We start from the raw sequence: 56,058 nt of genomic DNA on the forward strand, positions 1-56,058 counted from the left end.
TGGCTCAAGAATTAAGTTTCTGCTGGAAGTTCTTGTGATTATCCCATCCAGTCTCCACATTGTAAGGTAGTCCACAATATGAGCTTGAATTTTTTTCTGACAATTCAAGAATGCCTGCCTAAGTGAATGTTTCTACTTTCAAATATAAATAAAGTACCTGAATATTACAATTATATTAAAGATGAGGGACCACAAAAGGGAATCCAACCTGGACAACAGAAATGCTTTAAAAAATTCCAACAAATCTTCAAAGATTACTTGTATTATCCCTTTAAACTTCATTTAATTTTTAGTTAAAAGCCTGACAATAAAATTCTTGCAATAATAAAACTGACTTTTTCCTTGCAACAATACCAGGAAGTTTTTGCCAAGATTGGCAGTGGCCTACCCTAGAAAGAGTTTTTTCACCATCAACCCTAGAACAAACATTTGATCCATGGCAGGGGGGTTGGAACTAGATTATCTTGAGGTCCTTTCCAACCCTAACTATTCTATGATTCCTGTGAAAAGTTGGAAAAATATAATCAGAATGGCTTTGCTAAGCATAGGTGAAGAATGCCACACATCAGGTGTTTATGGTTTTAATCTGCAGTGTGAAACTAGAAAGAGAAAGAAAAATAGGAGTTATGACACAGTATTGTCAGCTCTCGTCTCTGCAATTCCTTTCCTCAGAGCTGTAGGCTGTGTCTACATGCAGAAGTCACATCAGCTTTACTGAAACTGATATGCTTAAGCAAACAACTTGCATTTGTGTGAGCATGTTTCAAATTAATTGCAGGTACATAGTGAAGTGATATTAGCCTTAAAACCCTCAAAATGCTCTTCATGTTTTAATTGGCACCAGATTATAGCATTATTTAAACAACAAAAATATTGCAAGTCCTCGATCTTGTTTTCTCTGGGACACAGGACAGTTAAGCTATGCTCTGCTTAGACACTGTTCTAGTCAGGTAGTGCAAATCCAAAGGCAGAAAGCACATTTAGGAGGCCTCAGAGAAGTAGGATGAATTTAGCCAGCAGACCTGGTACAGCAAGTGTTTATTTATAGCTCAGTAGTATTGCACATGCATTCCCTGAAATACAAATCCAGCTTACATGAAGCAGGCATGTTTCCAAAGCTGTTTGGAAGGAAGGCAGGGCAAAAAATACAGACATGCTACAGTTGGAGTTTAGCAGCTGTTCAGCTATTTTTCCTTTTACATATTTCCTAGCTTCATATTTAGTTTTTCTCAATAAATAGCTTTCTTGAGTTTGGAGAAGGACAGGGCCTGGGGAGACAAGGGTTTTCCTGGTGACTAGAAATTGGTGCAGAAGAATACAACTATATTTCTTAGCTGGTGAAAATTACTGTATTGTGGGAACTGGCACAGAGTTATGAGGGTAGAAGCTGCTTACCTTGATTAAGCATACAGTGAGGTAGATAAAACTTAGACTGGGGTTCAAGCAGGCTGGCTCTGGGGATACTGGCAGCAGCTGCTGTCCCCGGACTGGGATCAGCCTGTGTATTATTGGTGGCAGGAGGCTGCAGACCCTGCTGCATCCCTAGGTGTTTTGATGTTTACCTCTGTGTTTTGCATACTTTTTGTCCATATGTTCAGACATTTCTATACTTAATGGCATTGACTGTGCTGGAGACTGGACCATGAGAAACAGTGTAAATACCCTGCAAAAGTTCAGGCAGACTGTTGGTGGGTGCCATCTGAGGAGAGAACGAGGAGGATGCAAGTTCCCAATGATTAGCTGTATCAGTTGGCCACATGGAGAGCTGGCTGCTGGTCCCACAGGCAGAAGTTTGTGTCCTAATTTGCCACCTGCCTTTTGTACTTTATCTGGACTACTCTCTCAGGGTGGCTGATGCTGTTATCCTGCATCCCCAGCTCTCCCACCCCATCCTACAAACAAAGCTTTTAAGCAGAAAACTGTAAGTCAACCCTGAGGATTTATACAGACCAACAGGTGCCTAAAGCCAGCACAGCACTGACTGCAATCAATGGTGACAAAGGTAGCATGCATTTCCCTGCCACTGGGTCCTACCACCCACAGGCAAGGGGTGACAAGTAACTCACCTAAAATCCATACATCTCTTCCCTCACGTTTTAAGAAGCAGACAGTGGTCTCACAAGACACTACCTAAGTAATTTGCCAGTTAATTCTTAGGCACCCTTCAGATGCAAAATAATGAATGCAAAAGATCAATGGGTGAATTATTGATCCTGTCAGGAATCTTTATTCCTAAGTATAGCACTGATTGCTAACTGAAGTTGCTGTCGAATACCTACCATACACAGTAAGGTTACTAGCACGTTTGAAAAAAAATACCCCAACAACTCTAAATCTTGCACTGTTATGGTATTTCACCTCATCTATTCCAAAGGAATGAACAACACTTGGGTTGTTTGGGGTGAGGCAGTGTTTTAAATACAAACTCAGTTGTCCCTGTCATCTAAAGTTGGGCACATTTCTAGCAACAAGAATAATCGCCAGCACTTGTGCACACCTCAAGCTAAGCAGGAGCTCACTGCAAGGCTTAGTTTGTGTTGGACAGAGTACACATCCCCACCTTGGAAAATAAAAAAGGTCTAAAATTATTTCAGAGTCTCTCCTTTACTTTTCCAGTGTCATTTCTACTGCATTCGTGAAGGCTTTCAGAGAAATAATTGAGCAACCTGGTTTTGCTGAGCAAACTATTCCACCTAGAGCTGAATCTGCCTGGAGCACATAATAATTTTCCATTGAAGCAACTGGATTTTAAAGGTGACTGGTTCATATAAGCCAAAGTTAATACTCCACTGCTCATCTCTCTTGTACTAACAAGCATGAGGTTCTTTTAACTTTGTCAGTACCTTTCCTGAGGCCTCCTCTCTTTCAAAGAGACATTTGCCTTTTCCACACTCACTGGAGTAGCTGGTAGTGGATACTTCATGTGTGGGAGAGAAAAGTTAAACCTCCAAATCTAACTAGAGTACTCCCAAGACATGAACTGAGGTTACTCCTAGAGGACAACTGAGGTTATTCCTAGAAGTCAATCGAGCCCATTCTGTGTCTCAAAGTATCACAAAGCAAAAGGCTGTACTGGGAAAATCTGTTTGGAACTAATATGCTCCTACCAGCCCTTTTTACTGCTGTGAACTGACATGTTCTAACAGCAACTATTCATCCCAAAATCTCAACCACCTGCACTCTCATCACAATTTATCAACGCCCAGCAAGCTGAGACTTCACAGCAAAGCTCACCTTGTGGTACATAGAACAGGATAGCTGTAGTCTAGGAGGCTGCTGTACTGCTGGGTACTGCCAAGGGGTAGTCTGTAGACTGTGCTGTCTGCAGCCTGCAGGTAGTAAGAGAGAAAAGTTTGAGAAAAGATTATGGTGCTTTAATGTAAATGATGGATTTGAGTGGGAAACTGAGAATCTGTCTCAGACAATGAAAAGAGAAAAGCTGAGAAGACAGGATTTGGGTGCCTTGTGGCCAATCCAGGCAACATTTTTAAATGATGCATACTTTCATGTGGGGTCTATTTCCCCAAACTTTAAAACGGACATCTAAAAATGTCTCAATAGTTCAGGGAAAGAAGCAGACATAAATCACCTTATATTACATTGACATTGAAAACACTTTAGAAGTAGCATCCTACATAGCTACTTTTTTGTTTCCATTGATTATTATAGGATGGGTTGACAGGTCGCTTAGATGGAGGCACCACAGATGTCTGCACTTTGACAAGAAGAATCTCATTCTGCTTGAGTCTGAATCACACACCATCTACCCATGAATGAGTCTTTGAAATACAGCACAAACCAGAAAGCTCTATTTCAGAGATACTTCATGGATGAGTATGATTTTTTGCTGCCTGCACTATCCACTGAATTGGTCAGCAGTCTGAAAGAGGACAAAAAAGTACTTCTTCTAAAGAATCAGACCCTTGATATGAAAAGAACATTCTGGCAGGACACAGAGTGCCTGATATTCATGAACCATTTTTTTTCCTTTTTATTTAAATAGAGATTTCCTTGTAACTTGCTCAGATGGCATGCTTAGTGCCTCAGGCAAGCCTGCGCAGCTGCCTCTACAGCTTGCAAAGGACTTGGCCACATTACAAGTGTCATATTTTCTCACAGATAAATTGTTCTTGAATAACATTGCCTAAGTAACAGGGTTTCCATTAGTATCAGCTTTGCATACCTCCTTCCCCTTTCTCACCCCCACTTTTATCATACAGGTACATTAACTGTGACCTCTGCACAGAAACTCTATTTACACTTTAGTTCCCCTGAGTCCCTCTTGCAACCTCCAAGAGAATGGACGGCATACAGGATCATGTTCCATGTTCCACCCTTGCGTCTTTTTTTAGCAGCAGCTTTAAAAATCCAGGGCCACAGTGCAATGGACAAAGTTTAGTGAGTGCCCACAGCAGTTGTTATACAGTAGGTTAGAGACTGAAAGGAACTATCCTGACCCAGCATTACCATTTCCAGGATTCATTCCTGCAAGTCCCAGGACTTGTGAGGACTCACTGGAAGCAATGGGCTCAGAGAAGAGGTCATGCATGTGTGAGTGAAAGAGGTGTGGGTTTGCAAATTCCCAGAAAGGAATTGACTTCAACATAACAACTGGACATCTATTTTTTGTTTATCTGAATAATCTCTTATTTCACATTACATGTTTAATCCACATCCTCTCCTTCTGCAGTGCTGAGAAGGGACAGTGTGACACTAATGTATAGACATTTTTATCCTGAAGGAATTCTAGCTTCCTAATTAAAATTTCTTCTTCTGCCTAAATGATTCCCCTGATGACACAAATTACACATGGCATGAATGGCATCACATCAGGTTGTGTAATCTCCTGAAGACCATGGGAACAGCACAAAGCTAACATGCAGGGTCATTATTACACTTACGCACAGTACACCCAATTCCCTGTTCCTAAACCTGGCTAAATAAAAGATTTCAAACTTGCGTTATGAAAGACTTAAAATCCACCACATCCTTGTCTGCAGGTAGGCAGCCCCTCCCTGTTGCTCTCTGTAAGTGTTCCTCACCCAACGTGACCTGAGCTACCCTGCTCAGAGCTGTGCCATCAAAGTTGCATCTACATTAACCTGGTGACATGGCAATCCTCCTCTTCACCTCTCAAAGCCACACTGAAGACCCTGAAGAACGCAGATGCTTCGTCTGATCTCTTTTTTAAGATTAAATTTTGAATACACGGAAGCTTCCTGCTGCTGGATGTAGTGGAAGGGTTTGTTGTCCCACCCACACTTTCAATAAAAATGGCCTTTACCAGGAGAACCAGTAGGGTTGGTTCAGAGCAACATGAGCACAGACTGATATTTACAATATTTGCAGCACTGTGTCACCCAGCTGAAGACAGCAAGATGACACAGTGGATAAAATGCCAACAGCTTCCACGGATTTTTCTATGGTACTGCTCCCAACATTGTCATCACTGATGGGGGCTAAAGTGAGGACAACAACCAGGGGAAATTTTAGCCAATGTTCAGTAATATGGCTGCAGCCCAAGTTGCCATCCAGAATGTAATTCCACTCCTCTGAAGACTCAGCAGGGCTCATTGCAGCAGATAAACAAGATGCTCTGTTACCCTGAGGCGTGACAAACACCTCTGGGGAGCTGCCTGAATGAAGAAGAAGGGATTGAGCACAAGATCCAACCCCACAATCCTAAAATAAATAAACCCCAAACCTCAGCTTTCTACTAGGTGCTGTCTTTTCACAAGTAGAACACGTCCCATTTCTGACCCCAGGTCACCAGTGCAGGACTTGAAACTGAATGTACTGTGACCGCTGGTGGCTTTCTCTCCTCTTGCCTAGGCAGAAAATGTTGAAGGTGCAAGCAGGGTGATTTGGGTTGGCTCCACTGCAGTGCCATGGATTTTAGACATATCACTTTGGGTATGTCTATATTAAGAGGGTAAAAACACACAAACCCTTTCCACTTTCTCTGGGGCCCCTCTAGGTCTGGAAGGAGAAGCAATAGGGAAGCACAGCAAATACTAGCTGCCCCCCCCCGGAGTCCAGAAGCAGATATCCTTTTGATATAACAGCTCTGCACAGTTCTGCATCAGCACTTTTGTATTTTTCCAACCCCAGGCTGTCATATCCCTGCAGATCCATTCAAACTCGCCTATTTAAAAGAAAACAAAAACAAACAAAAAACAACCATCTAACAAACAAATACTAAAAAAAAAAAAAAACTAATCAAACAAACAAACCCTTTGAGGTGCTTAGGTAGGAAGCAATATAAAAGCCCCAGAGAAATATCTTGTGTGGCGTGATAGCCAGTGAACTCTGCCTGAGAGCCTGTGACATATGCCTTCCATTAACGTTCTTAGAAAAATCAATGAAACCTGTGCTTCTAAGCAACTTAAGTATTCTTTTCCACAAAGTGGAGAGACAGAACACCCATAAGGTATCAGCAGCATCCCAGCACAGAAGAAATGTAATTTGTCAGGCAGTAACATTGTGAAATATTTCACAGCTGAAACTAGACTGACTTGACAGAAACTAAAGCCAGTTAACACCTCTTATTAGAATTTTACTCAAGAATAACACTTGGGCAAAGTGGCCTTAGCCCCAAAAAACATGTTGAACATGTTCTGACCTACCATAAATTTTACCATCTGCCTTCTCACCACAACATGCCCCTTGCCTCTTGGGAAGACAAAAAAACCACCAGTGAAGATTTGAGCCTCTCTCTGACTACCAAAGCTCGAGGCATCTACCAGCATGTACCAAAACACAACACACCTGGACTACTTGCAGTCATACACTCAGTAGTCAATGCTTCCGTTGGACTATTTATCATTCTATATCTTGGGGAGAGAAAACAACATAGAGATTAATGATCAGATTCTGCCACAGATAATCATTGTTATGCCAGTAGTTTGCTCCTAAGTTAAGGCCCTGCTTGATTTGGATTGAATAACAAATAATGTACGGAAAGTTGCATGTTACTAGGAAAAAGCCCATGAGCTGAAGAAGCAGCTAAATTCACAGCAAATCTCCAGTGCTGTGAATTATTCATTCAACTTAATTACTCTGTGTGACAGTCATCAGAAAAGTTTTACTGGCAGTTAAATGTTCTAACAGTTAATAGCTGAAAAATCAACACTGTATACCAAGTCAGGATGTAGTTGATAGGTGTCTGAGGACTCCTGTCCAACTTAATCCTATGCAGACTTTGCTCAGCTAACTGGCCTGCTTTGAGGAGTTATTAAAGTTCTTGTATCTTTAATACTCTTTTATCATCACTACTTACACACTTAGTTAATTCTTCCTTTTTGCCACATTTTTACATAAATGACCACTCACAAAATGACAGTGTTGCAGCTTGCTTTGTTCAGATTGAAAGTGGTGTCTGCTGTTCTGTTGATGCACTCTGCTTCTCCACCAAGACACTACAACATCCTTTTTTTTAGCACAGCAGAAATCAAATGAAAGAGTGTCCAAGGTCACTCCACACTCAGTCCCAAGTGCCTTCTCTCCTTACCAAGACCATCACATCTGCCTGTGTGTCCAGGTGGAGTTCTTCTTGCAGGAGCACTGGGCAGAGCAAAAAACTAAATCTGCTCCTCCTGAGCCCTGGGAAGATGCCTCATTATCAGCCTGTCTTCCTGAGGATAATGAATTGAACTGATGACCATTAAGTAAACTGTCTATGACACTAGTGACGGAACACAACACAAAACCTAAAAGAAATGTCACTTAAAGCTGTGACAAACCACAGCCATAGCTCCAAACACACTGAGGTCACCTCAGCCCACAGGGAAGGACATGCAGAGATGGCTTGCAGCAACACACACCCTATGTCAGAAGTGATCCTCCCCGCACTTTTTGTTACTCCTCAATGGGACCACAAAGAGTACTTCCTATTCCTTTTCTTTTCTTTCTTCCTTTTTTTGCCAAGCAGCTGGGAACTGTTGTATCCATGTATCACTTTTCCCTTGCCAGGCTACTAAATGAAACTTAAAGACCTTCATTAGCCACTTCCCATGGGTCTGCATTGTGGATCCATGCAATAGAAAAGTAAGGGCGTTGACAGATGAAACCTGGCAAGTCTCCCTGAGCCATTCCAGGATTTCTGACCTCAGCAGCTTGCTCTGTCAGTGATAACCACCTCATGTCAGAGTCAGCAAAAGAGATGTGCCTCAGCTTCTGCAGTTGGTGCCAGTGTAGCATTGCAGAGCACAAATGGCTGTCAGGCCTCAAATGGACAGACCTTAAAGATGTTGCCACCGTGTGTTTTGTTGCTATTCCTTTGCTACCTCCCTGCAGAATTGATTTTACTTCATTATCTATTTGTTTGCTGTTAACATTGCCATTTTCTCACTGAACTCCAGACTGCTGCTTCTTATATCTCCTGTTTACTTGTTCACAAAGAAACTGAATATAGTGACCAAGCTTTCAGTATACACTCTATTCTCACTACCAGGCCCCTTGCCAAATAACACTGAATTTCTAGAGGTAAATGCAGGTGAATTCCACACTCACTTACTCACAACAGTGATGTTATTATGAGCAATATACCATATCAGACATGAAAGAAGTGCTGGACTAAACATGCCTTCGAATTAAACCTCCAGTCTTGTGTAACAAGAATACTAATCTCTTTTGCAATTTAAGTACCCTGAGTTTCCTCCCACACCACACTTTAACCCATTGCTGGTATATAGTCCTGATACAAATAAAAGTAGTGACAGTGGAATATGAATGCCTGTACATCACAATATATCAAAGTGAACAACCGTTAATCTCAGAGCGTGGCAGTCGGCCTCACACACAGAAGCTGGGAGGCTTAAACAACAAGATCTAACATTTTGGTAATTGCAAGTTTTCTCAGCCACATCAGGTGAAGGGAAACATTTGTGTCTTGCTTCAAGAAATGCCCAGCAATCAGAACCGCTCACCAACAGTACTTGAGGTGCTGAGATGGAGTCAGTTCTAGCAATGACTCCTACTAATGAGCAAACATTTCCTGTAAGAGAGCTGGGAAGCAGCTTTTCCAGAACAGTTTCAGTCAGCCCACTTTCTTGCCAAACACCAAAGGGCTGTAGAGCTTCTTTTTAGAAGGCAAAGGAAGTTCCGCTGAAATCTCCTGAGCTTTGAATTAGTTTATATAACTCCATAACTAGCTAGTAGTGTAGCCTTTTTCTTTGAAAATCTAGCCACTTTCCTTTTTGTTTATATAACGCAAGCAAACTCAGGTGAGGCAGCCAGGACCTGTGCTGCGATTCATAACTGTAGGGCTGAGAATCTATTTTCATTGACTGGACAACAGACAGAAATGGTGACTCTGCAGCTGACTCCCAGGACAGTATGTAAGATATGCATGGCATGCTGTAAGCTTTGTAGTCTCCTTGGCAGAGGAAAGTTCCCTAGATAAGGACAACAGTAGGGATGGGGAGGATGAACCAACTGAAAAACTTTAAAGCAGCAGAAGTCCTCAGAAAAAGCTGAGGTTTGGATTAGGCTCTTCTCTTTCATGGATAAGAATAATTCTCTTAAGCTAAAACAAGAGCAAGTGTTTAAACATGTGAACTTGAATAATTGTGCTAAAGGAAACACTCACAAGCACAAATGAAAACAACCTTACTTCACCCCTGTCTTTCTGGATCAAGGCATGTCTTGAGGCAGATCTAACACCTACACAAATAGTGACAGACAAAGAAAATAACTCTTATCTGAAAGGCTTAATGACTTGGCAAATATTTTCCTCATCCTCAAAGGCCAGAACAGAACTCTCTCTCTTTAAAAATAAATAGTACTGTTAATTAAGAAATATCTAAATCCCCAGTGATTTACAGGTATCTCCTGCTATGCGCAGTGCATTGATCTCACATCTGAAACTCAATAATCTTTAGTAATCAGAGACACTTCTCAGTTGAAGGAAGGAATATGCCAACTTTCTCTTTCTCTGCAAGTTTTTTACCTCTGCCACACAGGAAAACGTCACAGTCTGTTTGGACATCTCAATTTACAGGATAACATATTCAGCAAATTAAACTTTACTTCAGGAACTGATTAAGTTAAAGGAAAAATCTAATGTGAGCTCAATGCCATCTGTGTAGACTAGTGTAACACATTAATTCTCTAATTTATCACTTCATTAACTCACAAATTCTCCAGGTCACAAACTCTAGCTCACACACCTGCAATCAAAGCAGCTACCAGTCAACGATGAGCACGTTTGCCCTTCCTGCTCCCTTGCAGTGTGGGAATGAATCCCTGTGCCACACTGGGGACCACAGGAGCTGCTGATGGAGCCCCCCGAGGCTTTTTGGGTAAGCTGGCGTACGTCTTCCTTCCAGCTTGAGAGCTTGGTCTATACATTTCCATAGTTTGGTGGATTCTGAAGAAACCAACAGATGGTTCCTCTGCAGGAGACAGGATCTGCAAGGGACAGCAGGCTGCAGGTGACAGCAGTGTCAGAGTCACCCTTACCTTTTCTTCCCATGGTGTCCTGCCCATGCATTGCTCTTGCTGTGCACCACTGGCTCCAGCACACATCAGGCTGTGGCATGAGCTGCATGTTGGGCCAAAACCAGAGCTGATGAACAGTCACACTTGACACTTGGCATAGACCAAACACATAGCAAAACCTTTTAGGTGGGTGGAGGTACTGTTAGTCCCCTTGCCTTGCCTGGGGTGAGGCCAGGGGGGAAGATTTGGGCACTCACTTAAACCCAAATCAGGTAACAACTGGTGATGCATGCTTTCAACACAGCGAGATACATGAGAAACATAGATATAAAAATATATTAATAGCAAAACTAATAAAAAGCAGCACAATAATACAATGATCATACTATGTAACATAAGACAAGATATGCCATTTGCAGATGGTGCATATCTCATAAAAACATAATACCAATGTTTGCAGTTTGTTCTATTTTTGTTGCAATTCTGACGATCCTGTCAGTATCATGTTTGATAGCAACGGTCATCTGTTTTTGACAAATAATAACCTTTATATATTTCGTGATTGAAGTTTCCAGTTCTTCAGTTTGAGAATATGCTGTGTCCCATATTGGTCCTAAAGGACCAACTAAGTCCAAGTTGTAGGCCAGTATTTCATAAAGCTGCAACAAAGTTAGCTTTATGGGTCTCTATTAAGTTGTTCACAGGTCTCTACTGACATTCATAGAATCACAGAATCATAGAATAGTTCGGGTTGGAAAGGACCTTAAGATCAAGTTCCAACTCCCCTGCCATGAGCAAGGACACCTCACATTAAACCATGTCACCCAAGGCTCTGTTCAGCCTGGCCTTGAACACCACCAGGGATGGAGCATTCACAGCTTCCCTGGGCAACCCATTCCAGTACCTCACCACCCTTACTTGTTCCAACAGTTCCATGTCATTTTTATGTTGAGGCCACCAGAGCTGCACTCAATACTCCAAGTGACGTCTCACGAGAGCGGAGTAGAGGGGCAGGATCACTTCCTTCGACCTGCTGGTCACGCTCCTTTTGATGCAGCCCAGGATACGGTTGGCTTTCTGGGCTGCAAGCACACACTGAAGCCGGCTCATGTTCATTTTCTCATTGACCAACACCCCCAAGTCCTTCTTCACAGGGTTTCTCTGAATCTCTTCTCTGTCCAACCTGTAGCTGTGCCTGGGATTGCTCCCACCCAGCTGTAGGACCTTGCACTCAGCATGGTTAAACTTCATGAGGTTGGCATCAGCCCACCTCACAAGTGTGTCAAGGTCCCTCTGGATGGCATTCCTTCCCTCTAGCATATCAAACGAACCACACAGCTTGGTGTCATCAGCAAACTTGCTGCTGAGGGCGCACTCTATCCCACTGTCAATGTCACCAACAAAGATGTTGAACAAGACCAGTCCCAACACCAATCCCTGAGGGACACCACTCATTACTGATCTCCAGCTGGACATTGAGCCAATGATCACAACTCTTTGAGTGTGGCCATCCAGCCATCTCCTGACCCTCCTGCTGCACTTCCTTCTAGTGGGATGCAACAGTCCTGAGCTTGTAGCAGGTGATCCTTGAATATCAACCAACAGTCTTGGGCCCCCCCTCCCTCTAGGGCTATATTCCATGGAACCTTGCTAAGCAGGTTCCTGAAGAGGCCCAAGTCTGCTCTCTTGAAGTCCAGGGCAGTGAGCTTCCTGCACACTCTTCTCACTGTCCTGAGGATCTCAAATGAGACCATCTCATGATCGTTACAACCAAGGCTGCCCTGAAGCATCACATTTCCAACGAGCCCTTCCCTGTTGGGGAGCACAAGGTCAAACAGGGCACCTCTCCTTGTTGGCTCCTCTATTGCTTGCAGAAGGAAGTTGTCTTCCACACAATCGAGGAACCTCCTTGATTGCTTGTGCTGTGCTGTACCGTCCCTCTAACAGATACCAGGGTGGTTGGAGTCCCTCATGTGAACAAGGGCCTGTGAATGTGAGGCTGTTCTTATCTGTCTATAAAACATTGTCTATGACATTACATTGCACTCTCAGAGAGGAAGGATGGTTCTATTGTATTTGTTCCATAACACAGCTGAGAGCAGACACTGTGTACTCTCTAGATACTTTCTGTAGTACATGGGTTGAATGATGGCTTTTGCTCATTCAGCAGCTCCTACGAATGGAGAAAGAAGACTTAGGTCTTGGATCATATCCAAGTCTCGGCAATGATTAATTTCACTTCCACAGTATCAGCAGTTTCCCATATTCTTTTCCTCCAAAAGTGTTTCAGAGTAACACAGTGTCTTCCAAGTGGTATTAAATTCTCACCTGATCTCCAAGGCACCATACTGAGGTGTTCAAAGCATTCTGATGGTGTTGGTTCAGCACTAGGCATTCTTCATAATCTCTGTACAGTGGACTACCAGTAGGAGTAGGAGCTGGGATTTTAGCAGTCTTGCGTACCGCCAAAAATTTCTTCCCCGTCATCACCATTACGCTATTTGGGTGGCTATTTAAGCAACCCATTCCCTCTCTCTATTATATCATTATTTTGAGGCTGATTAGAGTAAGCGGGAAGTCCACATAACTCCATGCATTAGATACCTATCCTGTACTATTTTATTTTTTAAATGTCACACATTATCGATTAGTATTGGCTGATACATTGGGTTTGCATGGTAAGGGTTTTGTAGCATGGGGGACTACAGGAGTGGCTTCTATGAGAAGTTGCTAAAAGTTTCCCCCATGTTCAGTGGAGCCAATGCCAGCCAGCTCCAAAATGGACCAACTGCTGGCCAAGGCTGAGCCTAACTGCAACAGTGGTGGTAGCACCTCTGGGATAACATGGTTAAGAAGGGAGAAAGCTGCTGCACAGGAGCAATTGCATCTGGAGAGAGAGAGAGAATATGTGGAAGAAACAGCCCTGCAGACACCAAGGTCAGTGCAGAAGGAGGGTAGGAGGTGTGCCAGGCACTGGAGCAGAGGTTCCCCTGCAGCCTGTGGTGCAGCCCATGCTGAGGCTGGCTGTGCCCCTGCAGCCCATGGAGGTCCATGCCAGAGCAGATTTCACCTGCAGCCTGTGGAGGACCCCACACTGGAGCAGGAGGATGCCTGAAGGAGGCTGTGACCCTCTGGGAAGGCCACCCTGGAGCAGGCTCTTGTCAGGACCTGTGGCCCCACATAGAGAAGAGCCCACGCTGGAGCAGGTTTGCTGCAGGACTTGTGACTGCACAGGGGACCCACTCTGAATTAGTCTGTTCCTGAAGGACTGCATCTCATGGAAGGGACTCAGGCTGGAGCAGGGCAAGAGTGTGAGGAGTCCTCCCCTGAGGAGGAAAGAGCAGCAGAGGCAGCGTGTGATGCACTGACCACAACCCACATTCTCTGTCCCCCAGCACTGCTGGGCAGGAGGAGGCAGAGAAACTGGGAGTGAAATTGAGCCCAGGAAGTAGGGAAATGTAGAAGGGAGGTTTAAATCCTATCTAGATATGTTGCACGTAGGGTAGGCATTACCCAAACTGATCACAATTTTAACCCTAATCATAATGAATTTATACCCTTCAGAGGTATGTGCCATAGGACCTATAAAGTCTACTTGCTAGATACTGCAAAGGAATTTTCCTAAGGATTTCTTGCTGTTGAAATTAGACAATATAATCCTTCATTTTATTACAAAATCTACAGGTTATCACCAGCTGAATAAAGGCTGTAGATTTCATTACATTCTCCTTTTTTTCCTTCAACTTTCATCAACCATGAAATAATTCATTCAAGTCAAAACTCTTTCCTTTTTTTCATGTGTGTATAAACCTAAGCAAATCTTTTAATCCATAAGTGGTGGCAGAATATTATTGTGTGGAACCACTTTCATTAGGTTAGACTTGGATTTTTGTTCCATGCAGTAGCCAGAGAAAGGAAAAACACTTCAGTAAGATATGAAATCAAAAGTCTTATAACTTCTGGCTATTAAATAGATGGGGCAATATTCTGTAAATGAAGTGTTAACCTGGTAAGTCTAATAAACCACCTTCTCTCTTCGTTATATTTTGCTAGCATTAACACCTTCAACATTAAACATTTAACTTTCTGTCACTAACACTGCTGTACAGTCTTTTCTGAACCCAGTGAAAAGGCTGCTTTTACATTTTGTAAAGTAAGGATTTCCTGTTTGCTGCTCAGTCTCCAAATTTTAAATGCAACCTACAAGTCTGTAATTCTTTATTTCCTGGCACACACGTTAGAATAAACATTGCATTCAGTTTTAACACTGACCTGTGAAGATAAAAAAAACTCAGTTACAAGAGTTCTGTTCAGGAATTCCTTCAGAGAAGGAATACATACAAAAGCCCAGCAGGACTACAAAGTACTGAAGTCTCTACATTTAAATACATACCCAGTCCTACTGGGTTATTCTGTTGTTTTAAGGAGACCCAACTACACGTGCTTTTATCCAGCTATCAGGTGTAGAGTTTAGTTTGTGTGCCTGGTCTGTTGTGGTCAGGGTGCTCTCCCAGGCACAGCTTTCTGCTCTGCAAATGTGGTAGAGATCGGTGATGTTCCAATTCAGCCACCTGGGAAATGAAATTGGGATCTCCTCACTCTGCATCTCTCTCTGTGTATATGTTTCCAGTGAAACCCCTTTTGAGACAACATGACTGAAGACCTAGCAGAAGAATTTCATGTTTGGAGATACTTCAGCTCCAGCAGAAGCATTACCCCTCTGTTCTCCTGCCACATCTTAAAGCAGGCTCACACTTGGCAGCCAAACTCTCCTAGTAGCACAGGGTTCCTTCTTCAACAAATCTGAAGGGTCAGTCTCAGTCACAAGTGAAGGCAGTGGCAGCAGAAAGTTATCATCCCAAGACTGAAGGCATCACTTCTGGAAAATCACTGAGTTTTACGAAACTTCTTTTTCCAGATTCTGTGATAAATATTTAGCCATTCTCATTACTTCAGTGAAAAATAAGGGAATGTTTCCTTCTCATTGCTTGGCTCATACAGACACTTTACAGCTCTAATAGAAATATCATTGAGGTCCTGTACCTGCTAATTAGCAATTGCACAGCCTATTAGCAAGCAGCGAAGTGTCATATTTCAAAGCTAGGAAATTAAATGTCCTGTTGCTGTAGGGTTGCTACTGGAGTGTTTTCTGCAGGAGCATAAGTTAGATTTATATTTAATACTCAAAAAAAAACCTGTCCAAACTGCATTGTGTCAAATAGCCTTCCCATAGCTATTGCAAAGGCTTTCTGGCTCTAGATAAGGTTAGTGGGTTTGTATCAACTTTCACCATGTGGAATCTGTCCAGTTGTTGTAAAACAATAGAAAAAGGTGTGCTTTCTTCAGTTTTGAAGAGACCATGACCATTAAACCAGCTGTAGGAGCCAGTTCTGAGAACCTCTACTATGCATGTTCAAATGAACCATCTTCATATTATCACGGTTTTTTTCAGCACTCTGAATGTTGCAAGTGGCTGTGGCTGCTTAACACCTCTTAACACAAGATACAGCTTGCAAGGAGAACTAACTTGTGCCAATTTTCCCCAGCTTAAAAGTGTTTGAGGGGTTTTTGTGTGTTGCCTTTTTGTGAAGTTCAGAAAATATTCAGGTGACAATTTATCTTTAGAGATGAGATCCATATCTGTACAGAACAGAAATGGAAGGCTCTAATGAGGGTCTTTAGCACAAAAATGGCTTCCACCCTAATAAACTCAACATATTCATGTTGTTAGTGTAGTTGCAATCCTGACCCTAATGGGGTCAGGAAAGGAACATGTGCAGCAAAGTGACAACATCAGGCTGTGTAAGAGATTGAACTGCATCAGCTACTGCTAAAAAGAAGCTCCAGCCCTTTTGCTATATGTGCTGCTAAAACTCTTGTATATACCTATATAAAATCACACACACATTATTTCTTTAACCAGCTATTATCTTTGTTTCTGCTTTTTATGATGAAGAAATATTTTTAGCATCTGCTGATGAAAAGAACTATCATTTTTGGTCATACATATCATATGCAAAAGCTGTATGCAGAATAAATTAATTTAGCAGTTTTAAATACATTTAAAGAAAACAATTAAATAGAGTAGCTGGAGCTTGTCTTGAATGAAAAATTGAAAGAATTAATAAAGGCATGTGGCTGAAATGGGGTGGTAACAGCAGATGCAAGAAAAGTGCTTAAAATTAATATGAGACCTGTAAAAAAGAATGGCAAAGCTGCATCTATAAATAATATTCATGGGCATGCCATTACAGGATATATTCACAGCAATATTCCAGGCAACAACAACAACAAAACACAGAAAGTACGGAAAATGTTCTTCCTGTTAACCTCTTAATATAAAAGCAAATTATTAACTAAAAATTAAAGAAGACATGGCTTCTGCTTTCACCAGAACAGTAGCTTTATGCCAAATGCCAGCACAAAAGTCACTCTGCACTATAAAATAACTTCATTGCAGCAGGCAGTGCACAACTTAATGAGATTGCTCACTTTTGCAAGACAGGCTTTGGATCATTTTCTATTATCTCTTGCTTTCTCACAGCTAAGCATGCTAGGCCAGTACATGTTAATCACAGTTTTTAATTTGAATCACTATTAGTTTCTTTAATATTCAAAGCAGCCGTGCTAGAGAGAGAAACAATAGCTCCAAGGCAACAGAAGCTTTTCACTTCCCTTCCACTGAATAATAATATTTCCCAGCCTTATTTTCAGGCTGATGCTGGATTATGAGCAGAGGTGCTCACAGTTGTTGCTAGATCCAGATGACTGTCTATTTCCATACCAACAGAGACAGCCTCCTGTTCCTCCTTCAGTGCAAATAAGGAATAGGGGAAAAGGACAGAGGTGGTAAGGAGCCAGACCTGAGCCAGTGGCTGCAGAAGCAGGTCAGGTGCACCACCAGCAGTCCTTCTAAACCTTCATGCCGTGGGACATGTGGCATGGGAGGTTGCTGACCTTGGTGGCAGGACCCACCACTGCAGCCAAGTTTCCTAGAGGGTAAGGCACCAAGCTGTGAAGGTGCTTGAGCAATCAAGGGCAGATTTTGCTAGGATCAGCCTACAGAGCAAGCACCCTTCTGTGGACAGGGGATCCTTGACTACCCTCTGCTGCATGAGTCCTCAGTGACTCAGCATCACTGCTACAGCTTTTTCTTACAACTCTTCTTGTGTGTTGTCAGTCACTATCCAAATTAATTCATGTTGTTTTAATTAGTAAGATAATTAACACCTCATTTTAAGCAAGAAAATAGTTCTCTTAATTTCAGTAGTGTATGATTAAATCTGAGTTTTGCCTCCAGCCCAACAGCTCCCTGAAAACTTGACCTGATAGCGAATCCATTGCAAGTCCTGGCCAGGAATCAACATCCCAGAAAACCATAATGTTACAAAGATGTTCCAGCTCTGTCTATTCCAAGCTTTGTATGATTTTTCAGGGTTCTCAACCCATTTTTTTCCTCAAAGTATACCCATGGCATTGCAGACAGTTTCACTATACAACTATACGGAGAAAGACTCTTCCTGCTGCAGAAGAAAAACACAAGTGACCACTACATGTTTTAGCATCTTCACTTAGGTTTGGTTTTCATTTGTATTTCACAGGGAGGGTGGAAAGATGATGATTCAGCCAGTAGCAAATCCTTTAATGAAACAATCTTCAAACTTCAGTCTGTGCATGGATTTGAGTGACCCAGAGTCACATGATAAGCAAAACCCCTTTGTGCTGTGGGAGATTTTTATGCAGTAGGTCTTGTAGTAATGGGAGGAGAGGAAATTTGCTAATGCATGGAGAGATCTGCAGAAAACTCTGCTTGGGATTTTTATATCTTGCAGCAGGCACTTTTGGTTGCGTGGCAGATTCATGCTGATAGTCTACAGGTGAAAGGCTTTCTGCCTGTTTCTAGTCTTATGAGTCATTCAGGAGCACAGTGACAAGCTCATATTACGTGTATGCCCTTATTAAGGACTAAACTGTAAAAATCCTCCTAGAAAATGGCTTCATTGACTGAAGCAAGCTTGTGTCACACGTAAGGATGTGTAGAATTTAGTTCCAAGTACAGTGTTTCCCTTCACATTTGATTGTTAATTTTTTATTCAGCAAGATAATAGCCTCCAGAGAGCTGTTGTTGATTTCACAAAGCGAGGCACTAACTTGCATCCGACCTCCTCCTTTTATACTGGGTGTGATACCAGCTGTGTAAGACTTATTAAGAGTTTAAAGCCTAAACAGAGCATATATCATTTTTTCTTGAACATTTTAGTATTTATCTTAGATGTTTAAACAGTCAAATATTACTTTAGGGTTTTTTCCCAATGAAAATAGAGTAACGAATAGAGTAAACCCAATATAAAGCATGCAGGCAACATCGTGTAGTTTGCTTTCACATGCATCAAGATCTCCTGAAGGGAATAATGCTTTCTTGACAACTCAAAAAATGTACCCTGCAGGATATGATAAATTTCATTACTTTGCATACATACATTTAAGTAGTGGTTCTTGGGTTGTGTGAAAAACCCCTACTGTTCTGCAGCAACTAAAACACACCCCCAGTAACAGGGCAGAAACCTCACCCAATTTGGAGGCCTTCACCTCAACTCCAAGTGTTCAAATTGTTTCACAGTTGTAAAGGAAGGAGGGAAATGGAAATACTCAATATTTCAAGTAGGGGTTTTAGCATCAAGAACATGGAAAATGTAGCAGCCTAACAAGATGAGAGTCAGCTTGGGGTTTTAACCCTTTGATATTTCTTTCTTCTTGGTAGATAAAACTTTGTGTATGAAGTTGAGGCTACCATGCAACTGCTAGATTCTCTCTGTGTTACTGTGTGCATGGTAAGATACTAAACACAGTGAGCTTAGGGAAATCAGATTAATTTGTAAGACCAAACCTACACTGTGGGGAAGGCTCTCAACCCTACAGAAAAGAAGGTGCTGGGTGTTGGCTGGCAGTAACCACCCCAGTCCACCAAGAAGTGACACTGATGTTCTATGATGTTCCTGAGGTCCACAAGTCTACAGTGATTCCTGTGAATGATCTCTGGGAAACTGGAAAACCTTCCAGTCCCACCAAGAGACGGCAGACTGGACTGTCCACCTGACTGCAGTGCACATTAGGGCAACATGCCTCAAAGTGTATTGCCTTTTTCTTAGTTTCTCTAACTTCAGATGACAGAATCTAAAAATAGAAAGCAATCACTGAAAGGGTCAGTGTTTTGGTGTAGAGATAGCACCGATGTTCTTGTGTTACAAGCTTTTTGATAACACAGCCACATACTTTACTGTGGTGGAAAATAAGAGTTTGCCTAGCATCTTATATTTCACAGAAGTATGGTCAGTGTGTTGTCTCTCAGAAATGTGTGAGACTTTTGCAAAATAGACTAAATTAGATGTCAAATCCATGCAACATCAATTTAAATATCCAAACAATACATATGGTCAAGACACACTATAGCTAGGCATTTGGCTCTATTTTCAGCTTTGTATTCCAGTGAAGTCCTGCTTAGATTCTGGTATATACTTTACTGTGTTATGCTATATGCTTTTCAGCCTGCTAATGCTTTGAAATACGAATTACAGTGGAAATTGCACTGGAAAATATGAATGAATGTGGTTTGTCTGACATCCCTTGCTACCTTGCACAGCCCCAGACCAGTCCCCTCATTGCATAAAATCTATGGGTTGCTCTTTGGAGGTGTCAAAACATCTCACTGCAGAATTAAGGTATTCTGCGTCATTCTCTTGGGGGTAGATGCTTAGTAGCTGTTTTGATTCTGGCCATAATTCACACTTCAAAGAACCCTTAAAATATTACCTTACTAATTTCATAAATATTTATACATTATGTAGCAGGGAAGCAACAATTCTGATTAAAAACTTCTTACAGAAGGCACCATTGCAATCCAAGTATTAAAACCCCAGATCATTATAATTGTAATTGCTGAATACCTTGAGCTTATGGTGAATTTAACTCTTCTAACAGAATTATGGTATCTTATTCATCCTTGTTGTATTGACAGAATGGAGAAAATCTCTTTCAAGTAAACCTAATATTAGTGTCTGACTCGCGAATATTGCAATATTTTGTCTATAAATATTTCAAACATCTTGTGTTTGATTGTATATTTGCTGTAACTGTTTACCCCACTTGCACTTTCTCCTTTATTCTCTTCCATATTTTCAAATCTGAAATTGTACATATCATTTTACTCCATATTTCCACCCATTTGTTTTTTATATAACCAAAAGCACTAAAACAAAATTATAATTTACAAAGTTAAAATATATGTCAGTAAGAAATTATGTTAGTAAGACATTTAAATACAAAACCACAACACCTGCAGCTAAGGGAGTTGTTTAAGCTAAAGTCCCTCTCTAAAAAACTCTGGGTTTTTTCACTCAGAAGCTTTGGAAAGCTGTTATATATTATCTGGCCAAATACATACATGTGTGTATATGTGTGTGTATATATGCATGTATATATATTAAATGTATGATTATGTGTATGTGAATGCATATGTATATGTATACATATATGTAAATGTATAAGGTCTCTTTTTGCCAGTAGTAAAATGTACCTTGAAGAAAAGAGGTTATGGATATACCAGTCTATAGCAGCCATGCATCAAGGCCCCTGTGACAAGTACGTGTGCACAAGTGACTATTCTCTAGGACTTCCAAAGTCCAGTGATTTCTAACACCAGCAAGGAGAGTTTCCACATTTCCTTTCTCCTTCTCTCTCTGCCCTGAGGTGCCTGCCCTTCCCTTCCTCCCCACCTCTTCCCATTAGAAATGTCACTATCCCCATCTGCTGCCCCTGCACTCCCTGTGCTGGCACAAACGCACAGGCAGAACGAAGCAGCTGAAGTCATTCAGCATAATGTGGTACACTGACACTTCAAAGGCAATTACTAGCATCTTTCATGGGGAAAAAAAATTGTGCAAAAGGGATTAACGTCGCTATGTTTCTCTTTTGATGCCTGCAAAACAGATCCAGACACATCTCCTGCATTGTCAAGTTCAACTCCTTGCTGCAGGCATCATGTAGTTTATTTGTTCAGTAGCAGTACGCACGCGTATGAGTACTCACGCTTTTTACTAGCTAAGCTAACTGGTGACTGAGGGATTGTTTATGCCTTCCAGTACATCCCTGGAAACTAGATATACTTTTGTAATACCTGAATTACAAGGAATTTCCTTTGTGTGTCTATCTTACATGATGTTACAATTTCAGACAGCAAATGTATATGCTACTGCGGTTAGCAGGATTTCTTTCATTTGAACCTATGCATTCTTTACTGTTTTTAATCGCATTAAACTGTAATAACACAGATCAAAAAGTGTTCACTCTTATGGGAAAACACATTTTACAGGAACTGCTTCTTCTGATAATTACATATTTGGCGACAGAGGGTGAGGGGGTGAAGAAAAGCTATTTTCCCATCTGCAGCAATTCCTGACAGCTGCTTAAAAACAACAGTAATGAGGGAGAGAAAAAGAAATACTTGTGAAGGCTTTAAATATTAGTTTCAGATAAGTGTGCTACACACAAAGCCTTCCTTGATTTATTGCAGTTTGCAGGGGAGGGGGCTTTGCACAGCTCACTGGAACACCTGGAAAATGCAGTTATCTCAGGATGTGTAAGTCTCGGTGAATATTTTAAGCAAGAAACATTTAGTGAATGGTTTACTTCACAGCATTCACACCATTCCAACTCTGGACAGATTCAGGAAATGAAGAAGTAAAAAATGGATCCAAGTTTACTGACCAAATAAACTGAAGAAAATAGAAACATTCAGATCAGTCTTTACCGAGTCCAAAGTAATTCACCTCATTCTCAGTAGACTCCTCTTTGCTGTGGAGACCCAAGTATGGGCTTGGGAAAGTCTGGAAAGGAAAAATGTTAAATGACAACTTTTGTCAGCTCCAGACAACAGCAGAAAGCCTCATAACTGCTGTGTCTCAGGAACAACACATGCAGAGCAGAGCTCTGCCCTCAGCTGTGCCCTTTACCCTATGGTATCACAGCAATTTCAGGGTAAGCTCTTTGCATGATCTTACATCTCACAAAACCCTGTCTCCTCTTGTCCATGGGGGAATGTGGCACAGCAGCCACCAACACTGCAATAAGCAGAAACCTTCAGTCATGTGCAGGAGAGAGCCTGAGGCCTTTGAAAGGTCTTTGCTTTATAAAGTTATGGCTCCTGTGTTCTGCCTCGCAATCCTATCTTCTGGCATGTGTAATCATAACCCTCCAGCTGAAGACCTATACTATAAAAGTCTGCAATGCAAGTTACTGAATACATATGTTTATCTGTAAATGTCCTTAGTTAGATACAGAAATGCTATTTACCTTTACATATACTGTCCATTTTATGTAAAATTCTCAAGGCATTAAAATGTGTGCCTATGAAATAAAAGAGTACATGAATGCCCTTGATTTCCAGGAGCTGTTAATCTCTCCTGTCTGTGGAATTTGCTGCTTAATAAACAAAGCGTTTCTTCTAACACCTTGAATAATTCAGGGCAGCAAAAGTCTCAGAACACTTTGTCACTAAAAATTGTTTTGAGGCTTCAGCTGGTGATTACTGTACAACTGTGAAATGGGTACACAGGGATACAAACATTCATACAGTAAAGGGTGTTCCCTAGACCAGTAATGCTATTTGAAATGTGCAAAATAGAATAAGAAAAGTAGGTATTGGTTATCAGGCTCTCCGTCTGCTTTTGACTGATGTCTTAGATTCAGAGGAAACTGATTGCAACTCTAGTGATTTGATTCAAATACAAGCAGCAGCTGATGTGATACTCCATCATGGACTGCTCCTGGAACAGTCTGTGGACTGAACACAAGTGCAGACTTTACCATTGCTGTATGGATGTAACTGTGGCTTCTTGTCTCCAGACATGATGTAGTTTGACTTTATATATTTTTATTAACTCCTGATTTTGCTTTAGATTGCAAACCTAGCTATACTGAAACCAAGTTTTAAATGAAGTATCTACACACTTGGGTATGGATTTTTTCTTGAGTGTTCTGATTCCCTATTTCAAAAACAATTTTACATGTAAAGTGGGGTCAAAGGCTTAACTTCTGCTAATTTTTGTGCTTGGTATTTAGCAGCCTGAAAGAGTGTCAGCTTGTTCTGGGTTTTCATTTTTTCAGGCGTTTGGAAGCAATCTGCTAGCACAACCCAGCAGCCAGTGCAACATGCAACTTCATTAGTGAAAAGTATCTGAACTCATGAAGTTTCCACTGGCTGGGGACTGAGGCTGGAAAGAGAACATGGCATCCTAATATCATAAGGAGGGTACCTATCTGAAGGCAGGAAGCATTTGTACATCACTCTGGTCAGCTGTCTTTCACCATACAGTATCATCCAAGGATGCCAGCTCTCTTGCTGAGGGCCAAATCTGATGCTCTGTCAAAATCTTACCAAAGGTCTCAGGTGTGGAGGTGCAGCAGAGAGGGAAGGTGCATACTGAACGTTGGGCTGCTCAAGGGGCAATAAGCCACAGCTTATTGATAGCTGAGGAAGAGACCAACCTGTTGGGCAACGACCATCCTCCTGCTTCTGAAGGGCTTGTGTAGCCTCTGCCCCTTGGTCTTTGAGCAAGAGCTAAAAACACACTATGGGGTTGCAGTTATAAGCTCTGGATGGCTAAATTCAGCCATACCGTATCAGTGTAACTGGAAACATGTTCCACTTTGCATGTTAGGCACATCAGCTAGTACAAATTGCTGCTCTTCTGGTTCAGCTCAGTGCAAACAGAGAACATTAGGAAACACCTAACAGAAAGCAAGAGGAGAAAAAAAAAACATTTCTCAAAATCGACTGCACAAAAAATTTTATTGTTTAAAGAACCCCCCCACACAAACACCACAGTTCCCAGATTCAATTACTGTTCTATTTTGAGTACAAGTAAACTTCTGATTCCTGCACTTCAAAATGTCTTGAATTAGTTTAGCACAGTCTGAAAGGACTCAGCTTTTTCATAACTTGACGCACAGCACCAAAATGCTCAGCCTGACATCCAGTCAGGTCATTCTGGCGATTAATCAGGATGCCTGATTCCCAGATATTTTGTGCACATTGACTGATCATCTGATTACAGTAGTGCTATATATGTATAAGACTATCCATCATGTAGCTTTCCAAACAGTATTCGATGTACTCTATCTCAGGAAAATTAGTGTGCTTATTATTTCGCAGTTCCGATTCCAGTTGCTTGCAGAAGTGACCTCCATGTTCTGCAATGATTTGAAACATCTCTTGCATTCAGAAAGGATCTCGTTTTACTAGCATGGTGAAATTCAAGCACATGATCATATTTTTCTCAGAATCATCAGAAAATCCTTGTAAAATAATGCTATAATTGCCCTAAAACAAGCAAGAAAAAGGAAATTAGTGCATAATGCTGCCCACTCTTGTCTATGTAGCTGTTTGGAATGGTTCTGATGATTTCTGTGAGGACTGGAGTCAACACTTCAAGCATGAGAAAGTTTTCTGACATTTCCTTTTCCTGCTTTCTACAGTTTGGGTGAAAACCTCTTTTCAGAAAATACATGCATGGAAGTATGTGATTTTACTACAGTTATTTCTTTATATAAAATGCCGAGAAGTACCTTTGGAAACTTTGTTCTTGCACCTTTAATGTTGAACACTGTTTCAAGCGTTTCTGTAAAACAGAGATAGTTATAATACAAATGGTTATTTAATCATAAAGCATCAATCAAACTTCCTAAATAACTTCAAAGCAATACGGCATATCTCTTAGTGCCAATGCCATTTACTGTTTCACTGGTAAAGCTCTCACCTGTTTCTTCTCCCAGAGCTCTGCCTATTTGTCTAAATTACATTAGAAAATAGAAATTAACCACAGCGCTCCTGCAATGCCTCCTATAGACCAATCCCACTGTGATAACTCCCATACTTATACTAGCAGTTCAGCTGAATGATAACCAAAGAGAGATTATGTTAATTTTTAAATAAAGGAAAACATGGGCTGTGTATTTTGACCTCCTTACAGGTCCTTTTGTCCTTTAGCTTGACATCCTGCCGGAATACTCTGGGTCTGAACCTGTGTGATGTTAATGTTGGTTAGCCCCTAGAACAGGATTGACTCTACTAAAAAAAAGCATTATACATGGGTGTAGAGAATCTCTTTAAAAACCCATCTAGGCACTTATCTAAATAAACTGTGTTCTGGATATTAGTAATGCCCCTGGCTTTCTGCACAGTCCAGTCAAGTGTAGTATTTCCAAGTAATTTTAGAGATGTTAATAATAAAAGTGTTATAATGAGATGAAGGCTATTAGTAATCCTAATTTATAGAGATGGAAATTGCAGTACAAGGATATTAAAACATAGAACCTGGAAGTTCTCTATTTCAGTGGGATTCTGGTGCCAGATAACTGCTTGCTCTGAAGTCTGCTGAAAGCCGAGCAGGTTTTTGGTTGTGGAGTGAAAAGTATGTCTGCATGGGTCTTTTAAGAAACCTGCTTAGTGGTGAAAAGGGCTGGCAGGATATGGCCCTGTTGTGGAGAGAACCTTCCAGGCAAGGGAAAGGCACCGTCTGTTTTCCACACTCACCTCCTTTCAGCATTCCACACACTGAGTATTCATCATCAGCTCCGCTGCAAATGACTTCTTTCCAGTGTAATGCTCTGGCACCATCGTACCAAACATTGAAGACAATCTTCAAAAAGATGATGTCACTTCCTAGTTAAGACATTGCAAGTAAGAAAATGGTAGCTGGGGGGGAGGAAAACTGTATATGCAGACAGATAAAAACTGGTGTTCTCTGAAACAGAGCACTTTTAAAGACTTACCCAAAACTAGCCAAAATACCTATCTTGATACTGTTATTTCCAGTCAGACAAATAGCTGCTTTCCAACAAAACCCACCAGTCTTAAAAAACATTTGAGTGAACAATTTCAAAACCTGCTTTAATTTATTTGGCAAAGATAGAGTCATAGTATCATAGAATAGTTAGGGTTGAAAAGGACCTTAAGATCATCTAGTTCCAACCCCCCTGCCATGGGCAGGGACAAGATAACAGAGTTCACTCAGCTCCACAAGTAACCAAATAAATACTTAGATGAGGACTCTGTAGTTTTAAGCAGGTGCTGCAAACAAGCTGTGCTGAATGCTGGTAGCCGTGACAAAGATAGCTATCCAGGGAAGCAAACTTAGTCCAGCTACAGATTTTTTAGTTAGAAGGTGAAGTTTGTAACACAGCCACTTCATAAGTAACTCAAGTTGACATCTTAAAGCCGGGTTTAAATGTTGAAGCTGGGTTTTCATACACAATCCAGTACCATTTCCAGCTTCTGGAACAGGAATATTTTTAGTACAAGTCCTGCCATACTGGGCTAGCCTAATGATATTCTCTCTCCTAAAAAAGACGTGGATCTTCCTTAGCCCAAAATAGCTTAAGGGCTTGCAAATCTTGTCTGCTTCTTCCAGACAAATGCACTTGCACCTAAACCATCTCAGGTTTGCACGTACAGTGCCAGTTAGCATGTAAAGCTATGGTAACTGATCCAACAAGTAAAACTCACATACACTTATTTCCACAAATCATCATTTCTGTCCATCACTGTAGTTTATCTATTCCATTTTTAATCACAGAAACTGATCTAAATCATTTGGCATTTAGGATGATGCATCAGCTTTTTGCTTGTATTCAATTTTCTGCATTTGCAGAATATAATTGTCTAGTCGAGAGGAACTCAAGAACTCACTTAGAATCCAGGTAAGAGCAGCATTCCAGATGGGTTTGTTCATGGTGCTGCAAGGAGTCAAATTAAACATGAAAGCATGGGCTGTAGAATCTACAGGAAAAAAGTGTTTCTTATTGGTAGTGTGAATAGGCTTCTCCAGGAAAAACAACAAAAATATACATATATACACAGTCAGAATAAACACATGCACATTTTGAAATGTATTTACTATAAGGTATATACTATAAAATTGCCTAAGGTAAGTATTCATAGTAAATATTACATATGTATTTTGAAATATAATTTTTATTTATATGCTTACAGGGCACATTTCTTGAGTAGCAAGAGAAGTAAATTATCTAGTTAATATTTGGTTGATACTTTGCATGAAAAACTGAGAGCAGAAGTACCTTTATTCCTCTTTTGAAGCTACAGGAACATTTTATTCGTGGTAAGCAAGCATGGTCCTCTGCTGAAAATATCCCTACTTATGCTAACCATGGAATCTATATAAACTTGCTGACTACAGCTAAAAATGTTTTTAACGTACCAGCATATTTTCCAGGATAATGTAAATGAGCCTTTGAGTAGATTCACTTTTTGGGTGACCCACCTAGCATTGTACAATGCGCAGTGTCAAATGCAGTGTGATAAAGCATCATACAACCTGAATCTAACCAAATTTAGAGCCCATTAGCTGGTATTTTAATTTTTAAAAAGATCATTCAGTGACAGCTTTGGAAGGATTGCCAGACAGCATTTTTGTTTGGACTATTTTAGGAAAGAAGTCTGCTCAAGTCAGTTTGCTTCTGCCCTCCTTATTGTGCTCATGCTGACGAAGTGCCCTGCCTGCTGTGGGTCTGGCGATGGGAAGCGTGCTCTCTCTCCTAACCCAGAGAGCAAATGGGATGTCAGGGTGCTTTACAGTGAAGGGTTTTGTCATGTATTTTGGGGACTAAAGCAGTGACCTGCAAAGGGAAACTGGCTGTCAGTAACCAGCAGTCAGCTTCTCATCTCGGATAGAACTACCCACCGGAAATTACAACAGGAAGAAGATGAAACAAAACTCACCATGGTCAAAGGTTTGGTTTGTGAGCTTACGTATGACCACTTTAACCTTGCTATATTTTTTAAATGAGTATTAATGCAAAGTATCCAAAATAAAAATCTCCTTTTGCACCTCCGTTTATAGAGCTATTTTACAGTGACACACACTAGTAATGCACAAATTTACAAAAGACATGGACCTTTCCTTGCAAAATATTTCCACAAAAGCCCACCTTCTGGCCACTGAGTCCACATGGGCACACTAAGCCTGTTCAACACAGACACCATGGATGTCACAAGTTGTTACAAAATCAACAAAATAAGAAAAATCAGTGAACTGCATAGATCCAGCAACCCACAACACAGACAGAGCAAGCAGGGACACACTCTGTTATCCCAGACATGACTGATCCTCTGCCCAGACAGCATACCACATTCCCTCTTTTTTTCAATAAAGCTTTTTGTTGCAATATATTAGTTAAATCAATGTGGATAGCTTATACATTTCAGTGCTTGCAAACAAGTTTAAATCCCTTATCCACTAATATTTCCTGAATATAAACGTACCTGCTTTACATGGAAGTAAACTTCTCTCATAGTTGCTGCAACAAGCGTTCTGGTAATATTTATGCCTATGCAGTATAAGTCTTATAATAGGCTAATTAATAACAGAAATATAACAGCTGAACTTCTTTTTATCTTTCTGTATTCACCAAAGAAACAATATGAAAGATTGTATTTCCTCAGACTACAGTAACTGTTGTGCAAACACCAGTAAGAAAAGAATAAGCTGGTTTTTACTTACCACAAAAAGTATATGACATTTCTAGATCTGATGATGTACAAAGAAGTTCACTGACTCCAGGGGTGAATAAAATGAAAAAAATTAGTCCAAACATGGAGACTTATTTTGTTCACTATTCAGTGAGCAAATTTTGTTTGAGGAAAAGAGGAACAAAAAGTCAGCAGTCATCCTCAGTCACATGTCTTCAGGGAAATTTGCTTTTGGTAATTTTGTCAAATTCTTTGCCTTCTTAATCCTACTGCAGCACTATCGGTTATCATCACAATAAATTTTGTGAAGAGAATGTATTTCTGGTTTTGCTGTCACATTTTCCTCAGACAACACAGCTCAAGCCACGAGTGAAAAATGAAAGAGAAAACTGCGTGAAAAGGGGAAGTGAGAAGAAGTAAAATTATGATTACCAGAAGTACATAAAGGGCAAGTTTTGTTGACCCATCAGATGTAACATTTGTTAATGCATAATTTCTAACACTCACAGAGATTTCTGTACATACTAAAGAAGAGAAAAATACACACATTATGAAGACTAAGTCTACTCTTTTATTCATATGATATTCAGTAATTCTCACAAGTTTTCAGTATGAATTTCTTACAAAGCTCACCATGCTTTAAGATCACACCAGCACTCTGGAGGAGTGTAATTAGATGATGTATTTCCAAATGGAGGTAAATGCAGAAGCTGAATTCAACTTTCTCACTTGTTACTGAGTGGAACCGCTGATGTCCTGCACAGTCAGCTACCCATCTTCAAATCTATGTTGATCACAGTTATACTTCTTAGTGAAAGCAGTCTTAGAAATTCATAAAATTATAATTGGTAAGTCCCACATCTGTCTCCCAGCCTCCCTCTTTGACCTTATCCCATGCTCTTGCCCACAGTGTCTCCTAGTGAAGCTGCGCTGAACAATTGTCCAAGAGCACAAAGCTCAACCCCTGACTGTTGTGACAATGCAGTGCACAGGCCCGGATCCAGGCAGACACTAAACATGAGACAGTGAACAACAAAAGCCGTCAGATTGTGACTTGGATGTTTCTATAAGAACATAGAATCTACCTGTCACCACTGAAGCTAGGTTAGGAACTGAATTTTACCCTGGCATGCTGATAAAGTCCAGGTTACACATTTTGTCACTCAAGTTTGAAACACTAAACCAAAAACTCTTCAAGCACTTTTGGTATTAGATACACTTATTTCTGTCTGGTAGTACAACACACATGGAATAACTTTTTTTTTCTGTATCTGCTATACCAATTCTGTGACCCAAACCTAGGTCAGCTTTCACTGCACAAATCCAGCAATACTACTAGTCCCAACTACAGAAATAGATCCAAAAGAGTCCAATACCGTATTTAAGAGAGCACAATCACCATCTAACAGGAAAAACAATTACTTTTCTGAATATAATAAAATACAGAAACTTACTGAATATATGGAAGAATGACTTACAGAAATTATTTTCTCGGGCATTACCTTCTTGATTTGTATGTCTGCAGGCTCCTCTTAGATCAGAAATTGTATTTTTTATGACAAAAAAAGCAATATATACAGGAGACTGGTATTTGGCTTTCTGCTAAGCTGGAAACTCAAGAAAAATTACTTACAACAAATATAACTTAATCAATTGTTACAACTCTCCCCACTCCCCAACACAATGCTTAAAGTTTTTATTCTCATAAATTCTGTGCACACCAGGGTAATATTTTACATATTATGAAGTGCAAAAGATTAAAAAGTTAGTTTTCAGAAGCCTGAATATGCAATGCAAAAGATAATTTAGGACTAGCGACATTCACAAAAACATGACTGATGCACCCAGAAGATGGGGCGAGTTCCAGACTAGTTAAGGAAGGTGAGAATTCAATTAAAAGTACCTTAAAGTGCCAACTTTAATGAGCTAATACATGTAATAATTCACAAAGATAAAAATTTAGAAATTTAATATGGCTGGAGACTTCTCTTCAGTATTATCAAATCTTTCTACAGACCACAAGAAGAGTCCCACTGCCCTCACAGAGTTCGAGACTGAAAGAAATGTCTAACCTTTATCTTTTAAGTGGGAATTCAAAATTACACAGCTTTCCTGACAGATCTCCAGAATGCATACATCTCACACAGATTTTTGCTGTTGTTTAATAGGATGCTATGAAGCATAGAGACCCTTTGTGATCATAGCAATAATATAGTTCTGTTTCAAAACAGCCAAATTTTGCTTAAAAATAGTAAAACATGTAGCAAAATTGAAATAAATTGGGTAGGATGTAATAGCTGGGAAAAAAATAAATGGAGTGATGCAACAGCCACTAAGGAGCAATGAAGCAGCCACTAAAGAAGACACCTTGTGCATGTATGGTCAAAAAAGGCTCCTTTCAATGACAAAGCCATGGCTACTGATGTGGAGTCTGATCAATAAGAAACCAAGCCAGGCTCTCTCTTCGGGCAGTTCAATAGGTGTAGCGAAAGTCACAGGTCAGTTTGAGATGGGAATGAGATGGCACTGGCTGTATCCTATTAATACATATGGTTATCCAGCTGAAAGCACATTCACCTTCAGCCATACTTGTACCTGCTTCGCGGCACGGTGCTTTGGGTGACTGATGTACATAGGTAGACTGGAAAGACTGCTGTAGATTTACAAGATTTAATATAAAAGCTCTTTTAACATGAATGAAGACAAGCTCTCTGCTGAACTCTGTGACTTTCTAGACCTGGCTCAAGAACAGGTGGGTTTTTTTTCAGATACTTGATTCAGTAAATGATATAGACGAGGAATGAGTCCCCCCTGGTGGCCTAGACAGATAGACACATGGGAATACCTCGGTATTCTCTCCTGTTCCTTGTTGCACAAGTCAAGACTATCACAATGCTTAAAAAAAAACCCGTTTAACTAGGCTCTATTTTAAAACAATCTGGTTTGCTAATGGGAAACTAGGAACAATAAGTGCTACTGGTATCAGAGCTAAAGTTTCACTTATGATCTTTGTGTCTGGTCAAATTGTCTTTAAATCAGAACAACCTCAATAATTTTAAAATCTTTTAAACAAATTGTTTTAGATGCTGTGGCTTTTGATGACTGTAAGAATTGCCATTCATAGAAGTAACCTCTTGTGATGCTCACTGAAGCCTCAGACTAGTGGACTAGAGCTGTGAGGAGTCTCCTCTGTCCCTTTCAGGTCATTATGAAGATCACTGGTGAAGAAGGATATAAAGGTCTACATATTTTACTAAATAACCTTTCTTTACTATAATCTTTTTGTTGCACATCCTGATGCAGAAGTGAGATGAAAAGGAGAGAAACAGAAGTGGAAAGAGCTGCACAGTAGTGTTACTTCAGTAGAGTTTTGTGATAATTTACTTCCTTCATTCTCATTTAGTTTTAAATCCTTTGCAACTGTATTTAGTAGTGACCAACTCTTATATTCCATTAACAGTACCTAAAACAAATCCAAGCCTAGAGAATTTAGGACTTCATATCTATGACTTTTCATTGTGTCTACAACCTAGATCCTGAGAGTAAAATTTTAACTCCAAGCCTCCTCACCAACTTGTGGTTAAAATCCTTCAACTAATTAATGATACTTTAATCTTCTTTCTCAAGATATCTAAAAAGTGCTTAACTTGTGATTGTTTTTCAAAATAATCATTTTGTAATTGGGTTGTTGGCTGCAGATGAGTACTTTGACCAGATAAGCACTTGTAAGACACTGAAATCTCCCTTTTGGGTGGATTTATAATATACATTATCATAAAATCCCATCCCAGAAAAAATAAATAACAGGATTCCAGTACAGCAGAAGAAAGTACTCCATTTCAAAGTGTTAGTCAGACAGAATTAAAAATTATGCCCTAGGTCTTGGCATGTACCAAAACCTCTTGCTAATGGAAAACTCTTTAAAGATGTTAGACACGTTTTTTCAATAAAGAGGCAATAGTAACTAATTTTCCTTGCAGGAACATTTGCAACAGTTTTTGAAGTAGATCTTTGTGCAGCTGAAAGCAGACGTTTATTACTTCAGATCCTGGGTTTAGGGTTGCTGCTGAAGACACTCCAGTATAAAGGGATTATAGGTAAGGCATAAGGCCTGTATTCACAAAAGAGAAACACACACCGCAATCAACATGAAGAATAGAGAACTGTAGCAGTTCATGGATAAATCTCTCTTATCAAATCCTCTCATCCCATCTTTGACAATGTTTATAGTGGAAGTAGAAAGTCATGCCTAGGAGTACTGGAAAGCAGCAGATGAGTCAGCTCCTCTACACACAGCTGATGAAGTGCTTGAGAGTGTCAGGGAAATCCAGCCCAAGAGCAGTACACCAGCACGCAGCCAGTGGTGACCTGGTAACATTTGAATAAGAAACCAAATAGCTGTGGAAAGAAAAAGTGATGTACATTATTCTGAATATATTTTTAAATGCTGTTTGCACTTTGGCTTAGTGGTATGATTTGAATATATCACATTAAACCACTAGAGACTATTAAAGTGAAGCAAATATACACCAGGTGGTATCCTGCAGAAACAATTACGCTGGAAATATTTCTGCCTGTTGCCAGTAGGCTTACAGTTTATTCTTTCCAAGACACATTTAGGATTAAACCTTATAGTTATATCCTCAAGTACACATTAAACCATTAAAGCTGTCATAAAGAAGAGAAAGAAGAAGGGGAAGGGAGATGAAAGGGTTGTGTCCTACCTGAGGCTGTCAGAAAGCACACCACAGCAACATTGCCCACCCTGGTATTCCAGAAATGGAGACAGCTGAACATGTTTTGCAGAAGTTTGCTCTTGTTCTCTGTTCTTCCCTGCTTAAAATAGCTGCTTGCTGAGGTCTTTATAGCTGTGGGATAATATTATAGTGGATCCAACCCTAACCCTAACCATTTCTCAAGGGGGCTGTCACAGGTCATGTTGTACATGAGAGCATGAAGAAATCCATGGTATGACCACAGAACTCCAAAGCAACCAAATTGCAGCAGCTTACCAAGTTTCCACCTAGTACGTTATACTGAGCAACTGTAATAATTCACGTGTACTCTTAATTTTTACAGCACAAACAGAATTTCAGGAAGTTTCCATCACCTAAGTTAGGCCCTCATAGTACCAGGAAAATACCTACAGATTTTCTTCATCTTTGCCAGTGCGATGATTCTGGTTTGTAATAAAGCAAGCTCCAGTGACATTAGTTACCTTTTAATTCTAGAGAGTGTGGTTAAGTGTGAAGTACCTCAGAGCTTTGAAGATTTCTCTTTGAAGTATCAAAAGGGGATAATTTTCTCATCAGAAATTTTTACATTTGCAAGGAAAGGCTGAGGGTCGTGGTATAATTTAATTTACAAAATAATGTTGAAGAATGGCAAGAAGCATTGTGCTTCCTAATTAAGAGCAGATAGAGATTAATGAATAATATTGTGGACAAAGTCAAAAACTTCAGAAAAATGGAGAAGGACACTGGCAAGAAAATAGCCTGTACTCAAAGACTGAAAATTAAAATTCACAAATATCCTGCCTGTTTCCCTAGGAAAAAAGTAATCTCTAACCTTTTGTGGAAGCTTTTAAGGCTGGAAAGGGATAGGAAACATATGTCTAGGAAAGAAGCTTGAGTAATTTTATACATTCCTGTCCTTCACAGCAAATTAACTGGAACTGGTACCAGGGTAAGATGGCACTGGAAAGGCTGCAGGAGCTGGCAGCCCTCATAGTAGGTGTAGCCTTGCAAATAAGACAGCTTGTAAATCAGACATTTTAGAAGACTGGATTTCTACATCAGTATTTCCTTCAGAAATCCAAGCATTGAGCACATTCTCTAGGTCTTATAAATTGTTTCTTCCATGTTGTACATAAGTTACCTACACCCAAAGAAACAACAGCAGCTTCCAGGGATGACAATGTTAGCAGACAGTAATACTTCTGCAATTAGAACTATTTTTCACCAATATAAATATTGGTGATATAAATTGGGGGGGGGAGGAATAAAATAGTTCACAAAATTAATAGGATGTGGAAGTAACATAACCAAGCTTTGGGAATTACTTGATAGCAATGTATTTATTGAAACAAACTACAGTCACTTCTCTTGCAGAATCTGTTAGTACCAAGAGAGAATGTTTTAGTATATGCACATTTCCTGGCTTAGAAGGACACCAAGCACTGCGGTTTCCCACTTGGAAATGCACTCCTCGCACTATGAAATATCTGCATTAAGAAAATACTTTACAAAAAGTAAAACAGAAATGCATCTGGAAGTCTTTTTGAGTTACATTTCCATTCCTTTATTTTGTTTCTAACACAAAGAACAAATGACGGTTGTTTGAATACTACAATTTTGGGTCCTTTTCTTGCAAACTCTCATGTCCTCTTCTTTCTGTACTTGGCATTTAAAGATGAAGTTAACTTTATCCACAAGCATATAAAGAGAGTAAATACATCAGACATGGAAAGATTATTTTTAATTAGGTATAAACCATGATTTCAATAAGGACAAGTAGTACAACCAAATGGTCAGAATTGGCCTCATGTCTTCAATATGATTTACAGATTTTTTTGTTATATATTATTGTTACCTAAGGAGTGATACTGGCTTAATGGAGCTAGAGCAGGCTTTTAAAATTATAGCTGTTCCAGACCAAAGAAACTGCCTCAAAAATATCTGGATGGGATGATTCGCTTTTTAATTACTCAGCAAGTACACTGAGAGCAGTTTCAACAGTCAGGAAAATAACATTTAAAAACACTAATGGTTTAATATGATCTATTTAGTGTCATCCTATAATGGGAACCTGCAGTAATAGTCTTGGAAGACATTTAGACTTTTAATACATTTTTTCAGTTAGAACTTAGGAAACATCTGGAAGGGTAGCAATAATTATTTTCTTTTTGTTTGCAGTATCAGGATGACTTAATTAATAGCAAGATTTAGTTATTACAAAGGGCACTTCTAGTACAAAAGGATTAATTTGAATTTTGCTGCCTTTTTTAGTTCAGCCATTTTTAAGCCTCAAAATATTATGCCCTTCATTACTTGAAAAAAGGTACCTGTCAGTTTCTGTGACAAACTTCTTGGACTAAAAATATTTAAATCCAATTTCTGCATACTCAGACTGCAGAACTAACCAGTCTAGTTACACAAAAAAGACCTAATCCTCTTTTTACTTGAACTAAAGGTGGCTTTCTTCACAGTCCTTAAAATCAAGAGGTACATTTTTAAAGGCACAAGTCATAAACAGCACTCTACAGGAGATTCCTTTCTGCTTCCCCACCTTACATGTTGACAGAATCCATTTTAACAAGCTGCTAGTATTTTCTTAAAGTCAGTTCAGATACAGCACCTGTTTACGATGGCATATGCACAGAGCAAATCTTATGCTAAGGTGCTTTCCCCCCCAACAAGAGAAAGGCTTCTAGCTCTCGACCTCTGGGCTCACGGCTGCTCAGAATGGGGCTCTAGATCAAGAAACCATTGAGAAGCTGTGAGTAGCTAGAGATTATGACAACACAGCCATTCTCCCTATCTATCCAGAGGCCTGCAGGCCTGTAGACAGAGGCTGTAGCAGGAATCAATATCTGTCTGCTTTCTGAAGACTCCACCTGGCTACCCATGTTCTCACAAAGCAAAGTGAAATTCATTTCCACTACCTTTATACCACCAGAAGCATTGATGAAACAGCCTGATCTTTTTGGATTAAGGATAATTAATCTTTAAAGCTTAAAAGCTTAACTATGCACTTGACAGGTAATGAGCACTGCTGATTCTTCTTAAAGGAACTATTCTCTTTGCAATGGAGATGGTGAGACTGCTGCATAGCCCATGTGTTTTACAGTTCTCCTGGATAGTTAATAAAAACAAGCCAAGAATAAAGAAGCACAAGACAGATCTTTTTTTTTTCTTTTACTATGTGTTTTGTTGTTAACTCTGAAGAAACCCCCACATCATTTTTAAGTTTAAAAAATGCTTTGTTTTTTTTTTATACATTCCAAAAATGCACTGGGGAAACTCTAGCTACCTGACACTTAAGAAAGTGTAAGAAAATTTTACATTCTTTCCCATTTATAGCATGGCACCACAAACAATGATAGTGACATTCATTATCTTTGAATTATTTCTTTTCATTGGCTTCATTTTCTTCTTCTAAGTTAAAATAAAAGGATTTGTCATAGCCCATGAGATGGTTAAAATCCTGAGGATCTGGGAAAAGTGTAGGATTAACAAGCATTGATTTCGTTTTAGCATAAAATGTTGTAAACATCTTGGTGATGTCTGGAATCTTTACATCTTTCTGATGGAAAACAGTTGCTTTTTCTGCCAAGATTGCATTGTAGGTAATGGCTGTGTATGTGTCCATTTCATCTTTATAATAGAGTCGAATCACGTAGCCTTTTGTAAGGACATGCAACGTAACTGGAGTTACAAACGTAAAAAACCCAATCACCCCATAAAAAGCAGCTTGGATAAACAGACTTTCAAATCCAATACCAGTTTTGAACATGAGGTAGGGCATCATGAATAGGTTGAATATGCTGGTGGAGTAAGAGAAAAACTTCACACCTACATAAAACAAAACAAAAACAAAACAAAAGTTAATACTTATGAGTAACATTTTCTCTATAATTACATATGGTTTGCTATTTGGTACTGATTGCATTAATTGAATCACTGCAGTTACTGAAACTCCAGGTCCCTTACTTGAAGCTCACAAAGAAGCCATTGGAAATTCAATCCTGTCTTCTTGCCACTGTTCTGGTTCATTTATATGTTCATGCTGGTTTTATCAAAGCCGGTAACTGGCTCTCTATGATGAACTCAGCTACTAGCACATATTATGCATACCTATTAAGGTTTTACTTCACAAACAGAAAACTGATTTCAAAAGAAACTTGATCTAGTTGTGGACAGACGTAATGGTAAACATCACAAACACAACTGGGAATTTCTCTCCTCACCAGTAACAAATGTTGACAGTGTGCATTACAAAGAAGCTTGCCTGCTCTCCCACCATGCACAACTTGGAAACTATGTTAGTCAATATTAACAGGTACTCCACATTCATCTTGCATGCAGCCTAAATGGCAGTAACCAGTATTGTGAATAACCCATGGTCCTTAAGCCACCATGAGTACCAGTAGTCTAAAACACTCTGGTTATTAAGTGTGTTATGGCATACTTCCTCCTTACTTAAGATACATTTCAAAAATGCATATCAGAAAACATCCAGCAGGTTACTTTTCACTAAGGCTCTGAACATTAACTGGTCAAAGAAAGATCAACAAAGTCTCATCACAAGTATTGCATTTCATCACAGTATCTGTCTACTTCAGAAATACTTCAGTAACATTTGAAAAGATACAGAATACAAACAGCCATTACAGCTAGTCTTTGTTTGCTACTGGGCTGGGTTAACACACTCCAAAAGCTGCAAGGGAAACAGAAAGAAGCTGTGGAGTTACAGAGGTGTACAGTACCTACAGAACACCCTGCACACCCAAGTGCAGAAGCACAAACCAAGCACCACCACCACAATTTTTGCTGTACAGAGGATCCAGGTTTTAACAGGGTTGGAAAAGAGAACACTCACTTTTACACTGTTTGATCTTAAAGTTATCAAACACTGTTAAATAATTTAATAATAATAATAATAAAGGCAATATAAATAATTTCAAGTCACATACCTAACACTGCCTTTGCCAAATTTCCTTTATAAACTAATCTTCCGTGTTCTGGGTGATCATGAGGGGTGGATGTGCTGAGGCTGCGAAGAGCCAATCCTTGAAGAGATGTAACCTGAAAGATGAAAGCAGTACATGGCCGAACAACATCAGCACCAATCTGGCCTTTATAATACATATATATGTATATAACACACTGCGTTTCTCCTAGCCTTGAACCTACTCCAAGCATCTTAAATTAGGAATTAAAGTTATGTTACACTACAAATCACACCACAAAGTTGAACTAATGTATTTCCTGACTGCTTTCGTAATGCTCTATGTAGATATCCCAATAAAGCATTTAATACTTGCAAACCCACTGATGAACACTCTGCTTGCCATTATTTCACATACCGGGACACTGACAGGGCCCACGCCTGGCAGGCCTCTAGTTTGATCTCAAATAGCCCTGAGGGGGATCTAAAGTTCCCTATTTTCCGGACGGAAAAACCCGCGATCCCACGACTGCCGCCCTGCTCCCGGCCAGCTCCTCCGGGGAGGGAAGTGGGGCCGCGCCGCAACACCACCACCTGCTACACAACCTGCTGGGTCCCCGCGGCGCTGGGCAGGGCCGCCCGGTGGCGGAGAGCGGCGGGGAGCCCGTGGGGAGCAGTGCCCCTCAGCCAGGCGGCGGCGGCAGCGGAGACCGGGGCGACGGCACGCCGACAGCCCGCAACCCGCAGCAGCAGCATCGTGTCGGGCCTTGTCCCGCTGCTGCCGAGGGAAGGAGAGCAGCACACCGAGCGGTGCACCAGCGGCAGCCCCTCACGCCCCGCAAGCCCGCGCTTTGGTTCCGCCGGCAGGAGCAGTCTGATCGACTCCACCGCGCCCCCGCCAGGCTGCCGGCGGCCGCCTCCGCCTGGCGGTACAGTACGGCGGCCTCGAGGGTGGGCCGGGACTATTAGACGGGACCCATGGGTGCCATTGGCACTGCATTCTTGGGGACAGCAGAGCGGGGCGAGCTGAGAGCTTACGCCCTCGGGTTAAGACCCGCGTCCGATGAGCCACAGACTGTGCCCGCCCTCGGGGACCAAGGCTGCCACTAACCCCAAGGCCGGAACCGCCGCCCGCCTCAGCACCTTCCCCCTCCCCTCCTAACACGGGGAACAAGAACCTACATCCCCCAGAACCACACGCCCCAGCATGCACCGTTCCCGCCGTGCGGCATGCCGGGAGCCTGGCGCAGCACGTCTTCCAAGGGCAAGACGGCGGGGGGCGCTCGTCCAGAGCAGGAAGTGACCTGCGACCTGGCCGGAAGTTCTTGTGAGGCAACTGGCCCGGTACGGCGGGGCCCTGCGAGCGGGGCGGAGGGAGCGGCGCTGACGGGTGAGTGGCTGCGGGGGCCTTACCGACGTTTGGGGGCCGAGGCGGGCGGGGAGCCCTAGAGTCTGCCCCTCGAAGGACAGTGGACCTTGCCCACTGCGCCGCGATCGACCCGCTGCCAGAGGCGCACGGAAGCCGGGCCGCGGAACGGGATGCTTGGAGCGGCCGGGGGTGCGTGGAGGGGCGCGGTGCCAGGCTGGGGGTCCCCGCCCGGGGCGGTGGTGAAGGGCGCGTTTCTTTGCGGGAGCGAAGCGGCCTCCTTGAAATCCAGGCGCCGCCGGGATAGGGGCTTTCCGGAACCTTGTTTTAATTAAGTATCGCTCTTAAACTTTTTCCGTCACAAATCACGCCCACCCCCTTCCCCCGCCAGGCCCTAAAGATTGGGGGAAAGCTAAGGCCAAAAGCATTTAGGATGCATCCGCAGAGGTTGTTATACCAAGGTGAGAAGTGCCGGTTAAAGTGCTTTAGCTGTAATGGTCGACGAATATAAGCAAAGCAGGGTTGAAGGAAAAGGGTGATACACCTAGACGTAGTAAGAAAGATAAGGTTCTTAGTGCCATGGGTTCCTCAGAGAAAGATTCTTCTTTAATATAAAGGAATCTAAGCATTGGCAAGTTATTGATGGCTTCAGACATTCGGATGAAAAGGTGATGGTGATGCTAGTGGTTAACTTTGATGTCCAGTTTAGTCTCAAATTGTGCGCAGGAACTTAAAGATGTGTATTTAGTACTGTAGCTTATGAGCTAAGCTTAGTAGGGAAGTTTAGATAGCCACAGGCCACTTGTTTACTTGGACTTGCTGAAGATCACTTGCAAAAGTTCACTTTGGAAGAAAGCCAGAACATAGATAGGCAGGTGAGGGACCTTTGAGATAAAATGTGTGTTTGTAGACACATTTCTGCATAATTCCTGATGTACTCCAATTTCCTGGTTTTGCTGTACATATATAGATAGTGGCCAAAAAATATTGTTGGGAGAGAAATAACATTTGTTAAGTGAAGAGTGAACTTACAAGGGGAATAAGTGTTAATTACTTTTTTCTTTTTATGATACATTGGCTATCATCTTTGCATACATAGTGCACACCATATACCTTGAGGTTAGCCTTTTAATATATTTAAGTTTTGTCAATAATGGGCATTTCCCATTAACATTGGGAAATTTGAGATATTCTTTAAAAACTTTAAGCATTTCAGCATTTTTTTTCTCATGTCAAAGTAATCTGAGATTTCTGTTTTGTTTTTTTTTTTTTTTATACTGGAGTAGGTGATTAACAGATTTGTGTAGTTTCACGTAGCCTTAATGTGAAGACTTAATATTGGTACCATGAGGAGATCCAGTGGATTTTCTGAGGTATCTTCTTCTATCTCCCAAAGTCATATTTCTTTTTCTAGTACGTTTGTGGTCATGCTTCCCTAACCCTTATGTTTTGGGGAGAAATTTAATACCTTTTAAAAGTGTACTTAGCTTGAGATGTTTGTGGTTTTGCAATTCTCAGTGCATAAGAAATTCCTAAGTTTTGTCATAGAAGTGTGAGTTTTGTCAGATGGAAATAAAGTAATTCTGATGTATTTTGACAAGTTCTCTTGCACCTAGAAAGGTTCAGAACTTAAATTATCTTCAACATGGTGTGGCTTGCATAACAGTAGTCTTTGATGAATGCCTATGACATTTTGCAAGCTGCTAGCAGCTGTTTTTTTCCTTAATGGCCAGAGCTGTACAGTACAGGGCTTTTATTGTATGTTGGGAGGAAAACAGTAACACCCCCCCGCCTTTTGTTTCTCCCTTAAAACTTTATTGGGATTTACTGAAAAGGAAAGTTTCCATGGGCAAAAGAAGAACATCTTACCTGAGATCTTTCATACTCCCTATGTGGTATCCTGCCTCACCTCCTATTTATCTTAACTAGCACTCACCCATAGTATACTCTCTGGTGCTCCTGAATGTTTGAATTTTAGTGCCCATGAGCATGGAGTAATGAATCAGCTGACGTGTAAATCACACTGTACAGGTTTTCTTTCACGTGTTTTGTAAGTATGCTACAATCCTCATTTACATTATTTTTTTTAAATGTGTGGTGAGCAATGAGTACTGAACTGGAGAGCAGTATTTTTAAACAAGTTAGTGTACAGGATCAAGAATAGGACTAGAATTTAGGCTTGAAGAGTAGGAAGCTTCTCTTTTTAACACACAACAGCATTTGTTTGCTGATGAACTCTTACAGATATACAAATGACACCTAGAAAATGTCGCATTTGGCTTCTAAACTGATCTAGGAATTGTGAAGACATTTATGTTATTTGCCTATATTTTCCAAAAATTAACAGTGTAGGATACAGAAATGTCACCAGCTGAAGCAGACAGAGGCTGTGTGTGCACTGCCCAGCTAATGAATTGGAAGCCATTTGTGTTTCTTTCGACCAGAATCTGAGTTTTTAAGAGTTTTCTGTGGGATCAAAGAATTTGAGTGCTTGAAATGTTTGCATAGATTTAATTTGCTTGTGCTAAGCAGAATAGCAGTGACGTTCAGGAATCTGTGCAGTGGTTGCATGTGTTCAGTTAAATTAGTATATGCCCTTCATAACATAAGTGTATGTCTGTTCCAGTCTCATCGACATACATACAGGATATACAAGGAAATTACAATTCTGGGAAGCTTTGGGGATGAGCACACAGCTTCGGGAGTGAGGTGGGAAGGTCATGGACATGCTTTGGTTTTTGTCTTGCATTCAGTGCTCAAGAGAAGTAGAAAAGAGATCAAACTAAACTCAACGTACCATAGTATTTCTTCTTAGAGTTGTAAAGGAGGAGAATAAGATATTGAAGTAGGCTAACAAGAACCCATGCCTTGTGTGGGTTAATTACGATAGTTTGCTAAATTCTACCTCATAGGTGTAAATATTCTAGCAACTTGTGAAAATTTTCAGTCCTTTAATATCTAATGAGAACTTTGTTTTCTACAGCAAGAGCTTCCTTTTTTAGACTGGTTGGAAATTTTCTGTGCCAGATACACTAGTTCTAGTTGTCTCTTATTCTTTCTCACTTATTAAAAAATGGCATATCATTTTTATGTAATCTTCCTCTTAACAATTGCAGGTTTTACTCACCTTTTTCTTTTAAGGAACCAAGGCAGGAGAGCAATAGTAACTAATATATGTGCATTTTTTATATTAAAGGCAGGGAGTTGAGCTACGTAATTGCTAATGCCACGTAAGCTTCTTCAAGAGGAAATGGAATTATGAATGTGCTTCAACAAAAATTGGTAGTTCTCTGCAGGAATCTGAAATAGTCAGATCAGCAATACATACTGAAAAAAGGCAGGGATCTATAGGGATGCTGGTGAGGGAGTTGTGGTCAATGGTTCAATGTCCCGCTGGAAACCAGTAATGAGTGATGTCCCTCAGGGATCGGTGTTGGGACCGATATTGTTTAACATCTTTGTCGGTGACATTGACAGTGAGATTGAGTGCACCTTCAGCAAGTTTGCTGATGACACCAAGCTGTGTGGTTCTGTTGATACGCTGGAGGGAAGGAATGCCATCCAGAGGGACCTTGACACACTTGTGAGGTGGGCTGATGCCAACCTCACAAAGTTTAACCATGCTAAGTGCAAGATTCTACAGCTGAGTGGGAGCAATCCCAGGCACAGCTACAGGTTGGGCAAAAAGGAAATTCAGTGCAGCCCTGCAGAGGAGGACTTGGGGGTGTTGGTTGATGAGAAAATGAACATGAGCCAGCAGTGTGCACTCACAGCCCAGAAAGCCAACCATATCCTGGGCTGCATCAAAAGGAGCGTGACCAGCAGGTTGAAGGAGGTGATCCTGCCCTTCTACTCTGCTCTTGTGAGCCCTCACTTGAAGTATTGTGTGCAGTTCTGGTGCCCTCAACATAAAAAGGGCATGGAACTGTTAGAACAAGTCCAGAGGACGGCCACGAGGACGATCAGGGGACTGGAGCACCTCCCATATGAAGACAGGCTGAAAAAGTCGGGGTGTTCAGCCTGGAGAAGGCTGCTTGGAGACCTCATAGCAGCCTTCCAGTATCTGAAGGGGGCCTACAGGGTTGCTGGTGAGGGGACTATTCATTAGGGACTGTAGTGATAGGACAAGGGGTAGCAGATTGAAACTTAAACGGCAGAGGTTTAGATTGGATATAAGGAAGAAATTCTTTACTGTAAGGGTGGTGAGGTACTGGAATGGGTTGCCCAGGGAGGTTGTGAATGCTCCATTCCTGACAGTGTTCAAGGCCAGGTTGGATGAAGCCTTGGGTGATATGGTTTAGTGTGAGGTGTCCCTGCCCAAGGCAGGGGGGTTGGAACTATATGATCTTAAGATCCTTTCCAATCCTAACTATTCTATGGTTCTATGATTCTAAGGCAAATGCTTGAGTGTTCAGAGAACTTGGATTGTTCTCTTCCCTTTTGGTGTAGTCTTGGTGAAGTCAGATGGGCAGCTACAGAATGTGCAAAAGTAATTAAAATACAGGTTGTTACCAGAATTCTCACCAAGTCTCTTTCTTCATGTTGTCTTGGAAAAAATGTCATTTCTATTGTTTTCATTATGCAAAAGGAAATAGTGACATGCTTTTCAATAAATAATGCATTAGAAATACCCTGTAAGAAAAGAAGTTCTGATAAGAGTATACTAGGTCACTTGACTTTTCTGTTTCTAACCTACTATTTAGCACTTAAGGACATGCAATTGTCAATTAAAATTATATATATTTTTCTGCAGCAAATTTCCCTCCGCAGTATTTTTGCTAAACACACAAGCAATAACTTGGGTGTGACTGGGAATTCTACCTCCTATTAAATAGCAAATGAAGATGATATCCAAGAAATAAATAAATCTTACATATTTTCTGTGCCAGTGTTTTGGTGTATTACTTCTGCTATCCCACTTATTTTTTCTGTAAACTTGGGAACCAATAAGATAGTTGACTAAAAATAAGCTGTGGCTTGCACAAGATCATGTTAATACTGTCTCAGATTATTTCAATGTGGCTTTTGGGAAGAAGATGCTTGTAATAAAACAGTAATTTTGAACTGCAGTATCTTCTGAAGTGTCATGACACTGAACACTTCTTGATCCAGAAGAAGAACTAGTAGATTCTAACAGGTTATTATTGTTTTGGAGTTATTGGTTTGGATTTTTTTATTGGCTTGGGGCTATTTTTTTAGGTTTTTCATGTTTCCCAGGTTCTTGTATTTCTTTCCTTCTCTTTTGTTTCATTGACTCTATGATACCAGACTGGAAACTGAGAGAAAACAAAGTGTATCCCTTGCTTATATGTCAAATGTATAATGGAATGTATTATGCCTTGTTCTTAAAAGCAGGTAGGCTTTCTGCATCTTTTACTTTTGGCAATAGAATGTTAGTTTTGTACTGTATTTGGAACCAAACTTGGATTCTGGAATAGCAGTGTGAATTTTATTCTTTTTTTTTTTAGTGTGTTCTTTTGTTGGACTTAAATGGAGGAATAACATTAGAATATTTCTCCCTCTTTGTTTATCCTTTTAATAAATTCTTATGTCTGTCTTCATTCTAGTTTTATTTTGCTAAACTGAGTAAAGCAAGACTAATTTTTATTTTATGCAACAGACTCTTTGGTCATTTCTGTAGTTCTTGTAATTGGAACTTGGTTTTCTTGAAAACAGGAATTCAGAATTGTGTGTTGTATTCCAAACAAGTTGTTGCTCATGTGCGACAATGTTCATATTCCCCCATCTTTATTGCAAAGAAATCCTTGATTTGCATTTGCCTCCATCCTCCCTCACCCCCCCCACTACAGTGTTGCATCAACCTATAATTGACCACAGAATGACTATACTCCCAAATAACAAGCCCTCACTACATGAAAGAAACTTGTATCAGACTCTATGTGCAGGAATCTTGCATTTAATATGATATATTTTCATGTGGCTCCTAGTTTGTCATTTTCAAGACTGGTGACTTACATGTTCTGCAGTGCTTTCAACTTCTGTATTGTCTAAATCTGCCTACTCTTTTCTGGCAGCATGGTCTAAAACAAACAAAAAAAAAAAGAGTTTTTTTTTAGGAATTAGTAGCTCTTTTCTGGCCCAGTTGTTCCGTGTTTGCAACATCGTACTCTGTTTTGGTACTAAGTTTCTATCTCATTTTAAGATTACCTTCTCATCTATTTATGATTTACAGGTTCCAGATTGCATCTTGATTGGGTTTCCTTGTTTCAAGGAAGTGACTGATTCATTTTTTAGGTATTGGTTTAGTCCAACATGTCCTATATCTGCAACACGTACTGCACTTCTGTCCTATCTTCCTTTTTAATACAGTTGATTCAGACCACTGAGCCTGATAACTTTTTTTCATCAAGTGTTAACTACTGGGTTTTGGTTTGGCTTGGGTTTTTCCCCTCTCTCTAATCGTATAATAGCACATTTCATTTTATTAAAATGCTCATTGCAGCTTTTTGGGACAGCTCTAATGTTCTGGTGTAGACATTTATTTTCTTTTTTTTTTTTTCAGTTTCCCAGCTTTAATGCAAGTTATGCTTTTACCTTGCAAGGTTTTAATATATTTGCATTCCCGCTAAATAGCCTGTATTTATTCTGGTATTTAGCAGCATTATTCTTATTGGAAACCAAGGCACATTTTATCATCACCAGTACCTCCAAATGGTATCGCTTCTTCTGTGCTTTTCTTTTTGTGGGGTTTTTTGTTTGTTTAGGGTTTTCAGGTTTGTTTTTTTGTTTGTTTGTTTTATTGTTATTATTTTCACTACTCTTTTGGAATGTAGGGAAGGATTCTGTGGCTTGAGAAAGTGGTAGCAAAGTGATCCTCTCCTGCAAAGCAGAAGTAGTAATGTCAGGTATCCCTTCAGTTCCTGAGCGACAGATATTCTCCTATCAGATGATTGATATCTGTTTACAACAAACTGTTGAAATAGGGTGAAAGATCCCATCAGTTTTGTGCCGCATCTGTGCCAGCACCTAGATGTAATTTCCTTGGATGTGTTCCTGGAATTACTGAAAATGGCAAAGGCACTTAACACTCAATATTAAGGTGCCTCGATGACAGTGGATGCAAGTTAACTCAAAGATCATTCTTGAAATGTGTCCTGAATTACATATTCAAGAACTTTTTATCTGCAAGAATACAGGTTAAGGTGTTCCTGATACCAATGGGAAAGGAAAATAGTTTAAGCTATTTCTGTGAAATAAGGATAATTTTCAAAGATCACAATGTAAGTGGAGAATGATTTCTGCTGAGTTCTCCAGAGACAACTAAAAACAGTTGGTTATGCATGTGTAGTTTGATTCGGTGTACATAAGTCACCTTCTGAAAGCTAGAGGAAACATTCAGACTATTGCATATTTGTAGAAATATAGTTTATACTTTTAGAAATACAGAAATAATTTGAGAAAAAGGAGGTGGAACAAATTGGCACTGACATGATGGTGAGAAGTGAAAGTATCGGCAGTAGCAAAGAGCTGCATCTTCTGAATAGATGCAGAGATCTCTGTAATGCTCCCTCCAAATCTTGCGGTTTCCTCCTCAACTTGCTTTCATATTTTGCTAAGCTTTTACCAGAAACATTGGAGGAAAGAGGTGTGAGTAGTGGTCTATATTCTGGTTTTCACACCTGGGGTCCTTTTCTAGTGGGTAGTCACAGTTCATGAATCTGCTGTCACTTCTTGCTTTTCAAAGCAAGAACATGGTTTGTCAGAATTCCTACCAGTCTTTTTGCTGCCACCAGCTCTGGGTATCAGCTGTGAAACCACCTAGAACCACTGGTGCTGTTTTCCTGAACGTGGGGGCACAGAACAGTGGTAATGTGCTACTGAACAGTAGCATTGAATTGTACTAGGTTGATGTTTAGAGAGTAGCTCTTAATGTGAAAGGAATTTTAGGACAGCAGGTGGGTGAGTGGAATTTCTCTTCCCAAGTTTTGTTTCCCACAGCAGAGATGCCATTCAAAGTAAAGAAAGAAATGTTGTAACTGAGCATACCAGATTTGTTCTGTAAACAAGTGCTTCTGTTCCTCTGACTCTTCGGATTCACTGATCTGGCAAAATTTGTAGCAAGCTGGATGTCAATATTTATAACTTGTAGAAGCCCCTGGTTAGCTTACCATATAAATACCTACATTAAATGTCTGAAGTAGACTGTCTAGGTGACGCTGGTGGCTGTATCAGGAACTGTCAGTCTCCTGTAAAGGATAAGTTGGAGGCCAGGTATTTAGTGCACACTGATGAGAGTCATCCCTCACCCTTCTCCAGCCTAAAAAACTGCAGTTCTCTCAGTCTCTCCTTGTATGACAAGTTTTCCCACCCCTTGGTTATCTTTGTGGCTTCTTGCAGGATTCAGTTCAGCCTGGTATGTGCTAGGGAGCCCAGAGCTGAGCCCAGCACTCTAGGTGTGTCCCACCAGTATTAAGTAGAGGGGCAGGATCACCATCCTCAGCCTACTGGCAACACTCCTCCTGATACAGCCCAGGCAGCTGTTGGCCACCTGTGCTGCAAAGGCACATTCCTGGTTCATGTTCAACTTGGTGTCCACCAACACCCCTAGGTCTCCTTCTGCAAAGCTGATATGCCCCCAGACGATACTGCCTGGGGTAGTTCCTCCCAAGGTACAGGCATTTGCAATTCGCTTTGATGAACTCCATACTTTCCCTGTTGGCCCCTTTCTCTAGCCTCTGGATTATGGTAGGGACCTCTCGACAGCAAAAATAAGTTTCAGAGCATAATGCTTTCCAAACATAATGTTCATCAACATTGCATGCTGTGTATCATGAGATTCTTTTCTGCAGAGTATTTATGGTAGCATTCAGGCTAATAACTAAAGATGACATATGAAATTGTATTACTGACTTAAGATGTCGCCACTTGTGTTTTTTCAGACGCTCCTATTGCAAAAGCTGCAGTTGAAAAGAAAAAAAAAAGTTAAGAAGAGAATGGGTAAGTTCGTCATCTTGGAGGTTGGGTAGAGGAGGTGGATTGTAAGACTTTAAATACTGATCTTGTCACTGGTTTTCTTGTAGCTTCAAGGGTTAATGGAACTTCCTACAGATGTTTTTAGGAAGATTTTCTCAAGTGACTTTTCATTTGCTGAAAGACCTGTTCAGAATGCATCTACCTAACAATAGATATCACTTGTTTAATATGCATAGTGCTGAAAATTTACATGCTAAACCAGGATGCCTGTAGGGTTTTGTAGCACTAATCTTTTACATAGTAGACAAAAAAAAATTCACTGTGTGCTGTTTTAATTTTTTTTCTTTGTTAGTTAAGGTCAGCCTGTTGAATTCTGGCAAAGAGATCATAATAAGGACTGATTTCTGATAAGTTACATTGTGTGTGATCTGACTAAATCTCCAAACCTGTTGTGTCTGCCTCTACAAATGACCACGTAATGAAACATGATTGGAAAGATTATAGATTTATCTATACTTTTCCTGAATGTACTTTAGCATGTTTGGCACTGACAATATTAAAACTGGCAATAACTACATGATAATTCATTTTTTACTTCAAATTTACAAAGCAACCTTATTGATTGGGGGAATTCTGTATTTGCTGTAACACTAGATATAATGTAAGGTACTTTGACATAATTAATTCTTATTCCTTGTTTTGTCAGAAGGAAAAACAACTCTTAACAATCAAATGTCAAGGCTGTAGTCTATATCTGTTTCATCTCCCTCTTCTGCATGCAATTATAAAATCCTGGCAGTATATCACGTTTCTAGAAGGGTACAGATCTCTTCTGTTCTACTTTCCCAAGCTGGAAGAACTTCCAGGACTTTCACTTTCAACTTTTGGTCAAGATAATACTGTTTTGAAAATCAAATTTTGTGCAGTGTCAAATTTAAGTACTTTTACTGGTATTCTAGCAATACTTGCTATATTAGTCCCTTAGAAAACACAGTGTTTGAAAGGAAGCATTAACTTTTCAGTCTGAATTTGAATTGTATATTTAGGTGGGGTGGGGTTTTACATGCATTTTTTCAAAAATATTTTAACATTACTGCAGTCTTTCTTCCCGAAGAGTTTACAGGAATATGCAAAGGCCAGATGCAAAGTCAAGTCTCCTTAGTGTGATAGTGTCCTGTGGTGCTGAGCACTCTACAGGCACAGAGCTGTTAGTGGGTCCTGCCTGCTGCCTAAATAGACAAGACAGGTGCAAGATGGAGGAACTGTTCATCCTGCACAAAGTGAACAGTGCAGTGGTGGCAACAGACATGTTGGTTTTTCAACTTTTAAGGAAAGTACTGTTAGGAGAGAATAAATAAAGGAGCAAAAAGGGAAGGGGATAAGGGCTTCTAGAGAAACAGAGGGTAGGTATGTAGTGAGACAGAAGGGAAAAGGGAAATGGAAAAAGCAGTCAAAACTGCTGTGAGGAGAGTTTCCAAATTCCCTTCGGTTTACTGCTTTTGTACTTCCCTGTTTCCAGCAGAGGTCATGACACGGATGTGCACTAACACTGCATGGTGCATCAGGAAGAACTTCTTTACTGTAAGAGTGACAGAGCACTGGAACAAGTTGCCCAGGGGGGTTGTGGAGTCTCCTATGTTGTAGATATTCAAGGCCTGCGTGGACAAGTTCATGTGTGATGTACTCTAGGTTTCCCTGCTCTTGTAGGGGGGTTGGACTAAATGATCTTTCGAGGTCCCTTCCAACCCTTGGAATTCTGTGATTCTGTGCTTGGTTTGGCTGGGCATTGGGAGAGGGTGACTCTTACTTCATGTCATTTCTTCAGTACAGGAATACTCACTGCTTTTACTCTTACCTGTACTTCAGAAACCACTTGGGTTTTTGTTTGGTTTTTTTTTTGTTGGTTGGGGTTTTTTGGTGGGTTTTTGTCTGGAGGGGTTTGAGTAGGTTTTTTTTGTTGTTGTTTTGGGATTTGAGGTTTTTTGTTGTTTGGTTTGGTTTTTATGTGTATTCAGGTAACTTTTAGTAAGTTAAGCCATATTTATAATATATTTTAGTATGTATGATAAATATGGCAGTAGCCTTATGGAGGGAAGCAGTAGTATGTTCAATTCACCTGATAATGTCTAAAGGAAAATTTCATCCATACCTAGGTTTTGGAAATCATGTCAGAATTTGGTAATGGAGAAATAAGAGAGATGTTAACAAAGTTCTTACTTTTGCATAAATTATTTCTTTAAAACAGATAGCTGAGTGATTCAGAGAAGCCATTTTCAAATAGGCAAAATACTTCTGTCTTACTTCTGATAATACTGAGTTCTTTGGTTTGTAAACATAGAGAACACTTCAGTGTGAATACTTAGTGATGTGAATCTCTCATTGTGTTCTGAAACTGTTAATCTGTTTTCCATTATAGATGGAGAAGAGAAAACATATGGTGGGTGTGAGGGCCCAGATGCTATGTATGTGAAGTTAATATCCTCCGATGGCCATGAGTTCATTGTAAAAAGAGAGCATGCATTAACATCAGGAACAATAAAAGCTATGTTGAGTGGACCAGGTAAGTACAAAAGATATAGTACCTTCACGTTCTTTGTTCTCACTTTTGCACAGGTTTGAATTTCACAGTGTGTGAAAGTTGGAATAAGTGGTAACTTTCCCAGATCCTGTCTAGTTCCTATTTCCACTGGAAAATTTCATCTGTGTGGGGTATCTTACTACCAGCCATATAATTAGACTCTGTCTACTTTTGGAGAGTTAGGGACCTTACAGTATCATTACTACTAGTTTCCCATGGTGTGAGAACTTGAGGGCATTACGTGAGACGTGTACCTGTCAAGTTCAAAGCAGAGAGGAATTGGTAGCTCTTCATTGCCACCTCCATGGTGGAGCCTTTAGTATTCTGTACTGGGTCTGCCTGGTATAGAGTTAATTTTCTTCATAGCAGGTCATATGATCCTGTGGTCTAGATTTGTGACCAAAACAATGCTGATAACACACCAAAGTTTTTAGCTATTGAAGGTTTTGCACAGTGTCAAGGCCTTATCTATTTCTCACTCTTCCCCACCCCCACAAGCGGTTGGAAGGGAACACCACCAGTTAGGTGACTCAAACTAACAAAAGAGATATTGCATGCCATACAATGTCATGGAGTAAATAGGGAGAGGAGTGGGTTAAGGAGGTCAGCTATTTAGCCATCTTTTGCTTGGGAAGTGACTGGGCATCAGTCTGCCCATGGGAGGTAGTGAGTGATCACTTTTGCATGTGTTGTTTTGGTTGTTTTTTTTTTCTTTTGTTTATTAAACAGTTCTTTATCTTGACCCATGACTTTTCTTGTTTTTGCTCTTCCTTTCCTCTTCGCTTGTCTACTGCACGGGGAATTGAGCAAGTGGTTGTCTGGTGCTTAGCCATTTGCTGGAGTTTAAGCCACAATATGGTCATGAGATCCAATGGCAAAGACTTCCCGTTTTAATGACAAAGGCTAGCTTAAGAGGAGGGGAGATGAATTTGCAGCAGGAAAGGACCTCATGTTACTGCATATATAAGACTACCTCTGGTTTAAGTGCCTGAAGTAATCCGTGAAGACCAAAAGGGTGGAGGAGAAAAGAGGGAGAAGTTGACACGGATGCTTTCTCTCTTCTGTACTGTCATCCCCTACCTGTCCCTCCTGCTGCCTGCTTTCACAGCTCATCAAGTTAATGTGTCTTTGAGGTTTCAACCCTCTGTCAAATCTGCCTGAAATTGGAAAATTCAAAGTTACTGGGATCATAGAAGGGACTACTGATAAGTATGCATATGCAGATACAGAACATATAGACTAATTCTTCTTTGGCTAAGATAGCTAGAAATTTCAATTGTAATACTGTTATTGTGACCTTTGGGAACTGAACAAGAGCACCTACCAGGCAAGCATCAGAATTAAACCTAAATTTCTGGTGTAGTTGTTCAGAATATTGTTAATAGACTGCAGCCAAAATAAACATTTTGTATTGCAGGGTATCTTAATATTTTTGAAGGTTGTAAGTGCAGCACATCCTGCTTTATGCTGAATACCTAGGAATATGGGACTAACACAAGTCTATTTAGAATGTGTTGTATTCGCGTGGTAAAGCATTTCGTCTTGCAGTGAATTGAGAGTCTGACTTTTGGTTTTATGTTTTGTTTTGTTTTGTTTTTCTACAGGACAGTTTGCAGAAAACGAAACAAATGAGGTGAATTTTAGAGAGATCCCATCCCATGTCCTATCCAAAGTATGCATGTATTTCACCTACAAGGTCCGCTATACCAACAGCTCTACAGAGATTCCTGAATTCCCAATTGCACCTGAAATTGCACTGGAACTTCTGATGGCTGCAAACTTCTTAGATTGTTAAATAAAATAAATTATAATAAAAAATGTAAAACTTTTTTCAGTATTTAATACATGTAGTTCAGTTAGTAACTTTTTCAGATAGCATGTTGCGTGTGTGCTGTTGAGAACTGTAAAGTTCACTGCAGAGGCAGTTGCCTTCAGTCCTTTTGCATATAGCAATCATTCAGTTGAAATTTGTTTTGCTGCTTACACAAATAAGGAACTTTTCACAAACTGAGACAAATAAACAAATATGCCAATTAGTAGATGGCTATGCCTTATCCTTTAGGTGTGGTAGAACTTTCTTTTAATAAATGAACATAGAAAATACTGGAGTTTAGTCAAATGCTCTTCAAAAGGTAATTATAGTTAAATATGAGTAGCTGCTTAGGGTTTCTAACTTTCTGTTATTGTTAAGGTTTCTAAACATCTGAACTTAATCTCCTTTGTAAGATAGCTTTAGCATAGTTATACTAATTAGATTAGCAATGCCCTCTGAGGTTTGTATACTAACAGTGATACTCCATTTTGGTTGAAAGTGGGAGAATGCTTAGGGCTTTTAATTTAAATCATAGTATAGACATGTCTAAAGGTGTACTTGATACATTTTTCTTTTATAACTTTGATTTTCCCCATTAGTATTTACAAATATTCAAGTCACTTGTCTGTACAGTAAGACTGTGATTATACTGACAGTGGCTTTTAAGGGGAAAAATAATTTAGAATCTGTGTATATTCTGTATAACCTATAAGGCTATTACTAATGTACTGTCACTTGAACTGATAAGGATTTTATATGGTTTCAATTATGGTTTATTTCCATTGTTGTGACTGGTTATGTAAAGTCTGTATTTAATCTTTAGAGTAGTAGTCATTTAAATTTTGTAACATAGTGACTGAAAAGATAGTTATCCTATCTTTTACCTCTTCCTCGATTTCTCTCTTGTATCCACAGAAAAAGACCCTGAAATGTGGAGGTCTTTTATAGTTGAAGGAAAGGGCATTAAGCAGATGTTTAAGGAGCTGTTTTATAAATTTCATAGGTATTTCCAATGTTTTTACAAATATTTTAGGGGAAAAGGATTGGCAAGCCACTGACATAATACGAGAGTGGAACATATCACCTCTTGGTAGTTCCTGCTGGTAGTTGCATAGACTGTCAGCTCTCAAATTTCCATAAAGAAACAAAAAAAAATAAATTAAACTTGAGACAAGAAGTTGCTTTTTGTTCAGCTGCAGCTTGAAGAATCCTTCTGCCAAAATCATCTGTAAATGACAATAAATCATCATTAAAATTATGCTAGAACAACATGGTTAAGCATTTTCATCAGCTGCCACTGCTTCCGCTTTGTTTTGATCAAGAAGTGGTTGTGGTCTTTCATGGAAAAATCCCACTAACAGATGGTGGGACCTCCATTGATGTATTAACTCATGGTGAATTTAGAGGGCTGAAACTCTCCTCTAAACCTGTTTGCCAATGTAAATACAGCTGTGAAGAGATTTTTCTGGACAAAACCCAGTAACTTACATAGACTATGCAGTCTGCCTGTGGAGGAGTTCAGTTGTGACAAACGAAATTTTACCCTGGGCTCGAACAACGCTTGAATAGACAAGCTGACATTTGTCAATGTGTTGATAGATTAGCTGACATTCACATCACATACTTGGCACAATTTATTGTGTTAAATGTGGGGATGTTTATGACTACATTGGGTTTTGCACAATAAAGCTGAAGTGCGTTGCAAGGCAATAGCCTAAAATCCTATGTTTAAGCACTCTGGTCAGTGCTCTTAGTAACTCATTTTCAAGAGCACTAAAAAGATAAACGCAAACCAGAGATACCCTGTTGTGCTGCTTTTGTTAGAGCCACTAGGAATACCCTAAAAGGTCAAAGAATACCAACATGGATATTTTAGTCCCAACTACATTTCAATCTGAGCAACTTGTAAGTTCTTTGGCCATTTTTAATAGTTTGGATATTAATGACTTGAAGTTTAAAACTATTTAGTTTAAAATTGAAGTAAAAAGGATGTCTTTTTATAAAAAGTTGGGTTTTCCTTGTCCCCTCCCCCCCCTTAAGTGTTCCAAAACAATCTCCTGTTAAAATACATTGCATTTTATGATTCCGTACTTCAGCAGCAAGGTAAAATTGCTGGTTTAGTTCTGAATAATTACTTCATTGTTTTTCCTTCAGCTTAATGTATAATACAGTAGCTTTGAACACTCAGGAAATGCAGTAGTGTCCTAGAGCCGCACTATTTGCAAAACCATCGGATGTTAAAACTAACCAGATTTCTAAGGGGGAGGGGGGCAGAGGGAATTAGTGCAATTTCCGCAATAGCGACATGGGTGTGCTATTATCAGACCATTGGAAATTTACCACGCTTAACCCCTGAGTTTGAAATAAATTTCAATATTGAAAATTTTTAAACCTGTGTTTCTGTTGATTTATGGCTTCTTGGAGCATATTCACGTGGAGAATCATGGTTTTCATGGCTGTGTGGTGAGCAAATTGCTAATACGTGTTGTGAAACTGCATGTGTAAAATTAAAGGTTTGGGGTGTCCATAGTTCTGAAGAGTTTCATAGATGTGTTCAGATATCTTTGTGCTTCTCAGAATTACAAGTATGTACAGTTCTCAGAAACTACCAAGTACTAAAAGAGGATGGTATTCCTGAACAACCTTGAAGAGGGCATTTTGAAGACTTCGTGTATCCCATAATATTCCTTTTTATTTAGTAAGCAAGTCCTGTA

General features: G+C 40.2%; 3 protein-coding genes across 5 annotated transcripts; 1 reads left to right on the forward strand and 2 right to left on the reverse strand.

The window, feature by feature from the left end:
• Positions 1–24,267: 24,267 nt before the first annotated feature.
• LY96 (lymphocyte antigen 96) lies at positions 24,268–29,328 on the reverse strand. Of its 2 annotated transcripts, XM_005150811.3 has the most exons (5): positions 29,016–29,328; positions 27,185–27,274; positions 26,030–26,158; positions 25,063–25,115; positions 24,268–24,817 (listed from the first exon to the last, which is right to left on the reverse strand). In XM_005150811.3, the coding sequence occupies exons 1-5, from the start codon at positions 29,107–29,109 to the stop codon at positions 24,716–24,718; spliced, it is 468 nt and encodes a 155-aa protein (XP_005150868.2). In that variant the 5' UTR covers positions 29,110–29,328; the 3' UTR covers positions 24,268–24,715. The 2 variants fall into 2 exon arrangements, with proteins under 2 accessions (XP_005150868.2, XP_033920926.1); XM_034065035.1 differs by lacking the exons at positions 24,268–24,817; positions 25,063–25,115 and having other exon boundaries at positions 25,795–26,158.
• A 5,939-nt stretch (positions 29,329–35,267) lies between these two features.
• TMEM70 (transmembrane protein 70) lies at positions 35,268–39,923 on the reverse strand. Of its 2 annotated transcripts, none has more exons than XM_031050500.2 (3): positions 39,836–39,923; positions 38,679–38,790; positions 35,268–37,557 (listed from the first exon to the last, which is right to left on the reverse strand). In XM_031050500.2, exons 1-3 carry the CDS (start codon positions 39,860–39,862, stop codon positions 37,109–37,111), a joined length of 588 nt encoding a protein of 195 aa, XP_030906360.1. In that variant the 5' UTR covers positions 39,863–39,923; the 3' UTR covers positions 35,268–37,108. The 2 variants fall into 2 exon arrangements, with proteins under 2 accessions (XP_030906360.1, XP_030906359.1); XM_031050499.2 differs by lacking the exon at positions 39,836–39,923 and adding an exon at positions 39,260–39,533.
• Positions 39,905–55,735, forward strand: ELOC (elongin C). Its single transcript, XM_005150810.4, has 4 exons — positions 39,905–40,043; positions 48,920–48,977; positions 51,370–51,513; positions 53,136–55,735. The coding sequence occupies exons 2-4, from the start codon at positions 48,974–48,976 to the stop codon at positions 53,324–53,326; spliced, it is 339 nt and encodes a 112-aa protein (XP_005150867.1). The 5' UTR covers positions 39,905–40,043; positions 48,920–48,973; the 3' UTR covers positions 53,327–55,735.
• Positions 55,736–56,058: the final 323 nt, after the last annotated feature.

Source organism: Melopsittacus undulatus, chromosome 1 (assembly GCF_012275295.1).
Source record: "Melopsittacus undulatus isolate bMelUnd1 chromosome 1, bMelUnd1.mat.Z, whole genome shotgun sequence".
Taxonomy (NCBI): Eukaryota; Metazoa; Chordata; class Aves; order Psittaciformes; family Psittaculidae; genus Melopsittacus; species Melopsittacus undulatus.

What these genes read in the sequence shown, in the direction of transcription:
- ELOC (XM_005150810.4), top strand. An exon ending in AGCTATGTTGAGTGGACCAG is followed by an intron (nt 51,514 to 53,135) that starts GTAAGTACAAAA and finishes GTTTTTCTACAG; the next exon opens with GACAGTTTGCAGAAAACGAA.
- TMEM70 (XM_031050499.2), bottom strand. Translation starts at nt 39,409, where the DNA reads ATGCTGCTGCTGCGGGTTGCGGGCTGTCGGCGTGCCGTCGCCCCGGTC. An exon ending in GCGCCGCGGGGACCCAGCAG is followed by an intron (nt 38,791 to 39,259) that starts GTTGTGTAGCAG and finishes TTCATCTTTCAG; the next exon opens with GTTACATCTCTTCAAGGATT. An exon ending in TTTGGCAAAGGCAGTGTTAG is followed by an intron (nt 37,558 to 38,678) that starts GTATGTGACTTG and finishes TGTTTTATGTAG; the next exon opens with GTGTGAAGTTTTTCTCTTAC.
- LY96 (XM_034065035.1), bottom strand. Translation starts at nt 29,109, where the DNA reads ATGTTTGGACTAATTTTTTTCATTTTATTCACCCCTGGAGTCAGTGAA. An exon ending in AATGTCATATACTTTTTGTG is followed by an intron (nt 27,275 to 29,015) that starts GTAAGTAAAAAC and finishes TTTTTCCTGTAG; the next exon opens with ATTCTACAGCCCATGCTTTC. An exon ending in TGCTCTTACCTGGATTCTAA is followed by an intron (nt 26,159 to 27,184) that starts GTGAGTTCTTGA and finishes TGTCTTAACTAG; the next exon opens with GAAGTGACATCATCTTTTTG.